General features: G+C 64.0%; 2 protein-coding genes and 1 long non-coding RNA gene across 7 annotated transcripts; 2 read left to right on the top strand and 1 right to left on the bottom strand.

Moving 5' to 3' along the window:
• The first annotated feature begins 2,152 nt into the window (after positions 1-2,152).
• On the top strand, positions 2,153-29,948 carry INF2 (inverted formin 2). 5 transcript variants are annotated; one of them, XM_042235608.1, is made up of 24 exons: positions 2,153-2,273; positions 3,403-3,524; positions 13,936-14,335; positions 15,447-15,562; positions 15,640-15,799; positions 16,241-16,274; positions 17,089-17,230; positions 18,051-18,192; positions 18,355-19,029; positions 19,453-19,598; positions 19,675-19,736; positions 20,335-20,437; positions 20,532-20,617; positions 21,101-21,201; positions 22,092-22,162; positions 22,258-22,365; positions 22,638-22,708; positions 23,367-23,487; positions 24,164-24,328; positions 24,437-24,539; positions 24,691-24,852; positions 25,461-26,096; positions 26,508-26,564; positions 29,064-29,948. In XM_042235608.1, exons 3-23 carry the CDS (start codon positions 13,945-13,947, stop codon positions 26,561-26,563), a joined length of 3,651 nt encoding a protein of 1,216 aa, XP_042091542.1. In that variant the 5' UTR covers positions 2,153-2,273; positions 3,403-3,524; positions 13,936-13,944; the 3' UTR covers position 26,564; positions 29,064-29,948. The 5 variants fall into 5 exon arrangements, with proteins under 5 accessions (XP_042091542.1, XP_042091544.1, XP_042091539.1 ...); XM_042235610.1 differs by having other exon boundaries at positions 3,403-3,511; XM_042235605.1 differs by lacking the exon at positions 3,403-3,524.
• Positions 9,997-18,680, bottom strand: LOC132658098 (uncharacterized). Its single transcript, XR_009597161.1, has 3 exons — positions 14,764-18,680; positions 10,517-14,553; positions 9,997-10,402 (listed from the first exon to the last, which is right to left on the bottom strand). It is a non-coding gene; the product is annotated as an uncharacterized LOC132658098 (long non-coding RNA).
• A 3,343-nt stretch (positions 29,949-33,291) lies between the features above and the next one.
• Positions 33,292-51,939, top strand: ADSS1 (adenylosuccinate synthase 1). Its single transcript, XM_027957467.3, has 13 exons — positions 33,292-33,525; positions 39,692-39,794; positions 42,971-43,033; positions 43,749-43,799; positions 43,988-44,054; positions 45,574-45,681; positions 45,782-45,863; positions 46,483-46,609; positions 47,281-47,435; positions 48,092-48,216; positions 48,740-48,837; positions 49,861-50,010; positions 50,082-51,939. The coding sequence occupies exons 1-13, from the start codon at positions 33,334-33,336 to the stop codon at positions 50,132-50,134; spliced, it is 1,374 nt and encodes a 457-aa protein (XP_027813268.1). The 5' UTR covers positions 33,292-33,333; the 3' UTR covers positions 50,135-51,939.
• The last annotated feature ends 6,368 nt before the right edge of the window (positions 51,940-58,307 follow it).

The raw sequence follows: 58,307 nt of genomic DNA on the forward strand, positions 1-58,307 counted from the left end.
TCTGGAGATGAGCAGAGCGGTCAGGCCCGGATCAGCAGGACCAGAGGCGGAGCGGCTGCCCGGGGCGCCACGGCCACTCTGTAGCAGGGCTGGGTCCCACCGTTCTTGCTCACCAGGTGGACTTAGTCCTGGGTGGATGAGTGGGTGGGTGTGTGGACAGATGGATGGATGGAAGGATGGACAAGCGGATGGGCGTAATGAGTGGATGACTGGGTGGCCGAACTGCAGATTCCCAGCCAATGCCAGGCTTCCCTCTTCAGCCTCTGAGAGGGAGGTTCAGGACTCTGCCAGCTCCCTGCACCAGGTGGGTAAGAGTTGGGGATCTGGGGCACGGGACACACCCCTGCTCAGCACTGGTCTCACAGCTGGGTCACCCTCCCCAGCCCAGCCTGAAGGCTGGAAGGTCACTTCCCACCATCCTCCCCTGCCCTCCTCTGTCCTCTGGATCCACAGACACACCCACTGACCACAACCGGCTACAGCCAGGCGCCAGGCTGGGAGACCGATGAGTCAGTGACTAGTGCCAACCGCCCCCCCCCCCCACTCCCTCGGGAGGGTCCAACTGCTGGATCCCAGGGAGCAATGGAGAGACCGGAAACCCAGCTCAGGGGAGCTAGGAAAGCTTCTGGAGGTCGAGGAGAGGGCCAGGGCGCCGGGCGGGGGTGCCAGCCAGCCTTCCAGGCAGAAGCGCGTCCGCAGAGCTAGGACTCGGGCATTCCAAGAACGGCAGTCCCGGGGCAGGCAGCTGCCACACGCATAGGTCCGCGGCTGGACGGTGTCCAGGAGCCAGTGCACCCTCCTCGGTGGCTCACCTGGCACGCCCGGCACTCATTCCACACGGGCCTGTTGCCAGAAGCTGCTCCCACACCAGGGCTGAGCCAAGGAGACTCCAGGGGCTGAGGCCGCTGGACCGGCACGGGCTGCATCCGCCAGTCTCAGCCCTGCCCCTGCAGGGGCGCGCTGGGCACCAAGGGGTGTGTGCTTGGCCCCAGGGAGAAGACGGAGCAAGGCTATGAAGCCACCTAGACCCCGATCTGAAGGGTCTGCTTCCAGCCGCCTACCCTCTGTGAGCCCTCAATCCCCAGCCCCACTCCCCTAGCGTCCAAAGGCGGCAGGCCTCTGGGGAAATTTGATAAGCCAAAGCCGTCAGCGCAGACGTTTCACCCACTGCGCTCATATCACCCAGTAACCTTTCGGCCGAACTGTCCATCTCTTTAACAGATGGGGAAACTAAAGCTCAGCAGTTCAGGTCAGGCCCTGCCAGCGCAGGACCCTGCGGAGGGTGGTGTCTCCCCCACCAGGCCTGGGGCTGAAGGCACGCCTGCCCCTCCCCCATGGGCTGGCCTCCTGCTGGGCCATTAGGGCCTCTTGATGAAGTGGGCATCCCCCTTCGCCACCCCCCCTGCGCCTAGTCTGTAGGAGTGATGAGGCAGGACAGAAAGAGGGGGAGGCATTCAGGCCTGCTGCTTGCAGCCAGCAGCGTCCAGGCCCAGAGACCACTCAGACCGCATCTCTGCTGGGGACCAGGGACCAGGTCCCAGGCTGCCCCCCTGATGGGGACGCTCTGCATTCCAGAAGACCAAGCCCCATGAGGGGAACCCAGGCGCCAGCTCGCGGGGTCATCTGGCCCGAGGGGGCTCCCACGCGGGGTTCAGCGAGCGCGGCCCGGGAGGCTGGTCCACTTGCCGCCAGGCTTTGACAGGAAGCCTCAGTGGGTGAGCCGGTTACCTGGCGCGCTGCCAGGGCGAGGTGGACCTGCAGGAGATTTGTGGGAGGGGGCGGAGCAGCGGAGCCCAGGGAGGGGGGCGGACAGAGAGGGCTGAGGCCGGGGGGTCCACTTCCAGAGCTTTCCCGGGACCCCCACTCCCCGCTCCGTGTGTCCCAACCCCCAGCGCCACCCCCGCCCGGCAGGAGAGAAACTGGGAGGCCCGGGAACAGACCGAGCCTGGCGGAGGTGGCGCGGGTATTTACGGGCTTGGGGAGAGTCCCTGGGCGCCCCGCCCGGGGGGCAGCGGTGGGCGGGGCCTCTCTAGGAGCCCCCCCAGTAGACTCCGCCCCCGGCCCGCGCCCGCTCCCCACGTGGCCGCCAGCGGGAGGGGCTGGGCGGGGCTGGGCGGCGCCTCCTCTTCCTCCCGCGCGCCCCTCGGAGCCTGAGTCCCAGCCCGAACCCGAGCCGTGCGGAGCCGCAAGGTGGGCCGGCAGCCCGCGGCCCCCTCATCCGACCCGGACCAAACGCCGGCCCCATCCCCGCCCTCGGCCGCCGTCCCTATTTGGTAAGTCCGCGCCCTCTGGGTCGGCCGGGAGCCGCGGGGAAACTGAGTCGGGGCCGTGGGGCGCTTGCGGCTCGGGAGCGGAGTTGGGGTAGCGGCGTGTGCAGCCCGGGTGGCAGCCCGCAGCCCCGCGGCGCAGGGCAGCTGGGTCCCGGCTCCCCGGCGGGGATCCCGCGCCGCCCCGGCCCCGTAGGCTCCTGCCCCGCCCCAGACTGCCGGCCCCGGCGCGGAGACGCCGCCCGAGCGCGCGCTGCCCGCGAGCGGTGGGCCGAGGGCCGGCCGGGCCGCCGCCCTATCCAGTGCCGGCAGGTCTCCCCCGCCTTGCGGCTGCCACATCCTGACCATGAATCAGCCACAGTTGGGAAAATAAACTTCATTTTCGCGGCCGCCGCCCGGTGACACTGGGCACGCGGTGGCCTTCGGCCCCATCTGAGCTGCTGGGTCTGTAGGTGCTGGGGAGCAGGTGGGCGCAGGCGTCCTGGGCACTCCTCAGGCAGGCCTTAGGGGATTTAGCCCCGGCCTTGCCCTCCGTTCTCCAGAGTAGGGCTGGCAGTCTAGCCCCTGCTCCTCCAGCCTCACCCTGGGACCCCTTACTGGGGAAGAACCTGGCGAGTGACCACAACCTCAGGAGGGAATCTGTGCCGCCCCCCACCCCCAGCTGTGCCCGCCTGACCCCTGAGGCCCCAGGCTGCCCCTCCCCAGCCGGACACACCAGGAGTCAGAGGCCCTGTGATGGCCCAGCCCTTGCCCCAGCCAGGAATCAGGAACAAGGCCAGAGGTCGGGCACACCCATGCAGGATCGTAGTGGGAAGTCCCCTCCCCACCAGCCCTTCCCCCTTCTCCCTCTGGCAATGGGAACCGGCCAGGACTCTGGCCTTCTAGGGCCTCAGTTTCCCTATCTTCACCCACAGAGTGGGGACAGTGACTCAGGCCTGGACCTCCTATGTCGCCCAGCAGTGGAGGAGTTGGGGACTTGGAGCAAAGCCCTAGACTCCCTGGCATGGCTGCCCGGGGCAGGGGCGGGGGCAGGGGGGTGGCGAGCATGCTGCGGCCCTCCTGCAGCCGCTGCCAGGACCTTCGGTCGCAGTCTGGAGTCTGAGACCTCACACCATTCCCACCCACCCCTTTCCAGCCCAGCATCAACTTTCTGCTCAAAGCCCAGTTGGTACCGTCAGCCCCTTCCGACCACTGCCCAGGTCCACCCTCCCAGGAGCTGCCAGCGCCCAGCTTGGAGCTGACAGGTCATCAGGGCAGGTGCGGGTGGAGGCGGAGCTGGTGTGAACCCAGGTGACCGGTGGGGTTGCCCTCCCGTGACCAACACAGGTGGCCAGTCCCCCGAAGGCTCTGCTCCTTCGTGACAGAGAGTTAACCACCAGGTGAGGCCCCCACTGCGTGGAGGTGCTGACGGGCTGTCGGAGCTAATTGCACATACCTCCCCCTTAAACCGGGCCGGGAAGCTGTGCCCTGAATAGACTCCATTTGCCTTTCGTCAAAGTGCAGTTGTCTCCCGGGTTGGAGACGTGAACTGGTTCGTGAAGGTGGTGGGAGGGAGGGATGGATCCTGGGCAGTGAGAGGGGCATGGCCCTGTATTCAGGCATAACTAGCTGGCCTGGCCTGGACCCGGGCAGCAGTGTGCCCAGAGGTGGGCTTGAGCCCCTGGCTTGTGAGGGTGGCCAGAGGGGAAACCCAGAGGTGAAGTCCCCGCCACCGCCTGAGGGTCTGTGGGCTGAATGAGTGGAGGAGAGTAGCCAGTGAGCTGGCCTGAACGTCCCCACCTGCTCTGACTGCCACGCCCCCGGGGGAGGGTTGGTTGTGTTTCACGGAAGAGGAGACCGAGACGGGGTCATTGGTTGATGGGATCAGTGCCTGCCGTCCTGGAAAGAGGGGCCAATAAAGCCCCTCCTGTGTGCACCAGCCTCTACAGGGGCTGCGGCGTTCACCACGCTGGGCATGGGGGAAGCACTGCCCCGAGCGGGAGAGAAGTAGGCAGCCGGGGGATCCAGCACCTGGAGGCCGGCGGCCCCCTGCCCCTCGTCACCCCCGCAGTCCCCCAGGAACAGCAGGCACGTGCGTGCAGCCGCCTCAGGGTCCCGCCAGCGATGCTCTGGGAGCTGGGGGAGCTTCGTCCTGGCTGAGCAGCGCCCCCTGCCCCTGGGCCTGCAGTGGAGGGCAGGTGCTGGCCCACCCTCGGGGCACCCCCTTGTGTGACTCCAGAGCCCAGCAGCCCTTGCAGACAGATGGCAGCGCTGGACTCCGGGAGCCACATGTTCTTCGAGGCAGCGGACCCTCCTAGGAGTAGGGGAGGGGGCAGGCACGGGTGGAGGGCCCCCCCTGAGCTGTCTGAGGGCTGAGGGCGAGGGCGAGGCCACTTTCCTGCAGCCCCCGTCCTCCCCACCCCTCCCTCATCCCCACTCTTTCCAGCTGCAGTTCCTGAGGGCCTCGCTCAGGCATCCCTCTGCTCATGGGCTAGTCCTGAACCCTCCAGCACCCGACCTGGCGAGCTGAGTCCCCATCAGAGCACCCTGGGGCCTGATGGGGAAGGAGGCTGAACTGGGGGACCACCTGCTCCCACAGGCTGTGCCTGGACCCACCCGACAGGGAAGGCAGACCCCCGGGAGGGGCTGTGCGGCCTCCTTAGATGGGAGGCCAGCCTGAAAACACGCTTGGGGAGTGCAGGAGAGCGTGTTTTGCAGCCCTTCTGCAGATGGTGCCACTGAGACCTAGCATCTCAGGTGAGCGCTGTGCGCTGTGGGTCGGGGAGGCGGAGAGGGCCGTCCCACTCTGGCCGCCCGAACAGCCTGGATGGTGCTTTCCCAGGGCTCCTCGGAGTCCGCACTGGGCTGCTGTGGGCAGAGGCCAGCCCAGCCCCTCGCCCCGCAGACAGTGGTGGTCCCCCCACCACACCCACGCACACACGCTCTCCCAGCAGAGCCCGCTGCTGGGGCAGGCACTGCTCCATTCCTGAGCTTGGCCTTGATCCTTGCCGATGCCAGTGGGTCTGGGCGTGGATACCAGCATGGGCCCTGCCCAGCTGGGTGAGGGGGCCTCAGTCTCTCCGTCTGGCCTGGTGCTGGGTCGTCTGGGACCCTGGGATGCGGCCTCAGTGTGGAGCATGCCTCCCTTCACCCATGCGCCTGTACCAGCGTCCCCGTTTCTGCTCACGCACAGCTCTGCACGGCCGCCCGCGCAGGAGCCAGGAAGCAGACATCTGCTCTTTCCCTGGCCCCAGGGGCGGGGGGCGGCGGGGGACACTGGCCATCCACCTTTCCTGCCTGGCTCTGCCGCTCCACGTGCACGAGGATAAATGGCCTGAGAGCACCAGCCCGGGGCACCCAGACCAGCTGCTGCCCCCTTTGGGGACACCCATGCCCCCCACCCAGCCCCTGTGCTTCTGGGCTGTTCCCCGGGGGCAGGACGAGGCCGTCCAGATGGAGGCGGCAGTGATGGAGGCACGGCCAGGACCTGGGCAGTCATCTCTGAGAGGAGAGGGGGAGCTGGCCAGGCGGGCTCGGCCCTGTGCAGGCGGCAGTGGCTTAGCCAACCCAGGTCCCTGGACAGCATCCTGGCCATTTTACAGATGTGAAAACCAAGTCCAGGCTGGGCCTGGCCCTTGGTGCCTGGCAAAGAGCAGCGTGCAGCGTCTCACGCCCAACACTCAGGATCCTGCTCGCCCGGTCCGGTCGGGCTGCTGGCACCGCCACGTGGGTTGGGAGGCTCAGGAGTGCTGAGTGGGGCCCTGGAAGGCGGTGACCCTCCCGCTCAGCGTCGCTCGGTGAGCCGGCCGAGGAGGCGGCAGTGGGCAGGGGCCCGTGCTTTCTGGCAGTGGTGGGCCTGCTTTGCAGCTGGCATCCACGGATCTGTTGGCAGATTGGGGGGCGGGGGTGGCATCAACCTGCTTGTCCCTGGGTAAAGACAGGAGTCAGGGCCAGAGGTGCTGAGGTCCGTGCCCAGGGGACGTGGCTGGTCCACAGCGGAGCCTGGTCTCAGCTGGAACCTGGGCTGTCCCCTGCCCCCGGCCCTGGCCACAGCCCCTGGCGGTGCCAGGCTCTGCAGGCTGGGCCCTCCCCCCTCCCCAGTCTGCTGCTTTGTTCTCCCTCCTCTGGGCAGGCAGCCTGGACCGGGCACACAGGACAGGCGGGCTGGGGCTAGGGGGACCCCTGGGGCGGGCAGTGGGTGGCCTTCAACCCTGAGACTCCCAGACAGGCACAGGGTGGTCAGTGACTGAAGCTGGCCTATGCCCTCCTTTACCCAACTCTGCGGCTCCTCCCTGAGTGGCCTTTCCTGCAGGGTGCAGGGGCCAGGGGAGGGACCTACGCTTCCTGCCCTGAGCTGTGTCTGCTCTTCGAGGAGAGAACCTGGGCAGAGCGGATGCTGGTGGTGAGCCCCGGGTCTGCGTGCGGCCCAGCAGAGCCTGCAGGTGGACGCTGTGGCCAGACACCTTGCCCCTCGGGGCGCCACCAAGTTCCTCACCCTCTAACCACAGGCCTGCACACATCACTTCCCTCGAGCGCCGCCGCTGACTCGGCGATAGGGGGTGGCAGTGGTGGCCACTGTCCCCGTCGGCCCCCGAGCCGCTCCCCGCCCTTCCAGCCTCGGGCCCCCGGAAGCTCGATCAGAACCCGAGACTGGCAGGGGGGCCAGGCCTCTCCCTGTCAGCCCGGCTTGTGCACCTGGAGTGCTGAGCCCAGAGAGGAGGTGACAGCGGAAGGCGAGGACAGACGCAGCCCCTGTGCGCCCGCGGGCCAGGTGGAAGCGAAAGCTGGGCTTCCTGGTGCGGGTGCCTCCACCCTTCCTGTTCTCTCCCTGCACCCAAACCTGAGCCGGCTCATCCTGGGGGAGGGGGACTCCCAGATCCCCTCAAGCCCATCCCCCAAAACCCAACACCCGCAGTGCCCAGCGCAGGGTGGGCCCTCCTCCCAGTGCGCCCAGCACAGGGGCAGCACCACCCACCGCCTCCAGTGGCAAGTGTTCCCTGTCGAGTTAGTCCCCTACCAGGGGCGCCCTGTGGGGCCCCCGCCAACTCCTGCTCCTAATGAGGACAGTGGGGTCCAGAGAGGTCTGTGTCTATCACCACCCAACCTGACCCAGGTCCTGGGGCACCAGGGACCGAGCCCCAGCCTGGCTTCCCCGACTGCTGATGCAGCCCGCCCGGGCCCCAATCCTTCTCCACTCACAGCGCAGGAGACCCGGCTCCTGGCTCTGCCCTTTCACCCCTGGTGACCGAGCCGGGGACAGACCCGCTCGGAGCCCGGTTCTGCCTGTGAGATGCCGCTGGCCCCCTTCTGCCACTGTGCTCGCAGGCTCCCTTTCTCATGGTGAAATGGCCATATTCCCCCTGGATGCAGCCTCTCTAGTGTCTGGCGTGTGTCCTGTGTGACACACCCCATTCCATGTGGTTGGAATCCCACACAGTGCAACCAGCCTCCTGGTGGTCGTCTCTGTTTCGTAGTTCGGCGCTGCCCTGGATGTCTTGGTGCCCACCCGCCTCCCCGGCCCCTCTCTCCTGCTGCTGGGAGCCACGGTGGCCAGCCAGCCTCCTCACGCACAGTCAGGCTTGGCAGGCAGAGGCCTCGCACCCCATCCTGGAGACGTAGGTGGCAGTGGGCAGGAGGGTTGTGTGGACAGGAGATGGACCAGGGAACCATGGGACCCTGCATGCCTGAGGCCCTGTGGACTGCGCCCAAGCACGGGTGGGCGGTGGGCGGACACTCAGTTACCTCCCCGAGGCCCCCTGTCTGCAAGACCCCCTACCTGGGATGAGCCCAAAGCAGGTGACCCACCCAGGTCAGTCAAGATCCCCAGAGGGCTCGGGGCCTGGTGCGTGACACAGAGACGCCGAGATTCTGGAAAGGAGGGAGACAGGAAGTCACGGCAGGGCAGCCTCAGCTCCCCCTCCCACCGGGAAGGGCCTGGGCTGCCCCTGAGCTCCAGGGAGCTGCCAGGAATGTAATCCAAGAGTTGCCAGGCAGTGGAAAAATTTTGGTTTTCTGGGAGCTAAAAATATTGTGTGGCAGCCCCTGCCTCCCAGTTCCGGAACCCCGCTCCTGCCGGTTTACCGCCCACCCCGGGGAGACGAGCTCACTCTGTGCGCCCCGCCCCCAGCCGTGCTGGCTCTGGGCCCAGAAGCACCCCAGCTCAGTGCTGATGCCAGCAGGGCTGCCCCAAGCTGTCTCCCCAGCTGCCAGCAACTGTTGCCCGTCACAGGTGCCTTCCTTAGCCCTAGTCCCCACCCCAGCCCCACACCCCTCACCTTGCACCCCTCACCAACAGGGACTGCGGAACAGAAAACCTCAGCCACTTCCACAAGGTGAGAGGCTCAGTGCCGTGGCTGGGCTGCCTGCCCACCAGGCTGCTCAAAGCTCAGTGGGCCCTGGACCCCTCCAGAGCCTCCTAGCTGCAGCTCAGTGTATGTCCAGGATACAGCCCAGTGTCTGCCCGGCTCAGCTTCTCCATCTGCAAGGGCTGGTCTCAGGGCTCTGGGAGGCCAACTTTGACCCTGCCCCCTGCTACACACACAGAGTTTGATTATTGTAGGCAGAGGTAGTGGCTTCCTGTCGGTCCGTACCACTGCCCAGGTATGAGGGCACCCAGGTGGAGGGGCCAGCATCACCATGCCAGGCTGGCCATGTGCAGGAGAGCCAGATGGGTGTCTGAGGAGGTGGCACCTGTGTGGGCTGGGTGATGCCGGTGAGCAGGACACCCAGATTAGTGAGTGGACCCTGGGAAAGCTCAGAGGGAGACCCTACCTTCCATAGCCGCAGTCGGAAGGGCAGGGCATGACCCCTTCCCAGAGGACACCCCACGTTAACGGAAGAAGAAAGATGAACGCTAAGGATCTATGGTCAACGTCCCACTAATGTCAGAGCCTCGGGGGCTTCCCCTGCAAAGGGCCCTTCCCTTTGTCCGCTGTAGTTTCGGTACAGGGTGGGGTGGTCCGCTTGGAGGACAGAAGAGGTGCTGAGCACCCGACGTTTCAGATGCTCAAGGTACAGGGTCTGGCTTGAGCCTCTTGAACTTGGACCCTGGGAGCCCCAGACTTTCTCAGCCTGCGGTGCTGATTCCAAATTCCTGCGCAGGCCCAGCTCTTGGCGGGCTGGCCACGCCCCTCGCCTGAGGGAGCCCTGAGCGCCGGGAACACATTCCTGAGCTCGCGGCTCCGTCCCCTGGCCCCGCCCCACCCAGGCCGCGGCTCCGCCCCTCGGGGCCCTGCCAAGAACAGAGCTGGGCCCGAGGCCCCGCCCCTCGGGTCCTGTCCCTCGGAGCCCTGGTCTCTGCGCCCGGCCTTGGCTGCAGGGTGGGCGCTCAGTCTGTGGACAGGGCAGGCCGGGGCTGAGAGCCTGGCATCCACGGACTGAATGACCACAGCCGTGAGGGCCCTGCGCGCTCGCCCGGTGCCCGCCAGGCCCGGTTTCAGTATGAAAACCCGCTGCAGCCCGGCTTCCGGCTCGCTGCCTCCCACGCAGGGTCCCTGCGTTGTCCCCAAGGGCCGTCGCCCACAGCCTGTGCTCCTGAGAGCCGTAAACGTTGGTTCCCTCCTTGAGTCCCTCCAGTGTTCCCTGCAGAGATGCTCAGTCACCACCCAGAAGGGAACAGGCAAAGCTGTTTATTCGGAATTGCAGCGGCCAGGGAATCACCGCCGTGTGGTTACTATATACACAGAGTGCTACCTACACACCCTTGACTATATAACACGCGTTACTATGTTAAACTATTTTCTGTGTATAGAAAGCTTCTTTACAGGACGGGGCTTCCCGGGTCCGGATGGGGGCTGCAGGGCTCGGGAGCTGCACGGCTGAGGAGATGAGGGCCCCCATGCGGTGGCTGGGTGATGTCCTGTCCTGTCCAGCTTTCTCTGCTTGGTCCCCAGTGGGAAGCGAGGACAAAGCCCAGGAAGCTGTGGGTTACTGATGGAGCCTGGGCCGTGGGGGGATGTCCCAGGGCCTTCGGAGGGCTTCCGGGGCCGTCGCTAGAGATAGCAGTCTGACATCCTGCAGGTCTGGCCCGCAGGGAGTGGGCTGCGTCCTGGGCTGCTTCCTGTGGGGGTGCTGGTGGTTCTGGTCTGGTGGCTGCCCCTGTGGGTCAGAGTCTGTATATGGTCTGGCTGAGCTCCATTTTATATTCACTCTTTATCCTGAAAAGTGGTGGGAATGTTTCTAGGAAGATGTCCTTGGCCTGGGGCCTGACCAGGTGGACCCTGGACAAGGCTGGCAGCCTGGTAGGCATCACAGAGGGAAAAGTCACCCACCTCAGCCTCTGGGTCCCTAGCTGAGCTCGCTCTCCCTGCTGGATGTCCCGTGCTCACTGGGCTGTGTGGGCTGTGGCCAGTGGAGCCCCTTGCACCCTCTCTGACTGGCTCAGTGCGTGGGGGGTGGTGGCGGACAACCAGGGCAGCTGGGCTGCAGGACACAGGGCCTAGGATCAGGCGGACAGCTGGGCAGGCCAGGCTGGTCACCAGTCGGGCTTCCCCTCCCCTCAGACCCAGGGGCTCCCCTGTGGGGGGTCTTTTGGGGCAGTGAGCCTGTGGCCCCGGGAATTAGGGGTGTGTGGGGAATCCTGGGCAGCTCTGGTGACCGGTGGCCTCTGGGAGCTTGTTTCTCCGAGTCAGGGGACCCCTGGGGCTCTTGGCTGGAGACACACTTGGAGGCCAGAGCGCTGGTCTGGGAGAGTTCTGCTGGGTCTGCCCAGCCTGTGCCAGGCAGCCGGGGCCTCGGGCCAGGGGAGGCGGGGGCAGGAAGGGAGGGTCAGCTCTGGGTACTCCTTAAGCGGCGGCACCCACGGCCGGTGGCAGTGTGTGCGGAGATCTGTCTGTCCGTCCGCCGGGCTCATCACAGTGCTGGTGGGAGTGCCCCTCCCCCACAACGCGAGGCTGCCTGGGAGGGGCAGCTGGGCACGTCGGTGGGCAGCAGCGATGAGAAGCCAGGGGAGTGTGGGGGGCAGCCCCAGGCAGGGCCCAGCCTGGGTGGGCAGAGGCAGCAGGAAGGCCCTGCGTGTCTGGGTGAGTACCTGGGGGCCTGGAGGGTGGGTTAAACCTTGCAGTCGTGGGGCGGGCCAGGTCCAGTACAGGGCCCAGGCCACAGGGGCCCCTGGGGACACCCCGCATGCCCCCACCCCCACCCCCCCAGCTGCTGCAGCAGCCTGACCTGGGTCTCGGCCAGGGTCTGCTGAGAGGGCCGGAGCTGGGGGTACAGTGGTCAGGGGACCCCCGCCCTGCCCCAGCCAGGCTGCCTCCTGGGAGGACCCAGGGGTCCTGCAGGGCAGGGGGGAGGATGAGGGATGGGGGGGCCCCTGCAGACAGAGGAGGGGCTGCTGAACTGCCAGGAGGCCCCCAGGGGGGTGGGGGGAGGCTCCGGAAACTCAGGTGTTTCCAAAATCTTGGCTCCCTGTCCACCAATGCCTAATAGAAGAAACACAGAAACATCGAGTTTGGTGGAGAGAAACGGGCGGCTTTACCATTTGCCAGGCAAGAGGGAGACCGGAGGCTAGTGCCCCAGGAACGCTGCCCGCCTCGGGAGAGGGAGAGGCTTCGTGACCTCATGAAGGGCTTGCCTTTTTTTCTTCTTTTCCCTTTCTTTTGCAAAGTTTCAAAGTGGTCACAGCTGACATTGGGCAACTCAGCTGACATCACCAAGTCTGGTGTCCCTGAAGTTTTCGACTCCTGATCTTTTTGAAATGTAGAATGCTACAAGCATGGGGCTTCCCTGGTGGGTCAGTGATAAAGAACACACCTGCCAAGGCAGGAGACCAGGGTTCAATTCCTGGGTCAGGAAGATCCCTTGGAGAAGGAAATGGCAACCCACTCCAGTATTCTTGCCTGGAGAATTCCATGGACAGAGGAGCCTGGCGGGCTACAGTCCATGGGCTGCAAAGAGTCAGACACGACTGAGCGACTAAAGCAACAACAGCGAGAGGGGAGGGGGAGGTGATGCCCGATACAGAGCAGCTGGCGCGAAGCCAGAGGGATCAGCTCTGCTGAGGACAAGTCCACCTGCGAGCGCTTTATGCTTGTGGCAACAGGTGAAGAACAACTGAGATTTTCAAGCTCTCAGGCCTGTTTACGCTCTTGTCCCAGCCTGTTCATTGTTTCCTTCCTTTCCTTGTCTGTCAGGAAAGTCTCATTTCTATTTAAGAAAAGCCTCACGTCTATTTTTGCTGCGGCAGATTCCTCACTGCTAGCTCATCCCCCCGTATCAATGGAGGAAGGGAAACAGGCGTCATTCACGTCGAACTGAGGGGCCAGCTTCCTGGCCCAGGGGCCCGTCTGTCTCCTAATTCACAGGGGAGGACACCCAAGACCCTCACCCAGGTTGGGGGGAGGGCCTCCTCCAGGAGTGAACGGCAAGTGCTGGGGACCCCAAGCCCTGCCCAGCATGGGCGCCTGGGCCATTGCCCCTCAGCCTGTCTCACGCATGGCCCCAGCTGGCCCCTGGGGTCTCCTCCGTAACTGGCCAGAGCCAGCAGCCTTTAGGGTGATGCCACAGTGGGCGCCAGCCTCTCAGGGGCCCCAGGCCACCTTCTGGGGGCCAGCCTCGCTCTGCCATTTCCATCTCTGGGACTCTGGGCACGTGCGTGACCCTGCTTCCCTGGGTGCCACCTCCATTTCCCTCCTGTGAAGTGGGGGGTGTACCGTGACCCCCCTCCAGGTGGTGGGAGGTCAGGGGTCAGGGTGGGCAGTGCCAGCATGAGGCCCCCCGGCATGAGGTGCAGTGGTGTCACCGTGCCCTGCCCCTTGAGCCTCCAGCCCAGGAGCTCCACACTGCCCCGCTCACATGCTAAATACAAGACCATACATGGTCACAGAAGAGCCTGGGCTACCTCTGACCCTCTGGGCCAGTCCCAGGGCTCGGGTTGGGGCCCACATCACAGCCCTGGGCCCCAGGAGAGGGACCCAACCAGCTCTCGTCATGACACAGAAAGACTCCCCTCCATTACCACTCTTCTGGTCTGAGAGTGGAGTGTTTGGGAATGTCCTGACCTGGGCCACCCCCCACCCTCTGGGGGATGTTCTCTGGGCAGCCATCAGACTGCCTGTAGCTGAATCCAGGTCAGTGTCCGAGAGCCCCGGGCCTGGGGGACGCTGGTCCCTGCCCCCAGAAGCCCACAGAAGCTGGGGCCTGGCAGGGCTGCTCCCCAAAGGTCTCTGGTCATGCCTGGAATCGAGTGGGCCTTGCATGTGACCCTGGAGCCAGCCACATTCCTGGTGCCGTGGGCAGTCTGGAAATGCCCCGGGTGTGGAATTGTCCCCGCCCACCTATCATCCCCATCTGAGCCTGTCCACTGGGCAGGGGAGCACCCTGGGGTCCAGGTGAAGGAGCCCCAGACACACCATTTCTGCTGCCTGAGCACCACAGGGTCAGTGGCCTTCCTGCCAGTGAGGCCTCCTAGGGTCTTGGTGCCTACCGTGAGGGCAGGGGTGCGGCCTCCTTGGTTGCTATGATGACCGAGACGGGGCGGGGTGGGGGGTGGGTGTAAGAGGCGCTTGGCACAGGGGACGCCTGTGGGGAGCGGGAGGCCTGGCGGGGTGAGGCATCGCCAGCACAGCGGGTCCCCCGGGCATCAGCAGGCGAGTCCTCTGTCGGGAGGTGGAGACACGGAGCAAGGGACACCGCCTGCCCCCGCCTCGCTGGGCCGCGCCCCGGGCTCACAGCCGTCTCCTCCCGCCCGCAGTTGAGCAAGATGTCGGTGAAGGAGGGCGCGCAGCGCAAGTGGGCGGCGCTGAAGGAGAAGCTGGGGCCGCAGGACTCAGACCCCACGGAGGCCAACCTGGAGAGCGCCGAGCCCGAGCTCTGCATCCGGCTGCTGCAGGTGCCCTCCGTGGTCAACTACTCGGGGCTGCGCAAGCGGCTGGAGGGCAGCGACGGCGGCTGGATGGTGCAGTTCCTGGAGCAGAGCGGCCTGGACCTGCTCCTGGAGGCCCTGGCGCGCCTGTCGGGCCGCGGCGTGGCTCGCATCGCCGACGCCCTGCTGCAGCTCACGTGCGTCAGCTGCGTGCGCGCCGTAATGAACTCCCAGGAGGGTATCCGGTACATTCTCAGTAACCAGGCCTACGTGCGCCAGCTCTCCCTGGGTGAGGCCCGGGCACGCGCGCAGGGTGGGAGGGGCGGGCCGCCCACTCTGAAGCCGGGACACTGCAGCGTGATCCTCCGCCAGCTGCACCTGGTCACCTGCTCTGCTCTGTGACTTCCCCTGCGTTTCCGCCCGGCCCGGTGCTAGTCCAGGCTCTGCCCCAGCCTGAGGTTTCTCTGGCCTTGAGGGCCCGGTCCACACCGTGGCAGTCGGAGTCATCTGGATCAGAAACATGTCCATCTGAGGGGGGCCCCCTCCACTCCGCCTGGTTTCCAGCTCCTCAGGTCTGGGCCACCCGCTGGCATCATTCTCCACCCCCCACCCCCGCCTCTGCACTGGCCTCCTGGGGGCGCCTCCTCCCCACTCAGGCTGTGGTGCCCATGTGTGCCTGCCGAGTCCTGCTCACCCTCTGAGCTCTGGCTCACTCACCTATTTGAGGGCGTCTCCCCAGGCTGTGGCTAGACGTAGTCCCCAACCTGGGGGAGACCCCAGGCGGCCCTTGGTGGACAGTGGTCACTGCACGCTCTGCCCGCCAGGCTGTGCTGCCCCCACTGATGCATGGGGCTCCAGGGCAGGCAGGGTCCAGGTGGGCAAGCGAACCAGAAACCACCCGGCTCAGGCCCAGCCATTGCTGTCTGCAGAGTCCTTAGTGCCTTAGTCTCAGCAGGGTCAGCCAGGAGACACCCCCAGAGCTTCCCCAGCTCCGGGAGTGCGGTGGGAGGCAGGGGCCATGGGGACAAGGCAGCTTCGTGGGCTGTGAGTCGCAAACACGGTTGCTCTGAGTTTGGAGAAAACATGGGCTCAGTGCTGGGAGCAGTGCCAGTGTGGGCCTTGGGCTCAGAGCCCACAACTTAGACCTGAGGGCTGTCAGGAGTAGAACCCCAGTGACTGGGGCCATGCCTGCCTCCACACCCCTTCCGGGGGTCCTGGGGGCAGCCAGCATGTCCAGAGACCAGTGCCTGATGTGGGCGGTGGGCCCTGGTCTCTGTCAGCCCAGCAGGTTGGCAGCTGCAGGGTGGGAGCCTGGGCCCGGCAGCGGGTGCAGGCATGGGGAGGGCAGGACCCAGAGGAGGGGGCCCCGAGCCCCTCTGAGAGGCCCCTACCCCTGGCAGCTCTGGACACGTCCAACGTGATGGTCAAGAAGCAGGTGTTTGAGCTGCTGGCCGCCCTGTGCATCTACTCACCCGAGGGCCACGCCCTGACTCTGGACGCCTTGGACCATTACAAGGTGAGCCACATGTGGTGGAGGCCGGGCCGGAGCCTGGGGGCACGCTGACCCCTGCCCGCCCCCCCCCCACCCCGCAGACAGTGTGCGGCCAGCAGTACCGCTTCAGCGTCATCATGAGTGAGCTCTCAGACAGCGACAACGTGCCCTACGTGGCCACCCTGCTCAGCGTGGTCAACGCCATCATCCTCGGCCCCGAGGACGTCCGCGCCCGCGCCCAGCTGCGCAGCGAGTTCATCGGTAACCTTGACCTCTGCGCTGGGCCCTGGCCACCTGGCCCGCACTGCCCACTTCGGGGACGATGCCCCTCGCCCCTCTCCAGGGCCCTGGGGCGGGCTCTGCTTAGGCCTGGGAAGCCTCCTGCCCTCCCGCTCCCTTCAGTGGACACAGGGCCTCAGGACCCCTGGACGGTAGCGCTGGAGGGATCCCGGTGCAAGGCTGCCGCGTGGAGGGAGGCAGGCCGGCTGGCTGACGTCCAGGCCTGGCCCTGCTGGCGTGACTGTTCCCCGGGCACCACGTGTGTCCAATGAGATCTTTCCAGAGCCCCATTCCTCCAGCGACCCGAGGGAGCGGGTTCCCCTCTTGCCCCACAAGCTGGGCACTGGGTGGTGGGAGTGAGGCCGGGGAAAGGGCGGAGGGGAAGGCGTCCCATGTGCCGGTAATTTGCTTGCCCCTTCCCAGGGCTGCAGCTGCTGGACATCCTGACACGGCTGCGGTGAGTCCCCACACACCTCCCCCCACCCGGCTCCCAATTAGCACCTTCAGGAGGGCTGGGAGGGGGCCTCCTGGAGTAGCCCTGACAGGCCCCCCCCCATCCTGGGGCCAGGCCCAGGGAGGACCCAGCCTGCCATCCCTAGCTGGACAGGCCATTCTGTGGAATTTCCCCCAGCGGTCAGCAGCTGCCCCAGAACCAGGGTCCCCGGGTTTAATACAGGATGCGCAGTTAAACTGAAGTGTACGCAGACTGTCCCATCAGTGTGTGGCCCAGATATCGCACGGGACACACTTAGACTGTTTATCAGTCGATGTTTAAAGAAGCCAGTATAGCTGAGAACCCCATCCTGGTCCTAACCAGGACCACGCTCCCCCCCGGGGAGAGGGCGGGGGGGCCACCCCATGAGGAGGCTCCCGGCTGATGTGACTGGGGCTGAACTGGCCTTAGCGGAGAGAGGCCTGCTGGATGTGAGGACTGGTCAGGGCTGGCTTTGGTGGACACAGCACCCCAGCTCAGGCCAGCGCTGAGGCTCGGTGGGCCCCCCAGAGGCCTTGGTGCTCCCCTGCCCTCCGCCTCATGCCCCAAGCAGCACAGCCATGCCGGCTCTCCCTGCAAGTGTGAGAACTCACACTTTCTGTCCCAGGGGGCATGGAGCTGACCCAGAAGCCCACCCCACAGATCTCCGCGCCTCCCGCCCCTGCTGTGGGAACCTCAGGCCCTGCCCAGGGTGGTCTGCGTGTCTGTCCAGGGAGGCGCAGCTGGCATGGGGGGCAGCCAGCTGAACTCCCCGGCCCCCTCCCCTCCCCCACCCCAGAGACCTGGAGGATGGGGACCTGCTGATCCAGCTCGAGACCTTCAGGGAGGCCAAGGCTGAGGACGAGGAGGAGCTGCTGCGGGCCTTCGGCGGCATCGACGTCAACAGCCACCAGGAGGTCTTTTCCGCGCTCTTCCACAAGGTGCACGCGGCGGGCAGCGCCTCCCAGGACTCTGTGGGGGCCCAGGGCTCAGAAGGGGCCGAGGGCCTGCCCCGCTCACACCCCGCCCTGCTGGACCTCAGGCAGCTCGAGAGCCACACCCTGAGCCCACAGGGGTAGGGGTCTGGAGAGGAGGAGCCTGGAGCGGGGACCCAGCAGGACAGGGTGGCTGCGTGGTCCTGGGCCTAGCAGCCCAGCCACTGTGGGGTGGTCCCAGGGGATGCTGGGACAGTGAGAGGCTGAGACAGAGCTGAGTTCCAGTCCAGCCCAGGCCCCATCTTCGCTGAACCCGGCAGCTCTCAGCCAGGGGCCGGGGTCCGCAGAGGCCGTCCAGAAACAGCTGGAGACACTGGGGCTGTCACCCTGGGCAGGGGCGCTTCCAGTGGGCGGGGACCAGGGGTGCTGCTGACACCCCACAGGGCACGGGTAGCCCCACCGCGCTGACCTGGCCCTGATGTCACCAGTGTGCCCATCGGGGAGCCCTAACTCAGACTCATTCCCGGGGCTGCCCTTGCAGCTCAGCTGGTAAAGACTCCGCCTGCAATGCAGAAGAGTTGGGTTCAGTTCCTGGGTGGGGAAGATCCCCTGGAGAAGGCCATGGCAACACACTCCAGTATTGCCTGGGAAATGCCCAAGGACAGAGGAGCCTGCCAGGGCCTACAGTCCATGGGGTTGTAAAGAGTTGGACACGACTGAGCGACTACACCACCACCACCTGGGGCCTAGGGACCCTGGCGGGGAGGCCGGCGGGTGACGCCCGGGCGGTGACGCCCACCGACCCGCACCCCTCGCCCGCCCCCAGGTGAGCTGCTCCCCTGCGTCTGCCCACCTGCTCTCGGTGCTGCAGGGCCTCCTGCACCTGGAGCCCAACCTCCGCTCCAGCCAGCTGCTCTGGGAGGCCCTGGAGAGCCTGGTGAACCGGGCGGTGCTCCTGGCCACTGACGGTGAGCCTGCGGGGCTGGGGGAGGAGCACCAAGCCCGCAGCCCCAGCCTGCGTCCCCCTCCCAGACCCCAGGCGGGTGGGCAGACGGGGTTCTCGGCCTGCGGGTGGAGGAGGCCAGCCTTGGCCCCTGACCCCATCCTGAGACCGGACGTCCCCACCCCAGGCCAAGAGTGCACCCTGGAGGAGATGGTTGAACGCCTCCTGTCCATCAAGGGGCGACCCCGCCCCCGCTCCCTGGACAAGGCCCACAAGAGCACCCAGGCCGACCTTGGCCAGAGCCAAAGGGGCAGCTCCCCGCAAAACTCTGGCGCCCCGACAGCAGACCTGGGTGGCCAGCAGCCAGCCGCGGCCCTCGGCAGCCCTCTCGTCGCCAGCATCCAGGGCGAGCGCGGGCCTGCACCGCAGCCAACAGCCCCAGAGCAGCTGGAGCGACCCCCGCCCCCACCGGCGCCCCCGCTCCCTGGCCCCGCGACCGCGCCCCCTCCAGCGCCCCCTCCCCCTCCTCCCCCGCCGCCGCCGCCGCCGCCCCTGCCGAGCATGAGGGCTGCATTCCCCTCGCCCCCGCCGCCCCCGCCGCCCCCGCCGCCCCCACTGCCTAACTCTGCTGGGACCATACCGCCCCCACCTCCCCTCCCGGGCCTGGGGGGCCCGCCCCCGCCGCCGCCCCTGCCCTGCGTCTCCGGGCCTCCTGCCGCGGGCGACGTGGAGGAGATCATCGTGGCCCAGGTGGACAGCGGCCTGGGCTCGGCCTGGGTCCCCCGGCACCGGCGCGTGAACCCTCCCACCCTGCGCATGAAGAAGTTGAACTGGCAGAAGCTGCCATCCAGTGTGGCCCGCGGTGAGGCCCAGCCCGCACGGCTTCCCTCCCGGGGCAGGGGGCGGGGACAGGTCAGGGGTCGCCCCGCCGGCCCCTGTGCTCCCACACGCCCCCTGGAGGCTGCGGGTCTCTGCTGCTGGGGCCCTGCACTGCGCGGGCCCAGGGGCTGGGCGTGCTGATGCCAAGAGAAGGTCAAGGCCAAGGGTGGCTAGAGGCCAGGTCGCCGGCCAGCCTGGACACAGGGCCCTGGGCACCCGCACGCACGTACACAGCGTGGCATCAGCTGGAGGGCTTCTGTAGCTGGGCATTTATCAAGTGCCTGCTGTATGCTTGCCTTGGGCTGGGCCCCAGGCAGGACACCCCTGCCAGCCCTCCAGGCCTGCACCACCTGCCCCTGGACTTGGGGGGCAGGCGTGAGCCTGACTGGAGGCCCCTCACCCACAGAGCACAGCTCCATGTGGGCGACGTTGAGCAGCCCCGACGCCGAGGTGGTGGAGCCCGACTTCTCCAGCATCGAGCGGCTCTTCTCCTTCCCCACGGCCAAACCCAAGGAGCAGGCGGTGGCCCCGGCCAGGAAGGAGCCCAAGGAGGTAGGGATGGGGCCGGGGCTCAGACAGGGCTCCGTAGCCGCCCTCCAGGTACTGACGGACTGGGGCTGTTTTGCAGATCACTTTTCTGGACTCCAAGAAGAGCCTGAACCTCAACATCTTCCTAAAGCAGTTTAAATGGTGAGCATCCAGGATCTCGATGGGTCAGAAGCCCAGCCTCTGCCGTGGCCCATCTTGGGCTCAGCAGTGCCCTCTGCAGGCCGCCCTGGGAAGTGCACATCCCATCCCGGGGACTGCAGACAGTCAGATAATAGCGGCAAAGGATTCCTGCTGGGGGCCCTGGAGACCACCAGTCCAGCCTCCCTGGGGAATATGAGACCCAGAGAATGGCAGGGACCCCCTAAAGCCACAGACGAGTGGTGGCTGCGGCAGGCTGAGGACCTGGCCCTGCCTCCCTGCCCTGAGTGCTTCTTAGCGGCAGGTGCCCTGCGCAGGAGCTCACTGGGCACTGCTCAGCCTTCACTCTTTGTCCTGAGCAGCCCCCTGGAAGGAGGAGGCAGGGGGCGCTCTGGCAGCTGGGGAGTGCGTCATTCAGCCGCGACCTGGGCAGGTGGCCCGCCTTCTCTGTGCCCTGAGACTCCCTAGGTGGAAGGAGAAAGCTTGCTATGACCGGCGTGGGGCTGTGGGCCCAGGGCCATCCCAGGCAGGCAGGGTCCCAGGAGGCCAAGGGCTGTGGCTCATGCTGTCCTCGGCCACCGCCACCCTCTCGCCCCTCCAGCTCCAACGAGGAGGTCACTGCCATGATCCGGGCGGGGGACAGCACCAAGTTTGACGTGGAGGTCCTCAAGCAGCTCCTCAAGCTCCTTCCAGAGAAGCACGAGGTGAGTGAGCGGGGCAGCAGGTGAGCCCGGGCCCCTCCTGCAGAGCTGCGCCTGTGAGTGGGCTGCAGCGAGCACGTGTGGGCGCCTCCCGCAGATTGAGAACCTGCGCTCCTTCACGGAGGATCAGGCCAGGCTCGCCAGCGCCGACCAGTTCTACCTCCTCCTGCTGAGCATCCCCTGGTGAGCCGGCAGCCCCGGGGGTGGACGGGAGCTGGGCCTGGGCTGTGCAGACCCCTGCCTGGGGTTCCGTGAAGGCTGGGGGCTGACAACTCTGGTGCAGCCCCAGCCTTGGGGCCCTCCAAGGGGCCCTGTGGGGTCTAGCCCTTCCTCCAGGCCAGGGACATCGTGGGGGTGGGTGGTGGGCAGGGCTCCGTGGCCTCCTGCAGGCCAGCCCAGGCCCTCCTGTGTGACCCCTCTGCTCTAGGAGGGGACTGTCCCACAGAGGGTGACTGCCCTTGTCCTTGGCACCTGCGGGCTTGTCCAAAGTGCTTTTGCTGAGCCCTCTCAGTCCTGCCTGATCCCATCTGGGGCCTGGCTTGGGAATGTGCTTGTTGAACCAGGCCAGGCCATGAGACCCCTGGCAGCTCCGAGCTGAGGACTCTGCGGGCCCCAGGCAGGTGGATGGGGGCCACTGGAGCCTGAACTCCTGCTCTGCCGCCCCAGCTACCAGCTTCGGATCGAGTGCATGCTGCTGTGTGAGGGCACGGCCGTCGTGTTGGACATGGTGCGGCCTAAGGCCCAGCTGCTGCTCGCCGCCTGTGAGAGTGAGTGCAGCTGCGGGGCTGGGCGGGCTGGCCCTGGACGGCGCCTGTGGATGCCTAGCTTCCCCTCCCCACAGACCACCGCCCGGTCCTGAGGGCTGTGCCACGCATGCACAGTCACGTGTGCACATGCCATGTGGGCGTGCACACACACACGCTCTCACACATATGTGCATGCACGTGCCCACACGTGCATGTGCTCAGAAACACCCACACGCTCACGTGTGCACACGCACACACGTGCACACGTGCAGACACACGCATGCACACGGGTGCACACACATACACATACGTGCAGATGTGTGCGTATACGTGTGCTATCACACATACACCGGTGTCACATGCATGTACACGTGTGCACACGCTCTCTTGGACACGTGCAGACACCTGTGCGGGCACATGCTCTTGGCCCACGCGCACATGCTCCCGCACTCAGGCGCACACGCATGCGCACACAGATGCGTGCACGTGCTTGCTCACATGCCCGGGTGCACACACGCATGCACACGCTCTCACACGCGCGCACACACACACCACCTTCCCTGAGCGAGGAGCCAGGGAGTCACCGCAGCTGCGCGGCAGGGACGTGGACGGGCTTGGCCGCCGAGGCACAGCCCGGTTCTGCTGGGCATGCACCCAGGGATATCCCTGTCACCTCGCCCACAGGGCCGAGAGCCAAGGTGGCCGCAGGTCCCAGAAGGTCCCCTCAGCATCCTCGCCCACAGAACGGGCACTGGGGTTCAGGGAGTGCTGCTGGCGGCACGCCCCAAGCTTCCTGGGGTCAGGGCTCCACCGTCCTGCCCCTCCCTCGTGCCCCGCGCCCCTGTCCCACCCTGGGCGGAGCCTGGGGGCCAGGCCGGGGGGGCGGGGCATGAAGGGACCTTATCCCGCAGGCCTGCTCACCAGTCGCCGGCTGCCGGTCTTCTGCCAGCTGATCCTGAAAATCGGGAACTTTCTCAACTACGTGAGTGGACAGCACCCAGCCCGCCACTGCTCCCAGACCCCCGACCCCACCCCTCCACCAGGCCAAGGGACTCCCTCCCCGCCCTCCCCTCGCAGGGCAGCCACACTGGGGACGCCGATGGATTCAAGATAAGCACGCTGCTGAAGCTCACAGAGACCAAGTCCCAGCAGAGCCGGGTCACACTGCTGCACCACGTGCTGGAGGTACCGGCAGGGGGGGCCTCCTGAGTGCAGCACACGGGTCCAGAGGCCTCGGGGGCCCCGCCCAGCCCCCCAGGTCTCCCCTTTGCAGCACTGCCTCACCCTGCCGCCCCCACCCACTCTGACCAGCCCCTGTCCCGCCCCAACCCCGGGACAGCAAAACTGTGAGAACTGCAGTCAGGCGGGACGTGGACCAGAGCTACCGAGGGTGGGGCTTGCATGGTGGCCTTGGGTGTGTGGCCTCAGTGGGCCTCACTGGACACGTCATGCTGCAGGAAGTGGAGGAGAGCCACCCTGACCTCCTGCAGCTGCCCCAGGACCTGGAGCTGCCCGCCCGAGCTGCAGGGTAGGTGCCTCCCCTCCCCCACCCACACCCCAGCCAGGGCATGTGGGCTCAGCTGGGCTGCTCCCGTGCTGGGGCACCGCCCTGGACCCTGGATCTGCTGCCTGACAGTCATCCCACTTTGGCACAGGACCTTGTGTCCACTGTGGCCTGCCCCTGTGCAACCTAGAGGGAAGGAGAGTGACCCAGCCATGGTCACAGCAGGGGCTGGTCTAGCACAACCCCCTCACAAGGCTGACTTTCATGCCATGTCCATGCTGCCCCCATTGTACAGTCAGGGAAGCTGAGGCCCCAGGAAGTAGGGTCAGGGCTGTGGGGTCACATAGCCCAGGGGCGGCTCTGGGAGGGCAGGGTCCACACTCAGCACTGGCTAGCCCGGCTCCATGCCACCATGGAAGGTTCTCTGGTCCTGGGGAGGCTGAGCCTTGCAGAGAGTCAGGCAAGGAGGGCAGGCTGAGCCGACAGGGTCACTGTCCTGACACCACCCGCCCAGCACCTTCTCAGGTGGGCGTCTGAGCCCACACTGCTCAGCCCATCCTAGACCTCTGACATGCCTCTGGCAGCCAGTGTGCTGTCGGGGGCCACTGCCCTGAGGGTGTGCCGTCCGGGGGCCCCGCTGTCCTAGCAAGGCTGGACGGCAGCTTTCAACTGGCGCCTTCAGGATCAACCTTGATGCGGTCCACTCGGAGTCCAGCACTAACCTGAAGAAGCTCCTGGAGATGGAGCGGAAGGTGTCCTCCTCCGTCCCGGAGGTGCAGGAGCAGTACGCCCACCGCCTCCAGGCGAGCGATGGGCGAACACAGCCCTTTCCAGGGTTGGGGTGTCTGCTGGGCCTGGGGTCTATTGTAAAGTGGGAGCGCTAGCCGAGCGGGTGAGCCCGGAGGAGAGAGCAAGAGGGAGGGCCCCTGTAGGAGAACAGCCCCTGTTCCTGGCCCCCAGGCGGTTTCCGCAGCTGAGGGGTCTCGCCTGATGTTGGGCTGAAGGGCTCAGCACCCCGGCCCTCAGAGCCCTGGCGACCACTGCCTGCAGAGCCTGTGCTGGAGGCCGTCCTGCTGTGGCCGAACCCAGCGCCCCAGAGGCTCCCAAGCAGGCATCACCTGAGACAGTGGGTGGGGCCCTGGCCAGGCCCCGCCCCCGGACGGCCCCGCCCCCGGACGGCCCCGCCCCCGGACGGCCCCGCCCCCGGACGGCCCTTCGCAGGCCCTGACCCCTCCCACCACAGGCCCCTGACCCCGCCCTGCCCCCCTCCCACCGCAAGCCCCTGACCCCGCCCCTCCCACCGCAGGCCCCCCCCGGACCCCGCCCCCGCCCCCCCCCACAGGCCCCTGGCCCCGCCCCACCCCGCCCTGGCCCCGCCCCTGACCCTTCGCAGGCCCTGACCCCTCCCACCGCAGGCCCCTGACCCCGCCCCCTGGCCCCCCAGGCCCTGACCCCCACCCACGCCTCCCCCCTACATAGGCCAGCATCACAGACTCACAGGCTCTGGAGCAGGTGTTCCAGGCTATCGAGCAGAAGCAGCTGGAGCTGGCTAGTTACCTGTGTGAGGATGCCCAGCAGCTGTCCCTGGAGGACACGCTCAGCACCATGAAAACCTTCCGGGATCTCTTCCTCCGCGCCCTGAAGGTGGGTGGGAGGATGTGTGGTGGGTTTGCAGTCGCCGCTGTCTCCAAGCAGGGCAGGCAGAATTGGGGTGCCGGAGGCCTGGGGTCACGGACTGCGTCCCTCCCGCAGGAGAACAAGGATCGGAAGGAGCAGGCGGCCAAGGCTGAGAGGAGGAAGCAGCAGCTGGCGGAGGAGGAGGCCCGCAGGCCGCGGGGCGTGGGCGGCAAGGCAGGTGAGGCGAGCGGGCAGCAGGGCGGCTGGGGACCGCCGCGTCTCGGCTGTGGCCTTTCCGCCCTCCTCGAAAGTCGAGAAGCCACCACCCCTCCCTCTCGGGGGCTCTGGGGACCCTGGGCAGTGTCCCTGAAGGTCTCTGGGCTCCTCAGCCAGGAGAGGAGGCGGGAAGCAGGAAGAGGTGTGTGTCATCGACGCCCTGCTGGCTGACATCAGGAAGGGCTTCCAGCTGCGCAAGACGGCCCGCGGCCGAGGGGACGCAGAGGTGGCCAGCAGGGCACCCACCACCGACCCCCCGAGGAACAAGGCACCTGGTGAGACCCTCCACCACCTCCCGTCCCCCTTCCCTTCCCACCATCCTTGCAGCCCAGTGCCTTCCTCTAGGAAGCCCTCCTTGATTGCACAGGTGAGCCTGCTCCTCTTCCCTGTTGCCCTGAGATAAGGGACACCTCACTCCCATGTTCCTTGCACACATCTCTGCTGCAGCAGAGGGTTCCCTGGTTGCTGTGATAGCCATTTGTTTGGCCCCCAGGCGGGCGGGAGAGCTGGGCCAATGGGCTCGTTGACATATGCCCTGGGGCTCAGAGGGTCTCTGAGGTGGCTGGCGGAGGCGGGATGAGGCCCTGGAGTGGGACCCTCCACTCCTGGCCAGGCTGCCTTGGGGGCTCTGGGGGCAGGAATAATATATGTCATCGCCGTGGGCCCAGTGTGCCCTGATACCCCACGCTGGGTACAGACCATGGAAACCAGGGCCCAGGCCTGCCCCGTGGGAACCCACTCGCCCACCAGGGAAGGCTTCTCAGGGAGGGGGCTTCACAGGACAGGCGGTATTGACTTGGGACATCCTGAGCAGGGCCCTGGGGGTTGGGATCACTCAGGGGGTGGGGCCCGTGCCCTCCACTGACCAGTACTTCATCCACAGCCGCCACCAGGGATGCCGTGGGAGGTGCCAGCCCCCCCAGCTCTGAGCCTGGTCTGGACGCTGCAGCCGCCAGGGAGCCCCAGAGCTGGGACCTCGCGGATGCCACTCCCACCAGCCTCCAGCCCACTGGAGACTCATCAGAGACGGGTGGCCCTGGGTCCCTGGAGAGGCGCTCTTCCTGGTACACAGATGCCAGTGATTTCCTGCCCATGGAGAACCCCCAGGGCCCCCAGCCCCCTGCAGGGGCTTGGCCAGTGGTACTGGGAGACGCTCAAGTCCTGAAGCCCCTCGACTTCAGTGACCAGCCCCCCAAAGCCATGGATCTGAGGCCAGACGCTGAGGAGCCCCCGGCCACATTGGGTGCCCGCCAGGCCAAGGCCAGCAGCACAGATGAGGGCCCGGAGGATGCAGCTGCCCACTGCCGCCACGCCGGCCTCCCCGCTGCAGGCCCTGATGAGGACGAGGATGGGGAGCTCACGGCCCCAGACTCCTCGTTGGACACCTCCCTGGACAGGTCCTTCTCTGAGGATGCGGTGACTGACTCGTCGGGGTCCAGCACCCTCCCCAGGGCTCAGGGCCGGACGTCAAAGGGCACAGGCAAACGGAGGAAGAAACGCCCCTCCAGGAACCAGGAAGGTAACTCAGGCTCCCTGTCCCTCCCTGTCCTGCGGAGCAGGGGTACCGGGTGGGCGAGTAAGCAGGGCTGGGGGCGTCGACACGTGGTCCAAGCTCATCCATCCCACGCCGGAGCCTGGACCTCCCCTGAGGCCGGCCGCTGCCCCCTGAGAGTGGGCAATTCCCCGCCCGCCCCTCCGGTCTTCCCGCAGAGGAGACAGCAGTGTCCCTGCACTGGGAGGGCCCCGCCTGGCAGCTGCACCCCTAACCCACTACCTCTGCCTGGTGATGCCAACCCCAGCCGGCTGTGGCGGGGGGCCTGGGGCATGGCTGCACTTCAGCTCAGCGTCCATGCGGCCCAGCCCCGACTCTGAGTCCAGGGTCGCTTGTGAGGGACGAGCTGTTGAGCGCATTTCTTTTATTTGGAAGCAGAGGTTGCCCCCGACCCTGACGATAATAAAACAAAAAGGCTCTGTGTGATCCAATGAGGTAGGTACCCGCCTGGCGCTCAGCACTAACTGTAGGCAGGGCCAGGCCCGCGCCGGCCCTCCTGAACACTAACCGCTTCCCCCGGCCCTCCCCGGGACCCTCCTGGGGCCCGGCTTCCCCTCCTGCCCTCTCGGAGCCTCGCTTAGCTGCCTTCTCGTCTCTTCCTGGGGCAGATGGGGCCTCTGCTGCCTGCAGACAGGTGAACGGGGCTCCAGGGCGCTGAGGGTGGGAGAGAGGCCCTCCTGCCTGAGCAGCTGGCTCACTCCCGCCCACAGGGCCTCCCCTTTCCCCGAGTCTGTCCTCAGGGCACCCTCCTCTGGCCCTGGTGCGAGCCACACGCATCCCCAGGGAGCCAGCGAAGGGCAGGCAGGCTGCCCGCCCCTGCAGGGGTGCTCAGGCCTCCCTTCTAGTGGGGAGGAGACCTAGGGAGAGGCCTGTAGGTGCCTCCCCGGTGACGGGCTCTGGGCCTCCCAGAACCCCTGAAAGTGGGCGGGCCAGCTGGGGTCTTTGACAAAGCTCACAGGTGTGACCAGAGCAACAGGTCTGGGCCCTCGCCGCGCCCCGGCCTGGGCTGTGGACCATGACCAGACACGGGGACTGGGAGCCCTGCGGGGTCCAGAGCTGCCACGAGGGCGGCCCTGGTTCTCCATGCACCTCCTGCCCGCCGGACTCGAGGCGAGGTCTAGCAGGTGCTGGAGGCTGGGGCAGGGGTGTGGTCCGGGGCAGCTCTGGCCACTGGGCACAGCCTTTCTCTCTGCTCCAGGGGTCGCCCCTGGGGGCTTCCCAGCTGGGCTTTCTGCTCTGACACACTCGCCTTCACTTTACAGGAGCCCTGCACAGCCCTCAGGGCCAGGATCTGGCCTTGCAGCCCCAGCTGCTGGCCCTGGGTGTGGGGGACCCTGGGGGTTGCTTCTGTGGGTTTGGGGACAGCAGCCACATGTGACTGCTGTCTGGTGAAGATCACTGAGCCCAATGTGGGGTCTGAGCTCCCTCGAGCTCTGCCCCCACTGCCCCTGCGGGCCTCTCATCCCTGGGTTAGGAGGGAGGAAGGGCCCTCCTCTTTGTGTCCCCAGCTTTTTGTTTGGAAAAAAACTCAAGTTGAAGGAAAATTTGCAAGGAATCCCCAGTGGACACCATCTACTGTTCACCTTGAAATTTCAAAAACATGCAAAATATAGGAAAATTGCTAACATCTGCTTCCTTCTCCCACCCACACCCCCTCCCCATGCGCCTTCGCAGACCAGTTTGAGCCGTCAGGACTCGCTGCCCCTGGGCTCATTCCTGGTCCCCAGGTCAGAGCCACCCCCCCCCCCACATACCTGGACGGTGAGCCGGCCTCCCCTGCATCCTCAGGGCGGCCCCGCGCCTCCGTCTGCCTGTTGTGGCCCTTGCTTTGCTTTTCTGGACCGAGGTCCTGCCAGGACCGCACACCCAGTCCCCCCGTCTCGCGTGACGCTGAAGACACAAGTCACTTTGGGGGCATCCTGTTGGTCCCCCGCCGGGTCCAGACTGCACTGGGGGCAGGACCCACAGCCAGTGACAGGAGTCCTCCCCAGAGCACGGCAGGAGGGGCTCGTGGGCCTGTCTGCCCCATGCTCAGAGCACGGACACCAGCTGAGAGGCCAGCTGGTGATTCCGGCAGACCCTCCGCGGCCCGAGTGGGGCTTTCGCTCTGGGGTGCGTGAGCAGCCGGTGGGCGAGGCCGGGGGTGGCTCGCGGTCTGCACTGTGGCTCCTGTTCCGTGCTTCCTGTCACGAGCTTCCCTTCTGCCCTCGCCCTGGTGGGCAGTGTCGGGGGCGGGTGGTCTGTGCTCCCGTGGCTGCGGGACGAGAGGCATCAGGCTGCCGCCTCGGGTCCTTTCTTAAGCAGAGCTGCACCCCTCCATCTGTCCACCCCCGCCGGCCGGGCCCTGCCTGCTGGCTCCTCATGGGGCAGGGCCCCAGCGGGAGTGGCCGACCGTCTGCTTCTGCCCTGGTTGTCCTCATCTGTCTCTTCCGAGCACTGGTGCCCAGGCCCCGAGCTGCATGGGTCCGTGGGGGCCAGGAGAGCAGGGCTTTTGGGGGAAACAGCCAGGCAAGAGCCCCTGGACTCGGGAGTGTGGAGGGCGCTGGGTGCGCACAGGAGCAGGAATTGGGGGCCTGGGGCGGTGCTGGTGCCCCGAGGATGGAGCAGAAAGACCACGGGAGGTCCCCACCGAGGGGCTGGTGGGGAAGTGGCCGAGCAAGCCCCGGGGAGAGCCGGCGACAGTGGGCCGGAGAGTGTGGCCGGGGTGGGACTCGGGGACAGGACACCGCGGAGAGCCCGCCCGCCCGTCTCAGGCGAGAAGCATGCCTGGCGACCACGGGCCGGACGGGTGGACGGGAGCCAGCCTGCTGGGGGTCAGCTGGCACCTGCCGCCTGGGGGCGCCTCGCTGCTCCAGAGAAAAGGCCTCTGGGGTGGGCACCGTGCCGCGGCCCCTGGCCAGGCTGCTCTGATCACGTCCTCTCCTCTCCCCACAGGCCTCAGGCCCAGGTCCAGAGCCAAGTGAGAGGAGCCATGGCAAGGCTGCTGGGCGAGCTGCTGGGCGGGGCCCCGGGCCAGGCTGGGCCAGCCCCCAGGAAGCCCAGACTCCGTGCCTTACCTTACCCGGCCTCACCACTGCCTCTCGGAGCCTAGGGCCGTTGAGGCCAGGACCCCCTGGCGCCCCCTGGCCTGACTGCACGCCCCTGCCCTCGTGGTTTGCTTCCTAAATGCCACTGCCCAGCCCCGACCCACACGGCATGCACCACCCAGGGCGGGCGGGCCAAGTAGCTGCATCCGGGGCACCCCGAGCTTGTGACCTGGCTCCCAGATTACCCTGGGGATAGGCCCTCACAGACCTCCCCGCCGAAGCGACGGAGCCAGGGAGGACCGGAGCCCCCGCTCCACAGCTCTGCCCCCAACTCACTCAGCTGGGCTGAAGCAGTCGTTTTTTTAACTGAAATGGGATGATTTGTGGGTTTCTACTGTTTTGTGTGGCCGAGCTGGGGACAGGTAGGTGGGTGAGAGGACCCAGGGCCTTTGGGTAGAGGCAGGCTGTCTGGCCGTGCACAGGAGAGCCAGGGCCCCTCTACTCAGAAGAGGGGGAACCCCGTGGAATCGGCACCCATCCCTGCACCTCCAGCCCTGAGGTGGGGAGGGGGCTGCCCTTGGGGTCCCTTCGTCAACAAAACACCTGGCCTGCAACTGCTGCCCCCTCCTCCAGGCCCCACTGGGCTGAGGGGAGGCCAGGATCCAGGCTGAGGGGCCAGAGGGGCTGCCATCTCTCCTCACTGACCTGTGGGCCCCTTGCACTGCCCCCACCCTATGTGTGTGTGCTGCCAAGACTGGAGAAACTTTGGCCAATAAAGAACAAGGCTAGCCCAGCAGGGACTGTGATGTGTTTACAACTCATGGGTGAATGTGGTATGATTACAGCAGCTGTGATGATGTGGGTGGATGGGCAGATGATGGACAGATGGGTGGGTGAATGGACAGATGGGTGGGTGGATGGATGATGAACAGATGGATGGGTGGATGGATAGATGGGTGGCTGGATGGATGATAGATGGATGGACAGATGGGTGGATGGATGGACGGACGGATGGATGGATGACAGACAGATGGGTGGGTGGATGGATGGATGATGGACAGATGGGTGGATGGATGGACGGACGGATGGATGGATGACAGACAGATGGGTGGGTGGATGGATGGATGATGGACAGATGGGTGGATGGATGGACAGATGGGTGGGTGGATGGATAGATGGGTGGCTGGATGGATGATAGATGGATGGACAGATGGGTGGATGGATGGATGGATGATGGACAGATGGGTGGGTGGATGATGGACAGATGGGTGGGCGGATGGACGGATGTGTGGACAGGTGGGTAGAGGAAGGGAGGAATAGACAGGTGGATGGATGGGTGGGTGGCTGCTTTGGCAGGAAGGTGGGTGTGTGGATGGGGGGATGTAGGGGCCTCGCTGCCCCCACAGAACACCTGGGAGAGCGTCAGGGCAGACGGTGAGCAGGCACCAGCGCCGTGGTGAGACGAGCATAGCCCCACGGGGCCGTAACTTACACGCGTAAATGTTGCCTGTCGTAAGCGTGTGTGACGCAGCTGCCTGTCCAGCAGATTCACAAGGCTGTGCAGTCGTCACGATCTACTTCTGGAATATTTCCGTCCTCCTCCTGAAGCTCCTGCATCCCCCTCCCCACAGCTCCGGCAGCCACTGCACTGCCATCTGTTGCTGTGGGTTGACCTTCCGTAGACACTTCACGTGAGCGGAACGGGATAGTACATGGCCTTCCGTGACGGGCTGACTTCACCTAGCATGGCTTGGAGACTCAGCTGTGCGGAGTGCGTCAGGACCCCATTCTTCCACGTGGCTGAGTGACGTTCTGGTGTACAGACGCGCCGCGTTCTGTCCGTCCGTTCTGTCCATGGACACTTGGGCAGTCTTCGTGCGAGGCTCTGTGAGCCACGCCGCTGTGAATGTCTGTTCTGTAAGTCCGCCCTCATTGCTCAGGGACAGGTTCCTAGGACAAGAATGGCTGGTCATATGCCAAGTTCTACATTCACCTTTTGAAGAAACTGCCATACTTTGCTCCAAAGCGTCTGCACCAGCGTTCATTCCTGCCCTGTGCCTGGTTCAGAGCTGTGGGTCCTGGGGCATCGTGTGCGCTATGCAGTGAGGTCACACAGGGAGCCCCCCAGGCCCTGTGCTGCCCTCGCTTTGGGGACAGGCCCGCCGCCTGCAGGGCTTCTGTTGGGGAGCGTTCTAATTCGGGCTGGGCCGTGTGACTGGCCAGGCCCCAGCGGCCGGGCCTGGACAGGGCTGTTTATAGAAAAGCCCAACTCCCCACCCTCACCACCAGGCATGCTGCTATTTATAGACCGGGGCCTGGGGGAGCGGGTGCCTCAGCCAGCACCTGTCTCTGGAGCCTGTCTGAACCCCATGGCACTCCCCTGGCCCCCCCAGGCCTCCAACTCACACCTGCTGGCCCGGAGCCCCGGGTCTCCCTCGGGCAGGGCTCGGGGTCGGCACTCCCCACGCGGGCCCTTCAGCACCAGTGATGGACAGGGAAGCACCCCACTGCCTCCAGGGTAAAGGACTGCAGCGAAGTCCTCTGCAGGCTCCCAGTGGGCATCCTGAGGCTCCACCCCCGCATTCGGAGACAAAGAGGAGACCCCTCCACCCCTCCTGCCCCGCCCACCCTCGGTCCCGCCCACCACAGTCCCTCAGCAGGGACACGGCCCGCCTCCCACGCCCTCACTCCCGAAACCCTGCGCCCCCGGCCGCGCCCCCGGCCGCACCCCGCAGCTCGCCCACCCTCAGCCTCCGCAGCCTTGCACCCAGCCCGCCTGCAGCTGCTCCAGCGGATTCCCAGAGCGGGTGGCCCGGGGCTGAGGGGATAGGAGCATTGTCTGTCCCGTCACCATCACCGAGGGAGGCCTGGGACCCGATTTGTAACCCGTGGTGTCCCCGTGTGAGAGAAGAGGGACTCGGACACAGGGGCCAAGCGACCTGCCCAGGGTCAGAGCCTGGCTCTGCCCAGGAGCCCAGGGGATGAGGCTGGGGTGGGGGTGGGGTGAGGAGGGAGGGGGAGGATGGGGCACGGCGCGGCCCCCCTCCCCCCGGGCTTGAATCCCTAACCCCCCACGAGGGTGTGACAAGAGCAGGCAGGGAGCGTCTGGTCTCCCCCTGCCTCGGGCCTGGGAGCCCAGGAGCTCCGTGGCTCTCTGAGCCCTGGGCAGAGGCCAGGGGGCAGACTCCGGACTCGTCGGTACCAAGAGCGCCCCAGGAAAGGAAGTAGAGGTCTGGCTCCCGGCCCTGGGGCCGGGGCCGCATAGACCGCCCCCACCCCCTGGGGCCTACCCTGGCGTTTCTATGACTTGCAGGGCCAGTCACGTCCAAGCCCCAGTCCACCTGGAGTGTGCCGGGCTGCAGTGCACTCAGCCCGACACGGGAGCCCAGCAGACCACGTGCACCGTCTCTGGGCGCCCAGTCTCTGCACAGGAGGAGCAGGAAGGAAGTTTCGGGGTGGCCAGTGAGCACTGTGGCCGCCCTCTCCTGTGCCGGCCCTCTCCTGTGCCGGCCAGGTGACCTGAAAACACCGTCGCTTCTCCCTGGACTCAGAGCCCTGAGAACCGAGGGCAGCTGGAGGGCAGCCGCACTCCTGGATGGGTGGGGCCCGCCTGCTGATGCCAGGGTGCCCTGTGACAGGCAATGGGGGTCCCCGCCCGAGCGGGTGGACGAGGGGACGCGCTGTCCTCTCTGTGACCACCAGAGGGCGCCCACGCCAGGCCGGGGTCCCAGGTTCACCGCGGGGGCAGGTGCGTGCCCAGAGCGCCCCGCGTGGAACGCAGAGATGCAGCTCCCTTTGGGCAAATTGCACGCCCGCCCTGGAGGGGATCTAGACCCCCAAATGTGGGTTCGCCGGGCCCAGGCCCCGCCACGGGGAGGACAAGCGCGATTGCCCCCAGGAGCATGCCCGGGTCGCTCCAGCCTGGCAGCGCGGGAGGGACCCCGGAGTGCGCCTCTGGCCCGCGAGCCCCGCGGCCGGGCGCGCCGCCCCACCGGGCCCCGGCTGGCGGCGGGGGCGGGACCGGCGGCCCTGAGGTCCAGGCGGCGCTTCACGGCGCCGGAGAGCCCGCCCCGGCCCCGCCCCCCGCCCCCCGCCCCAGGCCGGCTCCTTTTAATGGCGCGGCGCGCGGGTGCGGCGGGCTCTCGCGCGGCCCAGCGCAGAGGACGAGCCGAGCAAGCATGTCCGGGACCCGAGCCTCTAACGATCGGCCCCCCAGCGCGGGCGGCGTCAAGCGGGGGCGGCTGCAGCACGAGGCGGCGACCACCGGCTCCCGGGTGACTGTGGTGCTGGGCGCGCAGTGGGGGGACGAGGGCAAAGGCAAGGTGGTGGACCTGCTGGCCACGGACGCCGACATCATCAGCCGCTGCCAGGTGCGGGCCGGGCGCCGGGCCCTCCCCCACCCCGATCCGGCCGGACCCTGCCCTCCCTGCCCTCCCCCCTCCCCAACACGCCCCTTGGACGCCTTCCCTCCGGGGACTCCCTCCCCAGCCGCCACCCCCACCCACTGGGGCAGAGCGTCTTCCCTCCCCCACGGTCTCCCCCAGGGACCCCGCCTTCCCCGCCGGCCCCACCCCCAGGGCCGTGGGCCAGGGCCCGAGCTATAAATACAAGTCGCTGAGTTGGGGACACCCGATCCTCAGGGGGTGGGGTGTGCCATGGGTGACACTGGGGCGGGCATGTGGGGGCGAGGCGGGGACCCCGGTCCCCAGTGGCTTGGAGGCCACCCAGACTCCGCACTTCCTCCTTCTGCCTGGGGCTGGGACAGTGCTGGCTGACCACAAGGGGTCAGTGTGCGGGAGGAGGCTGCCGGCTGGAGCCCAGAGTGGGAGCAGGCATGGCTTCTTGGAGCTGCAGAGGGTCAGCCAAGCGGGGGCAGAGACCCGGGCAGGACTGCAGGCCAGGGCCCGAAGGAGGAGAGGGGGGAGCCTGGGTCTTCTGGCCAGGGTGACCCCGAGGCTGGTGGTGCCACCCAGGATGCCAGACACAAGCTCTGTCCCCCAAGGGCTCCTGCCCGCTGCGGGCTGCTCTCTGCACCTCATCTGTCTCCTGCACCCCTCGGGCCGTGCCGCGCTCAGGGTGCAGTGGGGTTGGCCTGGAGGGGTACACTGCTCCTGAGGCTCACAGCCCCATGCGGGGAGGCTGCCAGAAGTGAGGAAGGGACGCCCTCTGGGCACCTCATGCCTGAGCTCCCGCCAGGTGGGGCCCAGGACTCAGCGCCACCGGGGTGGGGGCCAGTGTGCCCACTGGGGCAGATGCTGCTCGAAGGCTGACTGTGGGCTCCTAGAAGGTGTCTCCTGGAGGAGCGGGAGCCTCCCACCGTCTCAGCCCCTCAGCCACAGCAAGCAAGTCCACCCCCCCTCCCCTGGCCCCTGGGCCGGGCGCGCAGCCCGTCTGCTGCGTGTCGCCTCGGGGGGCCTGCCTGTGACGCCCAGGGCCCTCCATGTGACCTGCCCGCTCTGGGCAACCTCACCCACCCTCCTCGAAGTGACCTCGGGGCTTGGCAGGTGTCCATGAGGGCCCTCGCCTCGGAACCGCAGGGCTCCCCGCTGCCGCCGCGGTTCTGGAGGAAGGCCCTCGGCGCTCTGCCACCTGGGTCAGCAGGCCGGGCCCTGCCCTCTCCTGTTGCTTGTGAGAGCCGTGGGCGGGACCAAGCTAGGGCAGAGCCGCCTGGAGCCCCCCACCCAAGCGGGAGCCCACACAGCACCCTCTCCCTGACCCAGCTTCTCCCTGAGATCCAGTCTCCCCCTGTAGGCCTCCAGGTATCCTGGGAGCCCACCATGACTTCTCCCCTCCAGCCTCCAAACAAGCTGGTGAGGCGGGGAAACAGGGCCAGAGCCACTGAGCCGTTAGAACAAGCGGCACATATGGGTCCTCCTGCGTGCCACACCCGCCTGGCACCAGTGCTGGGCTCTTGTTGGTGCAGGGAGGGTCCAGCCCCCACCCAGGGAGGACTGCTTTTGCCTGGAGCCCAGCGTTGTGGCCTTCACACGCACTTGGCCCCAGAGCTGGGTTGATCTCGGAGCTCCGGGCCAGGGCAGCGGGCAGCTGGCCGCAGAGTCACGGGTGGGGGACAGGGTGGGCTGGGAACCCAGCCCTGCCTGGGTGGCTGTCTAGAAGGGCTGAAACCAGACAGCTCGTGACCAGGGGGGTCGCCTGGCCTGTCACCTGGGCCTGGGGTCATCCCGAGCGGCAGCCGCGACCCCCGCCGCCGCCCGGGGCCCCTACTCCGGTCCTGGCGCTGCACCGCCCTCCGCCACGCCCTCCCGGCGCCCGCGGTCCACCTGGGAAGCCCTTCAGCGGCCTGGCTCCCGGGAACTCACTTTCCACCTGCCCAAGGCGCCCCCGGTGGCCACCCTCGGTGCTCCCCATCCCGGGGGTTTGGGGCCCGTGGGCAGCATGCACCGCAAGACCCCCAAGACCTTCCTTAGGGTCCAGAGACCTGGGCCTTGGCCCCTGCTGTTCCGCCTGCCTCCCCTCCCCGTGTGGATGGCGCCCGACCCTCCCCCGGCGTCGGGAGGCCCCCTGCGGCCTGGGCGCAGGTCCTGGGGCTGCTCCGGGCCCGCGGCCCCAGGGCTCCCTTCTCCCCTCACTCGCCGCCCAGCGCCGCTTCCCTCTTCCTGGCCCAGGTCCCGCGGCAGCCTCGCGACAGCGACCCCAGAGCCGCCTCCGCCTCCCTCCGCCCCTTGCCGGCCTCCTCGGGCCGCGCGCTCCGCCCACTCCCCGGGAGACCCCGGCCCTGCGCCGGGCTTTCTGTCGCGGTGCCCGCGGGCATCCTTCCTGCTGTTTGAGGTACCCCACCCCCGACCCCCGTCCGGACGGGAGCCCGAGAGCCCGCGCGCCTGGCCTGCCTGTCAGGGCCCCGGTCACGCCCCCTCCTGCGCCGCGTGCTGTCCCCAGGACACGGTGCCAGCCCTCCCTCTGTTTCCAGAGTTACCTTCAGCAGCCTTTGGGCCCCACAACAGCCCCGAGGCCTCAGGGCGCCCCGGGCAGGGTTTATATACGATTCCCCCTCCAAGGGCGGTGGGGCGGCTCGGTGCAGGAGTCCAGCGCGGTGGGCCCATCAGCTCCGGGGCCGGTGACCGAGGGCACATGGTCTCACTCCTGCGGGGTGAGGGGCCGCGCCCTGTGGCTCGTCGGTGCTCTGGGATCTCTCTCCCCGGGCGGGAGGCCGGGAATGCCCTGAACCCCAGGCCGGCCCAGGGGCCTCTCGGGTTGGGGGCTCTGGGGGAGACGCCTGGTGGTGCCTCCACGTGCGCTCCCTCTCGTGACACCTGTCCCCCAGCAGAGGTTCCAGGGGGAGAGCCTCCGCACGGTCACCTGGGCGGTCGTGGCCCTGGGCGGGGGAGACCCGTGCACCCACCTGGGGCCCCTGCCCTCCCCCCTCTAGGCCTCACTCTGGTGCCTCACGCAGAGCAGTTCTTTTTGGGGTGAACGGATGGATGGTGGACCGATGGTAGAGTCCCTCAGAGCAGACACCCAAAAAGACGCGCTTTCACCCAGACCACGGTGGGGGTGGGGCCAGTTCCCAAGGCCTTCCACCTGGAGGGCAGACCCTTGGCTGTTGCCTGCTGGGCAGGATCCTGAGAAAACCCGCCTTGTGGCGGCCCAGAGGCTCCGCCTCCGCCCGCGGCCACCCCCAGGGCCGAGAGCAGAGTCACAGCCTGAAGGCCTGCCGCCCACACCCACCCTCTGTGTCTTGTTCGTCCACTCTGCGCTGGCCCCAAGGAGGGTGGGCTGGAGGACACCCGCAGAGACAGCAAGGGCCGGGGCTGGCCAGATCTCAGAGTGGGCCGGCCTTGGTGCTGTTGCTGTGTCCTTGAACGAGAAAGCCCCACTTGCTTAGATGTCTGCCGCCAGGGCAGCACCTGGTGGGGCCATCCACTGGGGACTTTGAGTGCCCGGCCAGGTCGTGGGGGCGGCGGTAGCGTCCCTGGGGCCTCTGAGCTGGCTGTGCCACCTGTGAGGCTCCATCACGGAGGGGAGGACCTGCAGGGTGGTAGAGTCCTGAGGGTCCCCCGGGCAGAAAAGAGGGGTGAGGCTGGCTCCCGGTCACTCTGGACGGGAGCCTCCAGAGCCTGTCCACCTGGGGGGACAGGGAGACAGTGCAGCCTGGAGGCAAAGGCCCTGAGGGGGCTGCCAGGCTGGGCCTGGGACTCTGAACCAGCTGTCCCTCTAGGTGGCTTTTCCCAGCCATGCCCCCAGCTCTCCCAGCCTTTGGACTGCAGACCACAGCAGGGCTGGGGCGTTAGGAGTCGGGGTGGGTGGAATATCCCTGCCCCGACCTCACCCACGCCCCAGGAGAGGGCAGATGGGGGTTTCTGGGACGGTTGCCTGGACCTCTGCAGAGCTGCTGGGAGGGGCACCCTCAGGTCAGCCGGCCCTGAGCTCAGCGTCCAAGGCTGGCTTATACCCCAGGAGTGGACTGTGGCCTGGTGCCTGGGCCTTGTAGCCAGCGGGGGTCATTTGCCACCCATGGACCCACGGTGGCCTGCGCCTGTTCCTAGGCACTGGTGTTTACCCCAAACGAAGGTGGAGTGTGCTCAGCCCAGCTGACGCTGGCACTGGGCAACTGAGAACCGGGGAGGGGGCAGAGTGTCTAGGCCCCCGCCACCGCAGGCAGGACGCAGCTGGGGGTGGATCTGGCTCACAGGGAGAGAGGCTGCAGGGAGGCCATCAGCCCGCCACCCGGTCTTGCTGCAAACTCCTTTCCTGGGACCTCAGGTCCCCCCACCCTCCACCAGGCTGCCCCACCTACGTGGCAAAGGTGACCGTGGGCATGAACTGCACAGAGAACCTCGTGTGCCGGGAGGCACTGTGCGTGTCCCGAGGTGAGGGCAGAGTAAGGATGGGGTCTCTGGGGGGGCCCAGTGACCCCCAAACCCAGGCCATCAGTCACGGTGACTCAGATGCTCAAGGCTGAGCCCACCACCTCTCCCCCCCGCACCCTGGTCAGCATCAGCTCCCTCCCCTCCAGCAGCCCCCCTGGGGTCCCTTGCTTGCTGGCCCACCTGCCCTGTTCACTCCCAGCTGGCTCCGTCCTGAGCCGCCTGTGGCCTGGCACTGCACCACCCCTGCTTGTGGGGCCCCCTCCTTGGTCCCCAGCCCCCCCTCCACCATGTCCCCTGCCCCCCATCATCAGCTCAGAGCCTGTGGTCAGTTCCCACAGGGACCACCTGGCTCAGGCACCCGGGGGGCGGCAGGCTGTCCTCCAGGGTGAGTGGGCTGTGGCACAGGGCCCTGTTGTGCAGCAGGGGCCCCAGGACACACACCGGGACCCCACTGACCCCAGGGGTCAGTTAGAGGCAAACCTGCCCTGGCCCTCCAATCCCGGGGTCATTCCAGACAGGCCTCTGCGCGTGCGCGTGGCACACGGGACACTCGGGGTCTGCAGGGCCGTCGGGGGTGGCTGGGACGGAGGCTGGGAAAGGGGCGCTGAGGGGAGATCAGGCTCTGGCCACTCTCCTTAAATTGCCCGAGTGTGAAGTGAGGGAGGTCCAGGAGAAAGTGCCCCCACTCGGGTCCCCCCACCCCCGCTTGGGCCCTTTCCGTGGGGGAGACGGGAGGTGTGTGAACCTTCCCAGCCCCGCCACGAGGAGCAGGTGCCCCCGGGGGAGGACATGGCCCTCATTCGGCCAGGCCTGGCCGGGCAGGAAGCGACCACGCACACGTGTGGGGCTCATCTTTGCTGGGCCCTGAGAGGCACGGGTGCTGGAACCCTCACAGCCAGTGGCCATCACCTCCTCTGCCAGCCAGGAGGAGAGCGGGGCATGGAGGGCAGGGGTCCAGCCGTGGAGGGGCCCCACGGATACTAGAGTGCCTTGCAGGAGGCGGGCTGGCGGGGCTCCAAGGCCTCGGGCCGCAGCCAGGACACATCCCCTCCCCGGGCCCTGCTCACTGGCTCTGGGGCCCGCACTGGCCTCTAGAGCCTAGACCTGGGGCTGGAGCCCGGCTTCCCTCCTGGGTGGGGCCTCCTCCTGGCTACCCGCACACCGCAGTCGGCCTCAGGATGGTTTTTCCCGCTTTATTCCTGGTGTGAGGCGCAGGCCCAAGGGAGGGCTTGCTGTTGCACCGGCTCCTGGTCCCGGAAAGGCTGTGCTGCCCGCCCTCTGCCCCCTCCCCCCTCGGAGTTCAGGCTCTGTGGCAGCAGGGCCTGAATCTCTGCTCCCTGCATCATCCTCGCATCAGAGGAGGAAGCCCAGGGGGAGCTGTGGGCGGGCTGGCAGGGCTCTGAGCCTGTGGAGGCTTCAGGGGCTTCACTGAGCCGGCCTCCCCGGAGTCAGCCCAAGAGGGTCCTGGGTGTGGGGGCCAGCCTGTTTCTTGGACCCAGTGTCCCGGCCAGGCCCTGGCACCCCAGACACGCATCGGAGCCAGCCACTGGACCAGGCTCCCCACACCCAAGCAGAGATGGCATCTCACACTCCTGCCACCCGGGCAGCCCAGAGGGAGCTCCTGAGCACCTGCATTTAGAGCTACCCAAGTGAGCTAGGTGCCAGGCAGGCCTCCTGGGGTAGATGCCGATCTGGTTTCTGTCCCCAGGGAGGCAACAATGCTGGCCACACCGTGGTGGTGGACGGCAAGGAGTATGACTTCCACCTGCTGCCCAGCGGCATCATCAACCCCAAGGCCGTGTCCTTCATCGGTGAGTGCCCGCCCACCCGCCTGCCCCACCTCGGCCCAGGAACCCATGGATGTGAGTGGAAGAGGCCTGGACATCATCGAGCCCAGGGGTCCGTACGCAGGCTGGATGTAGCGGGGCACAGGGCTGGGCCCCGAGGGTCAAGGTTCCAGCCCCACCGGGACCCCTTGCAGAGGCCTCTGATCTGGGGACCCCGCCTCGGGGCCCTGCTCGGAGCCCAGGACCCCCTCCTCCCCACGCCTGGGATGGAGGGACAGGTGGAGGGTGCAGGAGGCTCCCTGAGTGCTCAGACTCCCCGGATGTGTGTGTGTGCAAGCCTGTAGGTGTGTGTGGGGGTAAGTGAGGGTGTGGGTGTACACGCGTGTGTATGGCAAGTGTGGGTGTCACGTGTGTGAGTCTGTGTGTGTGTGTGCATGCCTGTATGGGAATGTGCGTGCCTGTGAGAGTGTGTGCACGTGTGATGCCCGTGGGTGAGTGTGCGAATGTTGTGGGGCTGGCTCCCCTGTGGGTCTGCGTGGGCTCTGCGTGGGCAGCTGTCCCCCACCCTCCTCCAGCCCCTGGGCAGCCCCCTCCCCTACCCCTTCCCGCTGCCCTCTCCTGCCCACCCCTCCAGGACACACTCTGGGCGCTTCGGGGACTTTTCCTTTCGGCTCTTTCCACCGCTGAGCAGGGCCATGCGCGTGACTCACTGCCCCGCCCCCCCAGGAAGCAGGGCTGGCACAGCGAGGGTGTGCCCGCTGGTGGCGTGGGTCCAGCCCTGGGTGTGAGCCCAGGGGCGCTGTTGCAGCAGTGGGCCTGTGGGGCGGTGGGCGGTCAGGCTGAGCAGGAGAGGGTGGTGGCCCAGGGGCTTCGTGGTGCAGACTGGGCCCTGGTGGAGGGTGAGGACCCCGCACCCGGGGGCCAAGTCTCTGCCCCAGGAGGCTGCTGGGCGCCACTAGGTGGGAACCAGGCCAAGCAGGCACCGCGTGCTGCGGGGAGGGGAGAGGCGGTCTGCCCGGTGTCCTGGGAGCCGGGGGTGGATGGGGGCCAGCGGCCCCCAGGAGCATGGGCAGGGGCCAGCCCGGCCAGATACTGACGGGAGCCCCGGTAAGGGTGGGATGCACCGGCGCTCACGCGGCCCCCCGCCAGGCCCCGCCCCGTGGCCATCTCCGGGCTCCTGGCATTTAGATGACCTTTCGAGCCCGGTGTGGCTTGCTGCCTCTGAGTCACTCCCGTCTGGACCTGTGTCCCATCTCCCTCCGCCAATCCCAGCGCCCGGGGGACGCACCCCCCGGGAAGGCCGCGGGGGCCCCACCCGGCGGGCTTTGGTCTCAGAGGAAGGGGCAGCCTTGGCTTCAGCCTGGGCCCCTGGTGGGCTTGTGGCCGTGGCGAGCCCCCTCCTCGGCTGGGCTCGCGCCCGCCCTCTACTCACCCCTGCTTCAGTTTTACAGGGATGGGGAGGCCTGGCTCAGTTTCACGGGAATGGGGAGGCCTGGCTCAGTTTTACGGGGACGGGGAGGCCTGGCTCCCGAGACCAAACAGCTGCAGGCTGTGTTTCTCCCCGCCTGCTGCTTTCCCGTCTCCGTGTACATCAACCACAACAGCTCTGTTGAGGTATAACTTACGTACCATGAAATGCACCCCGGGAGGGTAGGATGGTGCATCGGCCCAGCTCAGCTCCGGAACAGTTTCTCCCTCCTGAAGACCTCCCCAGCAGCCCTCATCTGCTGTCTCTCTAAATGAAGGCTTTTGTTTGGACCATTTTTTATTGTGATAGAGTACACGTAATATAAACTTTCCATCTTTCATGAAGCAGAATTCATTTTATGTAAATGCATGTATTTTCTTCTAAATGTTATGCCCTACTTCCTTTCTGGGTCTTCAGATTCCCTCTATTTGATGAAACAGTGGCCACACAGTGTTTTTTGTAAATGCCCTTTCGTGGCAAAACAGTTGGCAACCCCAGATCCGTGCGCTGAGTTTTCTTTGAAATGTGGAATCTTCTTAGAAGCCCTGGGCAGCTCAGTGGTCACCTGACAGCCAAGTCTGTGGAGGGGACAGGCAGGTCTGAGTCGACCAGATGTGAGCTGACCACATCAGAGCTGACCCCAACCCACCACACAGCTGACAGTGAGCGATGTGACATTCGGGGAACGTTGGCCCAGTGAGCAATTTAACCACTCATTTCTTTCAAACTGTATCTTGGGAATTAAGCCTCTTAATGAGAATTATTAAGCTCCTTCTCGTGGCAAAAAAAAAAAAAAAAAAGTTTCCATGTTAACCATTTTTAACCGTCCAGTTCAGGAGCATCGAGTACGTTAGTATTGTCTCGCAGCGTCAGCACGTCCGTCTGCAGAGCTACGTCCCCCCTGAACTCTCCATCCCCTTTCCCTCCCCTCGCCCCCAGCCCCCAGCACCCTGCCCTCTGTCCCTGTGAGTCTGACTCCTCCAGGGACCTCGTACAAGGGGGACCTCATACAAGGGGGTCATACAGAGAATGGCCTTTAGTGTCTGGCTTACTTCACTTTATTTATTTATTATTTATTTCACAGAAGGGCTTCCCTGGGGGCTCAGATGGTAAAGCATCTGCCCTGCCATGCAGGAGACCCAGGTTCAATCCCTGAGTGGGGAAGATCCCCTGGAGAAGGGAATAGTTACCCACTCCGGTACCCTCACTTTCACTTTTCACTTCCATGCATTGGAGAAGGAAATGGCAACCCACTCCAGTGTTCTTGCCTGGAGAAGCCCAGGGACAGGGGAGTCTGGTGGGCTGCCATCTATGGGGTCGCACAGAGTCAGACACGACTGAAGCGACTTAGCAACAGCAGCAGCAGCTGGTATTCTTGCCTGGAGAATTCCCTAGACAGAGGAGCCTGGCCGGCTACCATCCATGGGGTCAGAGAGTCAGGCACGACGGAGTGGCAAAGGCTTCCACCCTTATCTCACGTCACGTAGTGCGCTTGACGTCCATCCGTGGGGCAGCATGCCCTTCCTTTTCACAGCTGTATACTAATCCCGTTTTGTGGCTGAACCACATTTTCTTTGTCCATCATTGATGTCCACTGACGGACAGCTGGGTTCTTTCCCCATCTTAGCCATCATGAGCGATGCAGCCGTCAGCATGAGGGCGTGAATTTCACGGCGTTTTAAGTGTGAAGTTCCTCTGTGACCCAATTCAATCTCGTGTCCATGTCTCTCAGGCAATGGAGTGGTTGTCCACTTGCCGGGCTTGTTTGAAGAAGCAGAGAAGAACGAGAAGAAAGGTAGGTCCGTGTCCCCGCGGAGCCGCGCCGTCCGGGAGCCGTGTGTGCTCCCCGCGGCCGAGTTGGCGGTGCTCCCCGTGTGGTTTCTGCCGATGGCGGCGGCAGGTGGACAGGTGATGCGGTTTCCACGCTGGCCCCCGGCCCGTGCCTGCTGGCCCTGCTCACACCAGAAGCCTGAGAGCAGGCAGTCAGTCCAGGGGCCCCAGACTTTGGCTTCAGGCCACAGCCTCTATCTTGCAAGCGAGCTTCCCTGACACTGGGGACCGGTGATGCCAGGAGCTGCAGACGCAGGCTCTCCAGGACAGAACCCTGAAGCCTGGACTTCGACCCTGGTGTCCTGAGGATGGGGACGGTTGGGCCGACATCCCTGCAGGGAAGGGTGTGGTCCCCGGGGGCTGCTCAAGGGCAGGAGGCGGGCAGGCAGTGACTAAGGCTGCCAGCCAGGCACACGGGCAGGTGGGCCCCCACTGGCTGTCGAGAGGCAGGCGGGCGGCACTGCAGCCCTAAGGTGCCCTGGACGGAGCAGAGCCTCCGCCTCGGGGCCCAGGCTCAGAGCAGGCGCAAAAGGAGCCAGCGGGCCCTGGCCCTGGGACATGGGCTCCAGGAGGTGCTGGGACGGAGCCCGTGAGGAGACAGAGCCGCCCCTGGGGACGCGGGTGGATATCCCCAGGCCCCCGGGGGAGGGCCCGTCTCCGACTGCGTGCCGTGTCTGCAGGCCTGAAGGACTGGGAGAAGAGGCTCATCATCTCTGACCGGGCCCACCTCGGTGAGTCCTGGGGCCTCCCTGCTCGCCTGCGAATAAGTGACCCCAGGCCCCCCAGGCCTTCTCCGAGGCCGTGCCAGGTCAGGGTGGCTGCCAGTACAGGCCTAGGGGAGGGACCTGTGGTGTCCCCAGAGACCCCGTAACCTTCTGTCTCTCTTGCCCCCCGATGCTCCTGCCCACCCGGCCGGCAGTGTTCGACTTTCACCAGGCGGTGGACGGGCTCCAGGAGGTGCAGCGGCAGGCCCAGGAGGGCAAGAAGTGAGTGGCGTCTGTGCTGCCCCCGGGCCTCAAGTCCACGGCTGCAGAGCTGGGGGCGTGTCGGGTGGAGGGGGGAGCGTGCGTCCACCAGGAACCCCGAGGACAGTGTCCGTCAGTTCACCCCGCGCCCCCCCACCCCTGAAGCCCACGCGAGCCGCCTCTCCCAGGGCTGGGCAGTCCTCCCTGGGGCCACCCCCAGGAGTGCCCGTGCCATCCGTCACCTGCCGCGCCCCCCACCCCTGCTGCAGTCCCAGGCCAGCCTTGACCGCAGCTCCAGCAGGCGCCAAAGCCTGCCTAGCCGCCTCAATGGCCAGTCACTGGTTCTCTGCAGACGTGCACTGCAGTGGGCCAGGGACAGCGTCAAAGCCAGGACAGGAGCGAAGCAGGCCAGAATCCTGCCTCTCACACGTGTGCACACACGCACAACCAGAGCATGCGTGTGCGCAGATTATACACACACGGCCGTGCACACTCACATAGAGGGACACGCATGCCTCCCAGGGGGACACGCATGCTCACTCACACGGGGAGACGCGCATGCACACTCACACGGGGGGACGCGCATGCTCACTCACACGGGACACGCATGCACACTCACACGGGGACACGCATGCACACACTCACATGGGGGGACACGCATGCACACACAGAGGGACGCGCATGCTCACTCACACGGGGGGACGCACATGCTCACTCACACGGGACACACATGCACACTCACACGGGGACACGCATGCACACACTCACATGGGGGGACATGCATGCACACACAGAGGGACATGCATGCTCACTCACACGGGGACGTGCATGCTCACTCACACTGGGGGACGTGTGTGCACACTCACACGGAGGGACGGGCATGCACACTCACACGGGGACACGCATGCACACAGGGACACGCATGCACACTCACACAGGGGGACGTGCGTGCACATTCACACGGGGGGACACGCATGCTCACTCACAGGGGGACGCGCATGCACACTCACACAGAGGGACATGCATGCACACTCACACGGGAACACACGTGCTCACACAGAGGGACACACATGCTCACACGCACGCTCACACATGCTCACATATGAACACGCCCTCACACACTCATGCACAAGTACACACTCACAAGGCTTGGCCACTCCCCGACCTGGGCTGGGCTGTGATGGGCAGTGGGTACAGGGTGGCACTGCCAGGTTTCAGTTCTGAGGAGATGGCAGGTGCCCAGAGCAGCAGCCTCAGTGCTGGGCAGAAGGCAGCTGGGCCAGGGAGGGCACCGCCGGGCACTGGGCCTCTGGGGGCCACAGGAGGGCCAGGGCCGGGACTTGGACCCACGTGCCGGCCCCGCAACCCAGCCACTGAGGCTAGGGCTGGGGAGGGCCCTCGGGCATCGCCCGGCTCAACCTTGGTTTACAGGGGTGGATGCTGAGGGCTGGCCGGGGGCCCCGGGTTCCCAGGCTCCTCCCCCAGTTCCAGCAGGCCCACCTAGGCCCCCTGAGCTCATGGCCCTTGCCCTGTCTTCCAGCATCGGCACCACCCGGAAGGGGATCGGGCCGGCCTACTCGTCCAAGGCCGCCCGCACTGGCCTCCGCATCTGCGACCTCCTGTCCGACTTCGACGAGTTCTCCTCCCGGTACCTGACCCGTCCCCAGCCCTGGGCTGGGGGAAGCCAGGCCAGGGAGGCGGGCGTGGGGCTCAGGCAGATGGGGTGGCAGTCACTGTCGCTTCCGCAGATTCAAGAACCTGGCACACCAGCACCAGTCCATGTTCCCCAGTTTGGAAGTGGACATTGAAGGTCAACTCAAAAGGCTCAAGGTAGAGCTGAGCACCCCAGCGCTGGGCAGGCCCAGCCCCACCGAGGGTCCCTCCACAGCCGTGCGCACTGCCGTGGCGCCCCTGGAACAAGACCTTATTTCCCGGTGGCTGGGCTCGGGGACCACAGGCCTCCTGTGGGAGCCCCTGGTTGGCGGTCTTCTCAGGAGGCCAGGGGCTCACCCGCTGACCTGGCCGCTCTAGTCCTCTCTGAGGAAACGACCCTGGATACTCCAGGGACCATAAGCAGACCCTGTCGGTCTGGGGCAGGAGGCAAAGGCATCCCAGCTCACTGCTAGAGGGATGGAGCGGGTGGGATGGACATGCTGGGGGACAGAGGCCAACCCCGTCCATTGCGGGCAGGAGCTCGAGGTGTCCCAGCTCACTGCTAGAGGGACGGAGCAGGCGGGAGACAGGAGGATGTCCGCACAGAGCCCTTCTGGAAACCTCCAGGGCCGGACCCCAGCTCCTCCAGCCTCCTCTGGGGCCCTAGATGTAGGCAGGGATGGACCCACAGGGATGCATGCCAACCAAGGGCCTCACAGGGCAGGAATTTGCTGGAAGACGGGAGGAGGCCAGAGCCTGGTGGACCCCCTTCTTGCATCCTGGCCCCTTCTCCCAGGGCTTCGCCGAGCGGATCCGCCCCATGGTCCGAGACGGCGTGTATTTCATGTACGAGGCGCTCCACGGCCCCCCCAAGAAGATCCTCGTGGAGGGCGCCAATGCAGCCCTCCTTGACCTTGACTTCGGTGCGTCCCCGGCCAGAGCCCCATGAGTCCCGCCTGTGCTGTCTGCCAAGGGGACAGCTGTGGTGGGCTCGCCTTCCACACCAGGCTGCTCTCTGTGCCCGGGAAAGAGTGCTACTGCCCTCTTCCCACGACCTCAGCTGGGAGGGGGGAAGGGAGGCTAGGCTGGGGATGAGGGACGGGGATGAGGGGCAGGGATGAGGGATGGGAATGAAGGATGAGGGGGATGAGGGACGGGGATGGGGATGAGGGTGGGGATGAGGAGCAGGGATGAGGAATGGGGATGAGGGATGAGGGGAATCAGGGACAGGGGTGGGGATGAGGGACGGGGATGAGGGATGAGGGACGGGGATGAGGGATGGGGATGAGGGATGGGGATGAGGGAGAGACTGGCTGGGCCGGGGAGCCCCAACTGCCCTGCCTGGGCCTCTGTCCCCGCTGTCCCCACTCTGTGTGTCCCCACTGGTGTGCCCAGGGACACACCAGTCCTGAGGCCGCCTGGCGCAGGCGAGGCACCCACCACCCAAACCTGAGGGGCCCCCCCCCCCCCCCCCGCCGGCTCATACACACAACACCCTGCGTCGGCCACGCCCCCTAAGGGTCCCTGGGCCCACCGGGGCGACCCCTCACCAGGATTCCTGCGGGGTAGCAACCCGACTGGCTCTGTCTCGCAGGGACCTACCCCTTCGTGACGTCCTCCAACTGCACGGTAGGCGGTGTGTGCACTGGCCTGGGCATCCCGCCCCAGAACATAGGTGAGGTCTACGGCGTGGTCAAGGCCTACACCACACGCGTGGGCATCGGCGCCTTCCCCACCGAGCAGATCAACGTGAGTCCCCAGCCCCGGGGGACTGCGGGCACCTTGTGGAGGGACCGGGGAGGCTGCAGAGAAGATGCTGAGGCTGCAGCTCCAGCCGCCCCCCAACCACCGTGTGGCTGTCCCGCAGAGCCCCCGGCTGAGGAAGGACCCTGAGAGCCTTCTCTCTGGCTCCTCCTGGGCACCCAGGCCGCCTTCCTCCGGGGCCTGAGCGAGCCGGACGAGAGCAGGGTGGAGCAGCGCCCCGCCTCCCCAGCAAATTGCCCTCCAGCCTCGTGGGTGTCTCTGAAAGCTCAGGACGGCCCCTGCCTTTCTCTCCCCAGCCTTGTGCCTGCGAGGCTGAAGGGACACTAGGCTCCTGTCCTGAGCAGGTGTGTGAGGGCCAGAGCAGGAAGGGGATATGCTGGGCAGAGCTACGAATCCCGGAGGAAGAAGCACAAAATAAGCACGCAGCCTGCCTGAGGGCAGCTGCAGGGTCTACAGATCCACCTTCACCTGCCCATGAGGCCGGGACGGGGCGGCCACGAGGCTCAGCTGGGGCGGGCTTGCCTGGGGCCCGGGACGGGCAAGCGGGCGTGAGGAAGGGTGGTCATCTGGGGGCCATGGCGGGGCGGGCAGCCAGCTCGGGCTCCGTCCCCGCAGCCCCCGGACCCTCTGTCGCCCCGCAGGAGATCGGGGACCTGCTGCAGAGCCGCGGCCACGAGTGGGGCGTGACCACGGGCAGGAAGCGGCGCTGTGGCTGGCTGGACCTCATGATCCTGAGATACGCCCACATGGTCAACGGATTCACCGCGTGGGTGGTGCTGAGGCGCCCTCCACTCCCCGGGCGCCCACCCCCCGGGGGCCCAGCCCCAACTCCCCAGACGCTGCAGGAGCAGGGCAGCCGGGCCTCGGGGCTCCGGCCCACAGTCCTCCCCACACAGGGGGACCTCACCCCAGGGAGACCCTTCCACACAGCGAGGCCACTGGGGGGTGATGGGGAGGGCCGTCCAGGGCGCCCTGGGGCTGGCCCTGCCTTGGCTCCTGAGCATAGACAGGGAAGGCAACATCGTGAAGCCAGAGGGTGTCCCGCCGCCGGAAGTGGTGCAGACGGCTCTCCTGGAGCCGGGGAGCAATCCCAGAGCAAAGGGCCTGCACTCGTCCAGACCCCTGTTCTGCTGGGCCGTAGGGCCGGGGCAGTGCTGGACTCCCAGCCTAACCGTCGGGGGCTCTGCCATCCTCCGTCCTAGTCCTGCAAACAGAGGAGCGAGGGGTGGGGCTGGGCGGGAGCAGCGAGGCAGCTGATGGCCCTCGGCTTCTCGCTGTGCTCTGGACAGGCTGGCCTTGACGAAGCTGGACATCCTGGACGCCCTGGACGAGATCAAGGTTGGCGTGGCGTACAAGCTCGGCGGGAAGCGGATCCCCTACTTCCCAGGTGCGGGCACCGCCGCCCCCCTGCCCTTGGCCACTGGTCTTGGGTGAAGGGACAGCGTGTGCACGTTGGGCACACGGGGCAGCCTGTGACAGAGGCTCTTCCCACTTCTGTGCGCTGCAGATTCTCACCCTGAGTGGAGGCCTGTGCGTCCACGCTCTGAGGAGGGCTCAGAGGGACTCAAGGGCTGGCCTGACCCCAAGACCTTGGGGAATCCCCAGGGTCAATGCCCACCTCCCGGGAGCTGGGGACTCACCTGAAATAGCAGACATGGGCTCTGGACGCTCAAAGCTCTGGACAAATAGGAAGATGATGTTGACCTAGGAAAACACATGTTTTTGGTTAGACTTTTTAAGGTCTCCCTGAAGTTTCTGTGACCAAGCAAGCGTCTCTTCTTCTGAAAAGCGTAAAGGCAGTGATGTTGTCCTGTGTGTCTGGCCTGGGGTCACGGATGACCCCACCCCCACCGGCGGCCGTGGGCGAGCTGCCCCCGCTGCCCCCAGTGTGTGTGCGCAGACTCGGCTGTGGGGCCCCGTGCGTCCTCTCGGCCAGTGTCCCCCGGACTGACTGACTCTGAACTCAGAGGACGCAGCAGGGGAGCGCTGGGACTCCGGGCGTGCACTTGCAATGGACAGCTCCTTCCAGCAATTTCTGACCACAGGGGGCGTTGGCGTCTGCTGTGAGGCCAGGAGTCCAGACCAAGTGGGATCCTTGCCCTGGGGAGGGGAACGTAGACCCTTCAGGAACCCTAATACCGCAGGACCTCAAATCCCCTTAGAAGCGGGGGCCTCAGAGTTGCTCAGCTGAGGTGTCCCCTGGAATCCGTGTCCAGGGTGGCGTGTCCTCTTGGCTGGAAGGGGATCAGGCAGCGTCCCAGAACCACCCCCCAGCCCTGAGAAAACCAAGCAGAGCTGCTTGGCTTCTCTGCCCCCGAACGCTGGGGCAAGCAGACCCCGGGCTGGGGGTCCCAGGCCCGCAGCTACGCAGACGTCGGTGGCGCACGGCTCACCCAGCCCATGTCCGCAGCCAACCAGGAGGTCCTGCAGAAGGTGGAGGTGGAATACGAGACGCTGCCGGGGTGGAAGGCGGACACCACGGCCGCCCGGAAGTGGGAGGACCTGCCCCCGCAGGCCCAGAGCTACATTCGTTTCGTGGAGAACCGCGTCGGAGTGGCAGGTGGGTGCCCCGCGTCCAGCCACGCCCTCCACCCCCCTCACCCCAGGCTGAACCTCCCCTTCCCCTTTCAGTGAAATGGGTTGGTGTCGGCAAGTCCAGAGATTCGATGATCCAGCTGTTTTAGACAAAGCCGGAGCTGACCCCAGCGGCGTGGCCCACGTCGTGTCCTTTCCTTGGCCGGCAGAACCAACGCCGTGAACAAAGAGATTTGAAAGCTATTTTCTGTACTTTCGTATTACTCTTTAAGCCTTCAGCCCAACCCACTGACTTCCACAACTTGAAACATCTGAAAGCCAGTGCTGTGTGCGTTTTTTAAAATCCTGCTGTTTCACATGAGCTCAAACCAGAGCCCTTTTCTGGCTCCTTAACTGTCACGTGGCTGTCTATGCAGTTGGAGCCGCTGAGTAATAAACAAATCCCGCAGCCGCTGAGCAGCAGTGAGCAGTGCAGGCTTTTTTCTGACTTCGTCATCGTTGCTTCGACTTTTAACTGCTCAGAGGCATCACTCGGCAGCATCAGTGGCCTGGGTGACTCACATTTTCGGTGTCAGGAAGCCAAGCCGTTTGTTTGCTCAGACAACAAAATGGGAGCAGCCCAGGGATGGAAGGCCACGGGCATGAAGCATGTTTTCCAAGATGGAATGTCTCCGCAGACCCGCTCTAGACGCCAGAGCCCTTCCCCACATGGCAGGCCCTGCCTTTCAGTGGGACACCCTCTGCCCCGCCCCATGTTCCCCAGGCGAGGAAGACGCTTCTCAGCTGGCAGAACCTGCAGAGACCCTGCTGTGGTCTGTGCTCAACTGGAAGCCGTGCTCGGCCCATTCAACAACGCTTCAGAGTGCGCAGTCAGTTTAGAGAAATAATTGGCCTTTTGGTGTCATTTCAGAGAGGGGAGGGTTTATACACATGGAGAGACTGGGAGTCTGCCAGGCTTAAACCCTCACTTTCTGGAGCTGAGGATGTCATCTGGGCTCCCTGGCATTGGGCAGATGCCAACCTGCTCGCTCCCCGTGGGCCCTGCCAGCCCCAGGATGTTCTGCCGGGCCCGGTGTCACCGGCTTGCACCCTGGAGTCCCGGACTCTCGTGACAGCATATTAGGTGAACGGGCCGCATATTGGGAGTATGGCTTCACACACACTAGTGAGCTTTTCCAAACGGCCGAGAATGGCCTTCGGTGATTTGAAAGAATGCGGGAGCACATGTGTGGACCAGCTTCCTCGGGCAGCAGGGCTAGAAGAAGAAACAGACCCTGGCGTTCCCTTCACGATAGAGCAAAGGAGAGGAAAGGAGAGAGCCCCGAGGCAGGGTGAGCTCTTAGGGAAGGAGGAGGTGGACCCCAGCTCTCCTCCCTGCCCCCGGGGACTGTGCTTCTTGTGACCAGATGACCGTCTCATCCCATCTTGCTACAACAGAGGGGTGCATGCTCTGGGCAATCAACCAGAACGGACATTTTTCAGAAGAAAGAGAAATCACTTTGTTCTGTGTAAAAAGCTGTACTCCTGGCTCAGCAAGGTCAGCCTGCAACTTAGATTAGAAAGCTGCCACTAAATCCTTCACTCCAGTACAAGCTGCTGTTTCCTTCCAGCTCTGGACCACATCCTGGGGAGGCAGCTGCAGGCGGTATGTCTGACTATCTGCAGAAGTTTTACAGAAAAGACCAAACTCGAGGGGTCGCCATTCTTGGCTGGCACCGGCGTCCTCACCCTTGTGTGGCCCAGAGATGGGAGGGTGGGGGGTGAGGTTGGCTGCCTTCTTTCAGCATCAGGTGCTGTGAGGGTCTGAGCAGTTATAACCTGGTGTCCTCTCTCCTTGGCACCAACAGCAGACCTCCAGGGTAGAGGAGCTTACACTAGTCTCAATTGAGTATGTGGGGAAAAGACAAGTAAGTGATTTGAGGCTGCTGCTCGATAAAATGTGTTTTTCAAGCTCTCTGGAAAGCTGTCGTTAATGTTCGTTACCCTGCCACTGAGCCATCCCACTCCTAGGCACTGGCCCATGAATGTCCAGAAGAAGCCTCAGAAGAGAATGTTCAGAGCAGCTGCCTTCACCAGCACGAAACCCAGCACAGCGCACGCGCCTGTCCACAGGGCAACGAAAGCTGTGGTCCGTCCACACATGGGCACACTCAGCAACCGGTGGGGGAGACCACGGCCGGTGAGGGACCCTGGACGGTCTGGGAGTCAGCCAGCTGAGGGGGAAAGCCAGACACAGGGCTGCGCGCAGAGCGAGCAAGGATCGCTTCTGCCGGGGCGGGCAGGGGCGACGGGTCACCTTGGCAACACTGACCATCCGAGCATTCCAGTGGACGTAAGGACACACAACTGCACTGTAAGCAAACTATTTCCCAAGCTAACAGTCACTCAAAGCAGGACAACCATGCTGCGCAACTGAGATGATTAGCGTCAAAACTGCAGGACCCCGGGGAAACTGCTTAGACATTTTAGCGGAAACACTTCCGGCCAGCCCTGCCCCTCTGCCTTTGTCGGAGGGGAACATTGCTGCGCTTCTTCTGGGAAAACACAAAGCATGTTCCTTCCTCATCTGATGTGTATTCAATTCCAGAACGCCCAACTTTCTAAGATCAAACTATGCCCTTCCACAGATGCTTTGCCTGCGTTCGGTTCCCAGCCAGCCAGCTTTGCTGGGGTGCCCCCCACCCCGGGCAAGGTGGGTCTCCTTGCTCTGCTTCCACAGCTCCTTGGGCTGGCCCTTTGGTAACATTTGTCCCATCAGAGGGCAGGGACCCAGCTGGCTCTGCCCAGCAGCACCCCCGAGGGCCTAGCACAGAGAGTGGCACCAGTCACGGGCTGGACTGTGTCCCCCTGGAATTCACATGTGGACATCTCAACTCCTAGCACCTCACACTGTGACTGTGACTGCATTTGGAGGTAAGGACTTAAAAAGAGAATCAACAGTCATGTGACTGCTGTTCTTATTCAGTCGCTAAGTTGTGTCTGACTCTGCAACCCCGTGGACTTCAGCACACCATGCTTCACTGTCCTTCACCATCTCCTGGGGTTTGAGCAAACTCATGTCCATTGAGTCAGTGATGCCGTCCAACCATCTCATCCTCTGCCATCCCCTTCTCCTCCTCTCAATCTTCCCAGCATCAGGGTCTTTTCCAATGAGTCGGCTCTTCACATCAGGTCACCAAAGGATTGGAGCTTCAGCTTCAGCATCAGTCCTTCCAATGAATATTCAGGGTTGATTCCTTTAGGATTGACTGGTTTGATGGCCAAAGGACTCTCAAGGGTCTTCTCCAGCATCACAGTTCAAAAGCATCAGCTCTTTGGTGCTCAGCCTTCTTTATGGTCCAACTCTCACATCCATACACGACTACTGGAAAAACCATAGCTTTGACTAGACAGACCTTTGTTGGCAAAGTAATGTCTTTGCTTTTTAAGATACTGTCTAGGTTGGTCGTAACTTTTCTTCCAAGGAGCAAGCATCTTTTAATTTCATGCCTGCAGTCGCCATCCACTGTGATTTTGGAGCCCAAGTAAATAAAATCTGCTACTGTTTCCATTTTTCCCATCTGTTTGCCATGAAGTGATGGAACCAGAGGCCATGATCTTAGGTTTTTGAATGTTGAGTGTTAAGCCACCTTTTTCACTCTCTTCTTCAGCCTTCATCAAGAGGCCCTTTAGTTCCCCTTCAATCTCTGCCATAAGGGTGGTGTCATTTGCATATCTGAGGTTGTTGATATTTCTCCTGGCAATCTTAATTCCAGCTTGTGATTCATCCAGCCCAGCATTTCACATGATGTACTCTGCATAGAGCACATGATGTACCCTACTAAAGAGCCTCTTGATGACAGTGAAACAGGAAAGTGAAAAAATTGGCTTAAAACTCAACATTCAGAAAACTAAGATCACAGCATCTGGTCCCATCAGTTCAGTTCAGTTCAGTTCAGTCGCTCAGTCGTGTCTGACTCTTGGCGACCCCATGAATCGCAGCATGCCAGGCCTCCCTGTCCATCACCAACTCCTGGAGTTCACTCAGATTCACGTCCATCGAGTCAGTGATGCCATCCAGCCATCTCATCCTCTGTCGTCCCCTTCTCCTCCTGCCCTCAATCCCTCCCAGCATCAGAGTCTTTTCCAATGAGTCAGCTCTCCGCATGAGGTGGCCAAGTACTGGAGTTTCAGCTTTAGCATCATTCCTTCCAAAGAAATCCCAGGGCTGAGCTCCTTCAGAATGGACAGGTTGGATCTCCTTGCAGTCCAAGGGACTCTCAAGAGTCTTCTCCAACACCACAGTTCAAACGCATCAATTCTTCGGCACTCAGCCTTCTTCACAGTCCAACTCTCACATCCATACATGAACGCAGGAAAAACCATAGCCTTGACTAGACGGACCTTAGTCGGCAAAGTAATCTCTCTGCTTTTGAATATACTATCCAGGTTGGTCATAACTTTTCTTCCAAGGAGTAAGCGTCTTTTAATTTCATGGCTGCAGTCACCATCTGCAGTGATTTTGGAGCCCAAAAAACTGAAGTCTGACACTGTTTCCACTGTTTCCCTGTCTATTTCCCATGAAGTGATGGGACCAGATGCCATGATCTTCGTTTTCTGAATGTTGAGCTTTAAGCCAACTTTTTCACTCTCCACTTTCACTTTCATCAAGAGGCTTTTTAGTTCCTCTTCACTTTCTGCCATAAGGGTGGTGTCATCTGCATATCTGAGGTTATTGATACTTCTCCCAGCAATCTTGATTCCAGCTTGTGTTTCTTCCAGTCCAGCATTTCTCATAATGTACTCTGCATAGAAGTTAAATAAGCAGGGTGACAATATACAGCCTTGACGTACTCCTTTTTGTATTTGGAACCAGTCTGTTGTTCCATGCCCAGTTCTAACTGTTGCTTCCTGACCTGCATACAGATTTCTCAAGAGGCAGGTCATCACTTCATGGCAAATAGATGGGGAGTGGACACAGTGACAGACTTTTTCTGGGCTCCAAAATCACTGCAGATTATGACTGCAGCCATGAAATTAAAAGGTGCTTGCTCCTTGGAAGAAAAGTTATGACCAACCTAGACAGCATCTTAAAAAGCAAAGACATTACTTTGCCAACAAAGGTCTGTCTAGTCGAGGCTATGGCTTTTCCAGTGGTCATGTATAGATGTGAGAGTTGGACCTTAAAGAAAGCTGAGCGCTGAAGAATTGATGCTTTTGAACTGTGCTGTTGGAGAACACTCTTGAGAGTCCCTTGGACTGCAAGGAGATCCAACCAGTCCATCCTAAAGGAAATCAGTCCTGAATATTCATTGGAAGGATTGGTGCTGAAGCTGAAACTCCAATACTTTGGCCACCTGATGCGAAGAACTGACTCATTTGAAAAGACCCTGATGCTGGGAAAGATTGAGGGAAGAGAAGGGGACGACAGAGGATGAGATGGTTGGGTGACATCACCAACTCAATAGACAGGAGTTTGAGGAAACTCCGGGAGTTGGTGATGAACAGGGAGGCCTGGTGTGCTGCAGTCCATGGGGTCGCAAAGAGTTGGACACGACTGAGCAACTGAACTGAACTGAACTGAACTCTACATATAAGTTAAATAAGCAGGGTGACAACACACAGCCTTGACGTACTCCTTTTCCAATTTGGAAGCAGTCTGTTGTTCCATTTCCAGTTCTAACTGTTGCTTCTTGACCTGCATACAGGTTTCTCAGGAGGCAGGTAAGATGGTCTGAAATTCCCATCTCTTTTAGAATTTTCCAATTTGTTGTGATCCACAGAGTCAAAGGCTTTAGTGTAGTCAGTGAAGCAGATTTTTTCCTGGAATTCGCTTGCTTTTCTTATGATCCAACATATATCAAGATGCAATCGACACAGAACGAGTAACTGACACATACAGTGCACACTTTAATTACACACTCTTGACCTACAACAATAAAAGAGACCAGCAAAATGGGTTGATTCGGAAACAGCCAAGAGTTGCAGTTTGGAACATGCAGTCTATGGCAAACCACAGGCAAGTCTGGAGAACAAAGAGGCAATTCTTTAATAGAGGAGAATGGAGAATTAGGAAGGGCCCGTCTAAGCAAGAAGTCCATTGGTGGAAACTGAGAATTTGGCATGTAAGCGGTCTTCCACTGGCTGGCTTGTTGCCAGGAGTGGAGAAATCCTTCCTCCCTCCTCCTATTAGTAAAGTAACACAAGGCACTCTCTTCCTTGCAGGAAGATGCCAGAGATATGGGTTTAATTCCTGGGTTGGGAAGATCCCCTGGAGGAGAGCGTGGCAAGCCACTCCAATGTTCTTGCCTGGAGAATCCCAGGGACAGAGGAGCCTGGTGGGCTGCAGTCCATGGGTTGCAGAGTCTGAAGTGACTGAGCGCACGGCACACACAGGGTCTGCTTGCTCCCTCTCTGGCCTACTGACTCCAATTTATTTTTTTAAGTTTTTGACCACGCCGCTTGTGGGATCTTAGTTCCCTGACCCAACCCTCAACCCTCGGCAGAGGTTTCACTCTGTGAAAGTGCAGAATCCTGACCCCTGGACCGCCAGGGAATTTTCTCTGACTCCATTGTATTTCATTTAAATATCGAGTTATCTGTCTGGCTGTGCTGGGCCTTAGCTGCAGCACACGAGATCTCAGTTGCAGCATGCTTGAACTCTTGGTTGCATGTGGGATCTAGTTCCCCAACCAGGGCTCAAACCCAGGCCCCCTACATTGAGAGCCTGGAATCTTAACCACTGGACCACTAGGCAAGTCCCTCCGACTCGTTTCTAAATGAGGTTTCTGTCTCTCAATTTTTATAACACTAAGGTGTACAACGCCATGATTTCATACACATACATATTGCAAACTATGATAAGGTGAGATAATACATCCTTCACCTCATATAATTACCACTTGGCTGTTTTTGTTATGGTGAGTACATTTAGGATCTACATTTAGCAACTTTCAAGCACATAATACTTGTTAACTAGAGTTACTGTGCTATACATTATGAGAACCCTGGAACTTCATCTTATAACTGGAAGTCTGTACCCTCAGACCATCAGCTCCCCATGTCCCTCAATGCCAGCGCCCAGCAACCACCATTGTACTCTGCTTCTACGATGATTCTGAATTCCACATGTAAGCGCACTTATACAGTACTATATTTGTCTTTCTCTAAATTAGCAAAATGTCCTCCAGGTTCATTCATGTTGTTCCAGTGGGCAGGATGGCCTTTTTTATGGCTGAATAATATTTCCTTATATGTAATTCCTAATACCACTCACTTCTTTATTCATTCATCCACAGATGAACGCTTAGGTTGTCTCCATGTCTTGGCTATTGCAGAAATGCTGCAGTGAGCTTGGGGCACAGCACTTCAAGATACTGGCTTCAGTTCCTTTGTATACACCAAAGTGGTATTGCTGGATCACATGGTAGTCCTATTTTCAACTTTTTGAGAAACCAGGATGTAATAAGTTTTCAAGAGGTCTTATGGCTTCGCCTTAATCCAGTCTGACTGAGATCCTTGTAAGAGAAGGGGATGAGGAAGAGGCCTCAGAAGTCAGCTCTGCCCGCCTAGATCTGGGACTTCCACCTCCCAGAACTAAAGAGAAGAAATGTGTATTGTCTAAGCCCCTAGTCTGAGAGCTTTGTTACTAGCACCTCTAGAAAAGGAATCCAACACTGAACAGGCCCTCCACAAATATTTCTTAAAATCGAGCTAGAAGAGCTATCAAGATTCTCTTTTAATCACAGTGTTTTGCACCTGTTGAATATTTACTGTGACTGAAGAGAGTCTAAGGCAGTTTCAAATCTGAACCCAAAGAAAGTTTTTAAAATTCCCAAGATCTGTCAGATTAAAAACAATATTCTTGGGAATTTCGTCCATTTCTAGGATAAAACCAATCAAGCGTCTCTTCAGTCAGTTACTGCAGGTGGCTAACAGGAACAGTGCCACACGGCAGCCACACGACCGGGAAAACGCTGCCACAGCCCCCTCCGGACCTGTTTCTTCCAGACCCACCAGGCCCGGCGGGAAGGGGCACCCGGACCAGAGGCTGGCCCCGCCCATATTCCTTCTAGGCGGGGTCAGTGTCCGGGGCTGTGAGGTGCCTCATGTGGGGCGTGTCCCGTGAGACAGGCCGTCGGCTTTGTCTCCAGAAGTCCGGGCTACAGAGGGAACTGCTGGATGGCCCCGGGCCCGCAGACAGGATGAGGGGCAGGTAGGCAGGCAGCCGGCAGAGGCCTGGGTGGGGCCGGAGCCTCGCTGCTCGGTCAGAGCCCAGCATTGCCTCAGCCCTGCTCAGTGACGCAGCAGGGCCCAGAACGGCCCCGTGTAAGGCACTCTCCA

The sequence above is a fragment of the Ovis aries genome, chromosome 18 (assembly GCF_016772045.2).
Source record: "Ovis aries strain OAR_USU_Benz2616 breed Rambouillet chromosome 18, ARS-UI_Ramb_v3.0, whole genome shotgun sequence".
Classification (NCBI taxonomy): Eukaryota; Metazoa; Chordata; class Mammalia; order Artiodactyla; family Bovidae; genus Ovis; species Ovis aries.

What these genes read in the sequence shown, in the direction of transcription:
- INF2 (XM_042235608.1), top strand. Translation starts at nt 13,945, where the DNA reads ATGTCGGTGAAGGAGGGCGCGCAGCGCAAGTGGGCGGCGCTGAAGGAG. An exon ending in GGTGCTCCTGGCCACTGACG is followed by an intron (nt 18,193 to 18,354) that starts GTGAGCCTGCGG and finishes TCCCCACCCCAG; the next exon opens with GCCAAGAGTGCACCCTGGAG. An exon ending in GCCATCCAGTGTGGCCCGCG is followed by an intron (nt 19,030 to 19,452) that starts GTGAGGCCCAGC and finishes CCTCACCCACAG; the next exon opens with AGCACAGCTCCATGTGGGCG.
- ADSS1 (XM_027957467.3), top strand. Translation starts at nt 33,334, where the DNA reads ATGTCCGGGACCCGAGCCTCTAACGATCGGCCCCCCAGCGCGGGCGGC. An exon ending in ACATCATCAGCCGCTGCCAG is followed by an intron (nt 33,526 to 39,691) that starts GTGCGGGCCGGG and finishes TTCTGTCCCCAG; the next exon opens with GGAGGCAACAATGCTGGCCA. An exon ending in CCTCCTTGACCTTGACTTCG is followed by an intron (nt 46,610 to 47,280) that starts GTGCGTCCCCGG and finishes TCTGTCTCGCAG; the next exon opens with GGACCTACCCCTTCGTGACG.